The 72089-nt window shown below is 39.1% G+C and overlaps 1 protein-coding gene across 1 annotated transcript; it reads right to left on the bottom strand.

Annotated features, from left to right (window-relative positions):
* Positions 1-20148: 20148 nt before the first annotated feature.
* On the bottom strand, positions 20149-56974 carry Cpo (carboxypeptidase O). The gene is made up of 10 exons (XM_047543889.1): positions 56820-56974; positions 48565-48624; positions 35231-35330; positions 34132-34233; positions 31748-31852; positions 30435-30545; positions 29235-29329; positions 27897-28098; positions 21326-21410; positions 20149-20544 (listed from the first exon to the last, which is right to left on the bottom strand). The coding sequence occupies exons 1-10, from the start codon at positions 56972-56974 to the stop codon at positions 20282-20284; spliced, it is 1278 nt and encodes a 425-aa protein (XP_047399845.1). The 3' UTR covers positions 20149-20281.
* Between the last annotated feature and the right edge of the window lie 15115 nt (positions 56975-72089).

Below are 72089 nucleotides of genomic sequence, written 5' to 3'. Positions count from 1 at the left end.
GGAAGTGTCTCATTAAGACTAGTGTGGCATGTGGTGATACAAAGGAGGAATGAGGCCCAAATACAGTCATAACAGTCTCCTTATTCAGCCTGCCTTGTAGCTCTACTTCTCTTTCATGCTCGAATATTCTCCCCTAACTAAACTGGAAGCTTCTTCAGGGAGATGACTCGCCTTATTCATCTCTTCATCCCTCGTAGCACCTGCATTGTGGTATTATTGAATTTTCTGATGGTGTTTATGTAAAAAGAAACAGAAAAAATAAAAAACCACCTTGCTACTTCAATAATTTTCCATTTGGGCAAAAACTTCTCTTGCCTGGATTTAGGAAATAATCACATTTCTTTCTTTTTGTTGTAACCAATCTCTCTTCTCAGCTTTGTGTCAATGAGGAGATAGGTTTATTTAGCCAGTAATTTCCACTGCAGAAAATCTTGGGCCCAGATTGCCCTGCAAAAGCAATATGTTCTGTTTATTTTTATATTACATTATATTTATTTTAATTGCATTCTCCATCTGGTCAAAGATGGCATTAGGCACCATAAATGAAGAAAAGAAACAAAGAGCTATCTAACCATGATAATGACTGAGATTATTATTTTTAAAAATCATCCAGGGGCACTAATAACTCCAGGCATGAGGCAGATTCCACAGCCTAATAGGAGAGAGCTCTAGAAGAATGGTGAGGGGAAGGAAGCTGGAGATAAATGGACAGGCTCGTGACTCCTAGTGGCCCTCCATGGCCCAGAGTGGACGCTTGCATCCAGCCTCTTCCTAAAATCAGTCTTAGGACAGTGTGAGGCCCAGTGCACAGGATATATGGAACTCCTAGGCTCTCCTGAGCACTTGGACTATTTCCAAAGGAGTTTCAGAAGGACATGAATGCACTGTTTCAATCAAATATCTTATTAATAAACTTCAGAAGCCACCCCGAGGGGAGATGTTTCTGCAAAGCTCTGCTGACCACTGGAGGTCTTCCAAAGGGAGCTGATGTTATTTCCATGGTTTATAGACCAGAAACCAAACCCTCAAGTCAGATGCCTGTGGGGGAAGGCGAGGCCCTTGCAGCCAGGTCAGGATGCTGCATGGGGGTTATCAGGGATGCCGAATCATCTGTTCCTGCTTTTAAATCTGAACAAATTATGTGACTGAGCGGAGGGTTTACACGTGAAAGTTTGCCAAAAACAAGTGGGTGGTGACATTCCCTGACTGTAATCCATTCCCCTCCCACGCCCTGCAGTCTCTCACTTAGGATAGTTTATGTTTCAAAAAACAAACCCGTTTGAAATGGGCTTAAGCAAATAATGGAATCTATTGGTTCACTCTATAGGGGTTCAGGGGCAGAGGGCTTCAGGTGTGAGGCAAAGATTCACCATAATTTCAGGGGCTCCCATGAATCTTAAAACCTTATGTCACTTCAAGTGTCAGATCTTTTTTTAGGCTGGTCCCAGGCTCAGGTTCCAGAAATGGTTTCACAGCCTGAATATCACATCCTTTCCCCCACTCTGGTCAGAAGAGAGAGAGAACATCTTTCCTAGTCTTACCAGGACTAAAGGAGCATTTTCCCCAAATCCCCTAGGAAAAGTCTCCTTGCATTTTACTGATCCAAATTGAGCCAAGTTGTTGTCTCAAAGACAACGCTGTGCCTGGGAACCGGTGGCTGGGTTTGGCAGATGAGCTCCAGCAGATCAGGGCTCCTCCCTGGAACAGTCTGCAATCGCTTCCAGTCTTCGGGGAGTGGGGCTTTTCCACAAAGGGAATTTGGGATACTGTCATCAGGAAAGAGGGAGAAATGGATATATGCAGCAAAGTCCCAGGTGCCTGCTTCGATGTGCAGAAGTACAACAGGTACCACTATCCACCCCTGCCCTAAATGGGCTGCTTTCATTTCACAGTTTCTGCTCCTAACGCCAATTTCAGCATAATTCACAGAATAATAAAAGGATAAATGAAAGAACAAAGGGCAGAAAAGGGAAACTGGTATGTGTTAGATCCTTTGTGTCCTGAGAGGCTTGATAGAGAGTGTCCTTGAAAGAGCATGCTACAGCAAGGTTAGAATAAGGAACACTGTTGTAGACCCTATTAGTACCCCACCCACATCCCTCTTACCGCCTTGCAGGATCCTTCCCCAGCTGCTGGGAGTATTGACTAAGAGCTCCAAGTCTGGCCCTTCTCCAGGGAAATGCTATTGGTTGATGCACATTGCCTTGCCCAGCCTCCCTCTCTGTCCTAGCCAATCACTTTTTGATGGTTGTAAAAATCCAGCCCCCTTTCCTCCAGCGAGGACCAATCTGTGGTGCAGTTTGTCTCCTGAGCCTCTGGTGCCTCTGACCAAGTCTAGGCTTCACCTGAAACCACCCCCTTGCCCAGCTCCTTCCCTTGCCTTTCCAGAGCCTTGGGTCATCACAGCTTCCTGAAGGGTCCCTCCTCAATAAATTATGCTATCTGACTCTCTACTGTAGGCTCCTATTCTAGAGAAGCCAGACTTCAAGCAGAGGTCACTTGGTGTAGAGGGGGAACAAACAAAGCCCAATCTAACAAATGGATGAAATGGGAGTTCGGAGGGACCTACCTTGGTTTAAGGTAGGTGTGATGGCTAAAGGGTTACAGAAATTGAAGGCACTTGAATTAATTAGGGCTCTGTTCTTTTCAGGTAACAGTTATTCCCACTAAAGTGACAGAATAAAAGAGAGGATGTGACACAGAGGACTGCAGCCAGCCTCTGCAGAAGGCCACCTACAGCATCCCCCTTGCTAAGGCTGCACCTGCTACAGTTTCTTCTCTACTCTCTCCTCCTCTGTGGGGAAAAATGTAGTCATGATAGAGCCCTGAATATTTCTCTCCTTTTCACTCAGGAGATCAGGTAGGACTCCATTGTCCCAATGATTTTTTGTTCCAAGAGAAGGGATTTTAATTGGCCCACTTATGTCAAGTAAGCCCTGGACCAACCAGTCTTAGCTGGGGAGCAGAGGTTTGGGATAGATGTAGCATTATACAAACACATCCTGGAAGCCCGCCCCTGGGGCCCTGGAAAAGAGATGAGGTGGTTCTCCAAGAAAGGCCATTGGCAGACACATCATGAGTGACCACCACAGTAATGAAAATAACATACCCAGGGAGTGTCACTTCATAAACTCTGTGTCCCTGAAGATTTCCATCTCTTCCCTAGCCAACACAGTTACTAATGATGAGGCAGTATACTGACACTTCAAAGGAGAAGGGACAGCTACTATGTTAGGTGACAGAACAGGGACACTGAAAGAGTTTGGTAAACTTAGTACTCACAACAATAGGATTATATGTAATGGGATGAATAAGGACTCTTTAGTCAGTTAGCAATTGATTTGGTGCTAATAGTCTGAAAGAAACCTGACTCGACAATGGTTAGCTAAAAAAAAATAAAAATTGAGAATTTCAGTTGACCATGAACTAGTTGTAGCATGACTTGGCTTCTAAAAAAAGGCTTTGCCATCTCAAGTCACATTTTTGAGTGTGGTATCCAGATCAGAGTAGTGGCAGGAAGTGTAGAGAGGTCTATCCTCCTGTGCTTTGCACTTGTTAGACCACAGGTGTATTCATTTCTAGGTACTGAACTTTAAAAGTCATACAATTAGGAACTCAGGAAGCAAAGGAATGTAGACTCCTGTAGCACCTGCAAGTTTTAAGACACCAGGCAGAGGTTTTAAAAACAGTTTTCAGGTTGAATGGGTTGTCCAGAAATACAATCTTAGGAGAAATGGATTTGGAAATATTGGATAAGAGGAGAGAAGACCTCTTGAAGGAATGTAGGAGCCATGTTCAGATTATTTGATAAATTGTGCTGTTGAAGAAGTGAGGCTGGTCTCTGTTGTTCAAGAGGGTAGAAGCTGCAGGCCAGTTGAGAAGATTTCTGCTGACTAAGAAAAAGCTTGCTAGTGATTAGAATGGCTTTGTTTGCCAAGTGGTAAGTCTCTGGTCTCTGGAAAGGCCCAATAAGAGACAAAGTGTTAAAAACAATATTTACTGCCATTAATTGAACATGTGTACATATCAGGTTCCATGGTAAGTTCTTTCTATTCAGTCACAAGTCCTCACAATAATCTTGCAAGGCAGAAAAAAATATTACTCCTATTTCACAAATAAGGGTCATGAGGTGTAAGGGGGTTAGTGTTTGCTTAGGATCTCATTATTTGTGAGTGGAAGAGTCTAAATGTGAAACTACCTCTATCTATCAAATTCCAAAGTGGGATGCAGCGGGGTGGATTCTGCCTTAGAAAGAGGTTGGATTAGGTAACTAATACAGGTTAGTGTGCTAATTCTACTAATTTACTGAGCCTCAGTTTCTACCCAGTTAAGTCCATGATCTCTGAGGTCTTTGCCAAATATAACACATTTTGATTCTAAGTAGGACTTTTGGGTGGAAGTACGGATCAAATATTCTTCCTCTATGAGGTCAAAATCAAATAAAATAGATATATTAATAATTGTCCAGGTTAGAATGCAGAAATGAACAGTCCCCAAACAGTAGTGGCTTCCCTCCTTAGCTCTGGCAGGGTTGGCCGAGGAGTCATCCCAACACAGTTAAGGACGGATGGAGGCTTTATCTTGCCATGTGTTTGCATGAGCCCAGCAGCAGCAGACAGAAAATGGCTAACCACTTACTGGTTCTTCAACCTTCTTCACGAAGGTGACACAAATCCCTTTCACTCTTGTTTCTTTGGCCAACATGTGGTCACACCTAACTTCACAGAAGGTGAGGAAATATAGTCATTTTATGAGACCGGGTAGAAAGCAAGACAGATGTGAGATTGTACTAAGGTCTTTCACAATAGAATTCCCAGAAAATTTGGGAGAATAGTAAATTTGATCTCATAATACCAAATTGTCAGAACCCAATTAGTGGTTTTCATTCTGTAGTATGAAATGCCTCAGATAAGGAGTGAGGATTGGGGCTCTGGGTCTGGTTTCTCTCTCCTCAACTTGTTTTGTCTGTTGTATACAGTGGGTGGTATGTGTGTGTGTAAGAGAGATAGAGGGATTTTGACTTCTTAGTCCCATTCTTCTTTCCTTCCTTCCTTTCTTTTGACTGATTATTCAACCCAGAGGAGGTGAACCACTGAGGAAGCCACATCCTCAGTCATTTTTTTTTGAGACAGGCTCTCTCTAAGTTGCTTAGGGCCTAAGTTGATGAGGACAACTCTGAACCTGCAATCCTCCTGCCTCAGTCAACTGAAGCACTGGGATTACAGACTTGTGCCACCGTGCCCAGATGGGTACTTCCATCCTAAACTCACAAAACTCTCCCACAAGCCCAACTCCCTTCACAGTAATTACCCCATTCCTCCTTTCTAACATCTCCCTAATATCCATTCGGAGAATTAGTTTCTCCATATTGAATGCAGCCTCAAGATGTCCCAATTACCAGCCACAGTGGCTACTGGCTTCTTCTACTAGAATTTCTTACCACCCAGGTATAGTCAAACATGTGGCCCACACTTAGACTCTCTCTCCAGATCTTTACCCTTGGAACAGAAAGAGCAAAAGGAAGGGGAGAGTTCATTTATTGCCACTTCTGTTCCTGCTACCTGTGTATCCTGTGTCCTGTGCTTCTATCCTCCCTTTGATCATCTAAAAGCACCAACATCTTTACAGTAAATTTCTTCTGCTTTCATTAGTTCATTAGTGTCTCCTGCCTACAACCAAATAACACTAAGTGTATAAAATTTCACTAAGATTGATTTTTGTTTGTTTGCTTTTTAAAAAAAAAAAAAACAACAACAAAGAGTTCCACTGCTAAAACACTAAAGTTTTGGACCAGATGATTTCAAAGGTTGCTCCTAATGCTGTGCTTTTAAACTTAAAACACAGCAGAAGAAAATGTTTTTTGCACTTGCCTCAGTTGACTCAAGGCAAATGTTTCCAATAAGAACCACAAAGAAACCTAGGTCAGTCATATGCTTACTTAAAAGCTATTTCAATATCTTTCCAACCAATCTTTACTGTGAAATTTAACCCTTTCTTAATATCCAAAAGTTCAAAAGCTGCAGGCATTCTCACAAGCAAAAGCTGTGTGAGCCGGAGTTCCCTTATGAAACCCACTCTCTGTGTCTCTCTGTGACAAAGAGAAGAAACATTGTCTCCTGAACTTTTTGACTTTGAACGAGGTGCTTTTTAGGTTTGTGCCCTTTCTGTGCAATGGTGACACGATTTTCCATGAATAATTTGTGTCATTCTGGCACCACCTCCTCAATCTTCTTGGCTGATATTTATGAGTTTAAATATGGCTAATGATAGAACATGCCTGCCAGATGGTCAATAGGAACTACCTGGGATATTCGAGCATCAGGCAAATGCTTGATTTCTTGGATTAGGATATGAATATAATTATATTTGGAAAATAATTCAATACTGGGGATTCATAAACATTATAAGAAGTAAGCAGAAGTGACCCACACAGATGAATGAAAGAAGAATGAGCTGAGGGTGAACCATACATTCTCACTGGGTGAGAAGGTGGTGTCTCATATGGCTGATTGGTGTTGTAGAGGTCTCTCTGTGTGTTCTGCTTGGGACTCCTGTTATTGTGTAGATTGCAGAGAGTTAATGTGCATTTTCCTAGGACCTTGCTGCCTCTCCAGAAAGGTTTATAGGTTTTCTTGATCATTTTTATCACCTCCATGTTCTCCACTGCATTCCTTTTGCACATTTTTCTTGTGTGGTAGTCTAAACATTCTGTGTCCCCCACTGCCCAAAAATGTGTTCACTGTGCTCTTGCTTTCTACTGAGTCTCCACACTGACTGTCCAACATTTCATTAATGTGTCTCTCATTAAGGACACCTCTCCCTGACTCCCTCATTTGATTATTGATGTGCTCCTTGGAATTGCTACTACCCCCATTAAATAGTTCCTTTCTGCACTTGGTGAATTATTTCTCCTTCTCTGCAAAATGGGCACTTCTTCCTATTCGTCCAGAGAGCAACCTGGTTTCTCTAGGGAATGATTGACTTCTTGGCAGAGGACAGTCAGAAAAATATGACCCCAGCACTCAAAACTAATTTTTCCCTAAGAATTGTTTGCTTTCTTTGTTTTCCAACTTAAAAAATAAAACCACTTTGCTGTGGCAAATGCAGGAGCATGCCAAGGACTATCAGCAAAGCATAGAAACACTTCTCTGTGTATTCTAAGTGTGCATTGCTCTTAGAACTAGGTATAAGTGTGGAATGGAGCTTCACAGGGGACTTGCAAGAACTATAGAGCAAATTTTCAGTGTGAGAAGGTTAAGGAAGACAGAAAGCAACTCGTTTTCTGCACAAATGAAAGGGAAACCACAGTCTCTGACTAAGTTCAAAGACAAAGACTGGGCCATTCTCTCTCTCTCTCTCTCTCCCTTAAATATCAGTTTCCTTTGCACAGATTTCCCAAGCAATCCATCTGGCTGACCTCACTGTTCTCTCATCTATATGGAGATCTCTGGCCAAGTCCAAGGAACTATAGGCAAAACATACAAGTAAGAACCCTGTAAATAGAAGTCAGCTTCCCAAGCTAGGGACACATATGTCATAAATGATGTGACAGAATTGAAACTGCAGTGCCCCTTCTGATCCTGTTGGATCCATTCATGCCTATGCATGTGCCTGTAAAAACAGCACCTCAGTACACAGCCCCTTTCAGGGGAAAGACCTCCACCAACCCTTGACTGTTCTGGTTATCACTGTCGGGCATCAGGGATCATTGTGGGTCTCCCTACCTGAAACCTAGTAGACCTGAATGTGTCTCTTCCCTCTCTCTCTCTCTCTCTCTCTCTCACTCTCTCTCTCTCTCACACACACACACACACACACACACACACACACACACACACACCACAGTCCGTCAATGGCCAGTGTTGTCCTTTCTCCTCTCTCTTCCCATCACCCACTGTCACCATGCCCTCGCTGCCTGGAATCTGGGGCCAGTCCTGCCTCCCAGGGGAGAGACTGAATTGCTATGCTCTTCACCCTGAACAAGGAGACCTTTCATTTAAAAAGGAAAAATGCTTTATTTCTCCCCGAATTAGAATAATGAAATATTTCTTGTAAACCAAGAAATTAAAATGCAGACAATGCAAGTCCTTCAGTTTCCTTTTATTGGTCTTCAGAGGTGAACTCGGGAACAGTTGTAAATATGTATCAGGGTAGCGCCTGGTCTTCCGGTAGTGAGACTCCACTCACAGTGGTGCCAAGTGTCTTCTTCTGATTTGTCTCCAAAGTCTGCTCCTGTTACTCTGTTCCCTCCCCCTCAGTTCTACCTCCCTCCCCTGGTTACGGTGACTTTGGAACTGGTGAGAAGCACTCTGAGGTGACACTGGAAGCTGTGTGGTCTGGAATGCATTATAATGTCGTGTCTCAATTACAATATTCTTTGGTTGATAGGGAAGGCAGGCACAGCCTGGATCCAGCCTTAGAGCGCACTGCCATCTCCTGGAAAACCCTCTGCACGCGGCGTGTGCTGTCTTGCCTCCCCCAGTGCCACCAAGGAAACAAGGACTTGGGCATCATGGCTTTCTATGTTTAGAACCTAAGACCTGGGCACACAGAGCCATCTTCCTCTGCCCCTTCGAATGGGAATGAACCAATTCCTGAAGGATACCAAAAGGTGTCGCATTGTCCTCTTAATTAAAAACAAGTAACTAGGTCAGGGAGGCCACTGGTGTAGAGAGCTGAGATCATTACTCCTGCCTTCTGCTCCCGAGGCTGCAAACAGACGCTGCTTACTGTAAATGAGAGCCTGGCACCAGTAGGATCCTGCCCTTGGGATCTCTGGAAGAGGCGCCAACCTTATTTACACCATTAGGGACTAGACCAAGGACAGGAAGCAGAAGTCACATGCGTAGGCAGAGCATGGGAGTGGGGACAGCGCTGAGCTCTTTGGCCCTTTTGCTCCATAGTAATTGTTTATTGAGATTTCACTTTCCAGGCATGTTGAGATAATTAGTGAGATATTTTAAGAAAGCTCTGAAAGATGGAGAAAAGCACCCATGGGTTTCCGTTTAAACTCACAGCATCCAAGGGCCAACGCACACAATTGTCTTTGAGGTACAGCTTTACAGGCTAGAGCAGGTTAGTGGTCAGACTTTGACCACAAGAACAAATTTATTTGGGAAGACATTAGGCTTGTCATCATGAAAAGAATGGGATAACAGATTTCTCTGTCAACAGCTTTCCTTGGAAATAAAAAAAGGGATTATCTATATAAAGACAAATAAGAAAATATTCTTATTAACTGATTTAAATGTCAGCTAATAATCCAAACTACTTAAATTCAACCAGTGTCTCTGTGAATTGGTAGGTCTTATCTTTTGGAAGGGAAGTTATAAACCCCTTGAAGAAATTTTATTTTTATTTTTAGTTGTAAATGGACATAATACCTTTATTTTGTTGATTTATTATTATTTTTTTTAATGTGGTGCTAGGCATCGAACCCAGTACTTCATGCATGCTAGGCAAGCCCTCTACCACTGAGTCATCACCCCAGCCCTGAAAACTATTTTTAAAATTTGAAAATTTATACACTTTTCCCTAGAAAAGTACATACACATTTTTTTCCTATGATCTAAAATAGTACATAAACCCTATCGCTACCTCACCAAACCCAAGTTATCTTAAGAACATTTAATTAAAGAAGCCCTTTTCAGCTGGACTTCTTTGTAAACCTGGGATTGACTTTGGGGCATCCTGGCTATTTGGGGGAAAGAGAAAGACCATGGAATATTTGAGAATGAGCAGAGCTCTGATTTGGGTACCTAGAAAGAGCACCTAGGGGCACTTCCGCTTCTCTTTCATTCCCCGGCCTCACACTGAAAGCAGGTTCCAATGTTCATCCTTCAAACCTTGGACTTTGAGAGGCACACAGCTGGAAAGCTCTGATAACACCTGGCTTCAGCATGGCTCCAGGAAAACAAAGCCGAAGCAAGGGTTCTGCCCTGGCACCTGCGTGGATGTGTCCTTTGTCTTTATCCCTGGAGAGAAATCCTAATGAAAAGAGTTGGGAACACAGCCTTCCTCACACAGGAGCATCAGATGCTACCTTTGCGACGGTGCCATGGTGGTAGCCCCACAAACCTCCAGGGGACTCCAGTAATGAAAAAGTGTCACTTGGCACCAAGTGTGATATGAATTGCAGGAACTACTTTAAAATAGTAGTAAAATATCACCATATAGGACTTACTCCAGGGTCAAAGAGCCTTTATCTTTGGACCCAAGTTTCCAACCAAATGTTCTTGGTCCTTTGTTTGCATCATTATTAGACAAAAAGACACCTTTTGTCTTCCTAATCTATTGGCAGAAGCTATTTGGTCTCATGGATTTTTTTTTTTTTTTTTTTTTTTTAATTTCAGCTTCTAAGAAAGCAATGCAGCTTCTCTTCTTTCTGGGCCACTTTAGCAGGTTCTTGGGAACTCACTCTACCTTCTCTACCTGAAAATGATGGAAATGACAGCTCCACATTCCTATAAGACCCCCCCCCCCCAACACCACCACCATTTAAACCTCATCTCCTTCCATTTAGTATATGGGAAAAACTGAAACACATAGATGAAAATAGTGAATATAAGCCCAGACACACAGCCATGATAATAGTGCTGACGGGTTCCTGCAGATCAGGCACTGTGCACTTAATATGCATTGTTTCACCTACTCTTCCCAAAAACCCTATTAAAAAGATGCAGTTCTGATCCTTTATTCTCAAGTTAGAAAACTAAAAGACAGTTCAGTTAGTTATTGTTGCAGCGCTGTGTAACAAAGGACCACAAATTCTCAGAGGCATCCACAGAAGCACCTCTTTAGGTCACATATCCAATGGTTACCAGAAGGCTGGCCACACTGAGTAAACTCAGTGGTGCCTCAATTCCATGTATCTCTCTTTCTTCTTAGACCAACTGGGCCATGTACTTATTTCCCATGGTGATGGTAGAGATGATATCCTCAGACTAGCAGAAGAGATCATTTAAGTCTTGGCTCAGAACTAGCACACCACCCATGTGAAATTAGCCAAAGCATGTCATATGGACGAACCAAAAATTAAAGAATGGGGAAGTACAGTAACCCTTCTTAAGATGAAGCCATGGCAAAAGTGTATGTAGGGAAGGGTGAACTAGAATCCAAACTAGCTAAGGGGTAGGGTTGGAATTTGAACCAGTGTTACCCAACTTAAAAACCCAAGTTCTTAACTATAATGCTATATCAACAGGGACTTAACAATGGGCTATTGTTGTTATCTTAACAGTTCAGTTAGATTATTGCAGATAAATGAATGAGAGTGAATAAGGAAAACTGTAAACAAGAAATGGTAGAAGAGTAAGACATGAGCCACAGGAGGAAGAATGTAACTTCAGTCACACTAACCCACAATTTCCAATGTTCACCGTTTACAGTGTATTTGCTCATATTTTCCCTCACTCTTTCTAAGCAAATGAACAGAATACCCCAATCATCTTCTGAGATATCTGTATTGTCATATGTCAAAGGCTTTTAGACTCGCAGTCACCCTAAAGCAATTAATTTTGGAGATGCGTTATCATACCGTGCCTACCTGTAGACATCAGGAACACTGCTCTCTTAACAGCTTCTGACCTCGAGAGGACTAGGAAGAGAGCAAAGGCAGACTCAGTGAAGGAGAGGAAGACAAATGGAGGGACTGGAACAATGCTTTAAAATGACCTTGAGGACAAATGGGATTGCAATAAATTAACAGGCCATGGATACAGAGTAGTTAACTGAACATAGCAGAAATCTTTACCTATCAGGGATCAGATAATCTATGTTCTGTAACTTTGGATCTCAGCCTGGAGATGGCTGGTGCCAGTCAGAGATAATCTCACTGGACAGTAACCCTTGTCAAGATTAGGAATCCAGATGATATCCACCAGCAAGAAGCCAGTGAAGACCAGAAGGAAAGTCACCACCCAAGGGAGGAGGCTTGCTCCCCTGCCATCTAGTACCTTCCACTGGATTTACGGTGCTCCCCCATTCTCCTGTTTTGGAAGTGATTTATTTGGATAACCCCACACAGTGATCCTACTCCCTATGTTCCTTTTTGTCCTAACTTGAAATGACGTCTAATAATCTACTGAACCTGCTCTTTGCTCCTCCCTGGATGAGCGTGTGCTTCATGACTTTGATACAGAAACTTGTCTTATAGAGAGAAATGGAAAGATAACCCAGGAAGACCAGAAGTGACTATGGGACCGGCCTAGGAGAAAGACCATAGGGGTGAGGGACAATAAAAGGTTCTTAGAAGGAGAAGGAAACTGCTCACTCCTGGTGACATCAGTGAAATGTGGGTCTAAGTACAGAAGCCCAGCCGGCAGCCAAGATAGAGAAGACTGGGAGGACCCTGACTTCAGCCTTCCATGCCAGGTATCTTTCTTGGAGGGGCACTTACTCTGTGGCTAGGGAAGATGGTCCAGGATCCTTCCGTGACTTTGCCCTGGAAGATCAATATTATTCAGAGCACTTTTTAAATATTAACTTATTTAATCTACCCCAAAACTGTTTAAGGCAATTCCTCTTCTTATTTCCATTTTATCAATGAGGAAGTTGTGACACAAACAGTTTCATTGACTTGCCCCAAGTCACACAGCCATGAAGGGACTAAGTGGGGCTTCAGAACCTGGGAAACATGGCTTCTGAATTTTTGCTGTTTGACACTTCCTGATACTATCTTGGACATGCACAAAACCTGGTCATAGACCATGAAACTAGTCCCCTGAAGAATTTGTGTAAGGGCACAGAGACATGGTTGCTACACTTAAGTAGGTGCCATGAGTAGAGGGCTTCAGCTTTGTTTTGGGAGACCTTGAATCTAATTTTGGATGAACGCCCTATGCACAACTGAGAAATAAATTACATTTTTTTTTCTTTTTGAGACTATGATCCCCTGAATCTGCTAGCAGGGATTTTGAGATTTGAGGAAAGACCTTGAATTTTTCCTGGTCTAGTAGGCAACTGTTGCTTTTTGATTGACTGGAATTGTCTCACTCTTCTTCCAGTACAAACACCCTGATTTAATTTCCTGTCCCAGTTTATGTGATTGGAGGAACTTTTCTATAAGTGGGCATATGACCTGGACCTAGACAATTGTATATTCCAATTTCTTAACCTCAGGTGACCCATCCAGTCTCTTTTGGAGATATTTATTAGAATTAATGGAAAAGAGAAGCATTTTTTTCTCTAGAGTTGTAGAGAGGATAATTTCAAGGTCTAGAGCTGGTAAAGGGGAGTTACCCATAGAAAGACCCTGCTTCAATAAAACCAATGTGCATGAGGGAGCAGATACACAATTTAAATATGTAAACTCATTGTTCCTCTAACCCTTTTAGTTACAGGAACCAAAAAAATCCATTGCTCTTTTTTGGGTTAACTCAGTTTGGGAGGTTCCACTCCCCTGGTTAAAACAAAATTATGCCCAATTGCACTCATGGATTCTTGGAAGCAGGCACATCCTTCAGGCCTGGGGCCTAAGAACATCATTCCTCCAAGGGTAGGGCTGTGGGGATTTCCTCCTGTAACTGGGGACAGCAGCTACTTGATTTTCTAACTGTGAAGAGCTAAAGACAAATAGGCATTGCTTGACTGAGCTGTCACTCCAGTCTCTTCTTCAGTCTGAAGGAGGATTTGTCCAGGCTTATCCCCTCCTCCTTTGCTCCCTTCACAACCCCAAAGGTTCCCTATTCCCCGACTCTACCTCCCTCATAATGGAGTGGAAAATCCTTAACTGTTATCAGAATCTCAAATTAAACGATGTGTTTTTCAAGGATCACCGATCATTTAGGTAGTCAACATTTCCAAGATCTGCTCAAGTTTTAGAGAACTAGGTGACCCCTTCTCTTCGCCCCCTCCCACACCAGCCCACAGAGGCTGAACTAATGGCTCTTTTCAGTTCCTTGCACATGGTCTTCATTTCAGTATTTTCTATGTGAAGTATGTTTTTACTTTTCCATATTTTAAATTAGGTTTTAAGATCCTCCTGGAAGGAGATCTTGCTTCTTGTGGTTTACCCTTTTTATTTTAAATAAATAAATAAAGGTACTATTTCCTGGAGAAAGAGCTTTGGCATTACCTTGGAACTTAGGTGTGCACGTTCTCAGGCCCTACCTGCTGAATCAGAAACTTTGGAATAATTTGAACAAACCTTCCAGATGATTCTGATGACCACTGATATTAGGAAAGCATTGCTCTAGCTTCTTGCTACTCAATGTGCAGTAGTCTAAGGACTAACAGGTTCAGCATCCCCTGGGAACTTGTCAAACATGCAAAACCTCATGCCCTGCCACTGACCTATTGATGTGGCCAAGAATCTGTGTTTTAACAAGACCTCCACGTGATTTATATACTCTAAAAGAGTGCTATCTAAATTTTCAAGAGCATCAAATTACCTAGGGATTTTGTTAAAGGAAAACTATAATGTCTGAGAATTGGAATTACTAACAAGCGTCTAGCTAAGACCAATGCTATTGGTCCATGAACCACATTTACAGCAAGTACATTAGAATTACAGGGAAATCTGGGGAGGGGAATCATTCCCAGTCCTGCCACCCAACCTTCTTCCCAAACCAGACAGGACAGTTCTGTTTTTATCTGATTTATATATTATACTTCAAGGTAAAATTTTATTTGAAATAAAAAGTCTGCTGTAAAACAAATCTTTTAAGCAACAGCCTTAGAGAAAACAGTCAACCTTTAAAGTGATAGACTTGCAAACCTAATTAGAAAGTAAATGTCATAGGGTAAATTAGCGTATGTGCAAGAGGAAACTGGTAGTGATTATAGTTTTTAACTTTTTAAAAAGCTTTTACCAAGTTTTCGTATTGAATGGAGTTTGAAATATGAGATTGAAATGACAGTTTTCTGTGACAGGACACCTGATTTAAAGAAGCAAAACCAACCCTGGCTTTCAACTGACAATTCAAGGTGACAATTCTGCATTTTCTATTTTCTATTTGAAGCCAAATGTCTTCTTATTTTTCCTTCTTGCTCTCCTTCTGACTTCCATGAATCTGTAAGTCCATTTTCAGCATTATTATACCTTTCTAGGTAGAGATGAAATAAAGATGATCCAAGAGAAGTTCTCACAATTTTTCTAATCAATGACTCAATAATTTGAACCCTTCTTTTTCACAACTCAATATTGAAATGCATGCCACATTAAATCTTTTTAAAAAATGTCACTGATTTCCATCCATTTGTTTTCAGTTGACTTAAGTCAACTTACTCTTATTCAAGTTGTGTGTACACAGTATATTTAACTGCATTGCTGCCTTTCTCTCCTCTATTATCTCACTCTAGTCTTTATACAAATGTGTCCAGCCCCCAGGGTGTTGTTACTCATCATAACCTAGAGATAAATATGTAGACTCCTGTCTGGCATCCAGGACCTTCAACCCCTTGCTCCCACCCTGTTTTGCTACTTCACCTGCAGAAATCCTCTTCCTAGTTGACTGAGTTTTGTTGGGGTCAAACACACGAATACACTTGTTCTTTATCTCATCTATATTTCTGTGGTTGCTTTTGCACTATGTATGTGAAAAGAAAGGACACCGTTCAACCATGATGAGAAGCATTATTTTTGAACTGACTTTTCTCAAATCTGTTTTTAAAAAAGAAATTTTAAAAACTCAGGAAACATATGTAAGAGCTCTATAGGGAAAGAACATGCCACAGGATGGGAGTTAACACAATCACCATTAAAGCTCTTTGGAGCTTTATTTATTTAGTCATTTTTATTATTTTAAATGAATGAATACTCAGAAAGAAAGAAAATTTCTTTTTCAGTATAGCTAAGAAAAGACTGTGCAGCCTCAATTACAGCAGAGTGAAAAAGTCTAATAAGTGGCTATTATTTTCTCATAAAGTCTTATTATAACACCAACTACTTCAAAATTTACAAGTCCATAAAACTAATCTTTCTTTTTACTATGTCCTCAATAAGCAGCCCAAATGGAAATACAACTGTTTTCTCTATGTAAAAGTCTTCTCTCAGTGTAGGATACCTCATGACCTAGAATGATCACATCTTCAACATAGAGATATTTCTGTCCATACAATATTTGGAATCCCCAGGCATATTCTGAATATTAAGTAACAACAATAGTTATATTAAAGGTCATTTAAGAAATTTAAAACATTTTGGTCATAATTCCAAAGAGGGTTGTCTTGTATTGGGCTTCCCAGAGGCAGTTCCAGAAGTGAGGATTCATGTTGGAGTGCTTTATGAGGGAGGTGCTCTCAAGAGAGACTGGGAAGGGAGCAGGGAAGCAGGACAGGGAAAGGGAGCGAGCCACACGAGAGTGCAACCCTGCAGAAAGTTCTCTGGAGGGAAACTGCCTCCTTATCCCTTAAGTTACACCTTTTACTACAAGGGAACTGGGTTTTCACGTATCAGTTACCATCCAGGCAGGGGCTGGAGGTTCTGGTGGTAGGTATAACTCTCACACACTTCTAGTTTCCTGTGGCATCAGGCAAAGTACAGGTACTATCCCAAGAAAAAGAGTCACACAGTTGTGGATTGTGGGAGGCAAAAATCACTTCAAGGATGGGAAGGAATGCAGAAGAAGGGATCTGAAGGCGTCTTGTCAAAGCACCAACAACACTCACTGGAGAATACTTCTGACATCCTAGAACTAAAAAATTCCTATCCCAATAAGTAATCTAGTCAACCAGTAGTTATTAAGAAGAGTAGGGGCTGGGGATATAACTCTGTTGGTAGCGTGCTTGCCTCGCATGCACAAGGCCCTGGGTTCAATCCCCAGCACTGCAAAATAAATAAATAAATAAATAAATACAAGAAGAGTGACCACCCTCATGTTACTAACTTCTCTTTGACCCAGTTAAACACTCAAAAATACCCAATTCAGGATTCTGAGCAATGTCCCCCAACATAATATACACACACAGTATTTTAATCACTGTACATTATAAAAGAAATTAATAATTACAACTTTAATTTTTTTAAAAAAACTTTTTTGCATTTAGCATTGCAACTTAAAGTTTGTCAGTGTGTTTCTCTTACTGCCATAATAAATTTATAACAGATTCAAGTTATATACATAAAATAAAGGAAAATAGAACTTAGTCATATGTAGTAAAAACAACAGTGTAACTTGTTTTGACTCTGTTGTAGAAAAAAAATAGAGCTAGAAGCATGACTACCATCTGAATTTCTCATTTTGCATCATTTTAAATTCTCAATTCATCTATAGGTCAAGAAGACCTAGATCCTTTGTCGGAATCATAGGGAAAAAGCACTGACAAAATTTGATGGAAAGAAAGAAATTGTAACAGAAAACAGCCTAGTCAAACTTTCTAGAAAAATAAAAAAAAGGCATTGTGGAAATATTTTTATTAGCACTGAGATAATATTAAGTTAAACTATACAAAAACCACCAATTCCTAAAACTCTTTTGACGTATAAAAACAAGAGATTTTCATATGATTCAACCTGATACAAAAGGTATATTGGGAGCCAGTTCTTTATGGGTTTCCTTTTCTCCTACATATCCTGCTGGCTATGTTGAGAATGCAAGGCCCTGACCCCCCACTTACCTGGATCATTTCTCAGAGTTTTATTTGCAGCAAGCAAACCAGCTTGAGTGATGAGGAAGTGTCTGTCTCTGGAATAAAGGTCAGGCTTGCTTACTGCTTGCTATAAAAGCAGTGGATTCCCAAGCTCAGTGTTTCTCTCTTGCAACACACCTCTCTGGACACATACGTGGCATTTGGGTTCTTTGAATCATCCCCTTTGGAACAGGGAGCAAAGGCAACCAATATAAATATACTAGTGTTCATGCTGCTTAATGTGCCTTGAGAAATACTGTCCGTTTACTCTGACCCAGGAGTTTTATATCTTCTGCTACATCCATAAAACAGTAACAAGTTGACTTCTTAACTTTAAAGTAGGGTAAAATTAAGTGCCAGTTCCAACTAATGCACAGAATATGACATTCTCAAGATTTATTGGTTATATTAGTTGTGAAGTTTTCCCAAATGATTACCATTTTAGACCAGACGTAAAAAATACCCTTATGAAAGATCAGTGTAGTCATTCACCTATCCTTGTACTTGAAGGAATCCTTTCACAGGTAGGAAAAAAAAAAAAAAAAACCCTACCAGGAAAAGTAAAATATTGGTCATGTCCCCTTAGTACTCTGAACCCTCAGAGGATAGGAAGACCCTAAAGCAAATCTCTCAAGGAAGCAAAGGTTGTGTCATTATCTGGAAAAAAAAATCCATGTGGGTCATTTCAGGCAAGGTGATGGATCTGAGATTTTATCTGTTCTTTTTGAACTTTATTTGCCCATGGGTTCAATCCTTAGACATCAAATAATAAACTTAGTAGTTAAGGCTCCTTTAGTACTCAGAGCTCCAAATTATTAGAGAAAGAAAGAAAAAAAACTGTGGGAGCCAAAATGCAGGCTAGATTAATATTAATACCCCACATCTCTAAGCACAGTTTCCCTGCTTTCTTCTTAGAGGGGTTCCACTAGTTTTCCTTTCTAGGCTGACCATTGATGAAACCTAACCATTTTCCCTGACAATGCCCTGACAATGCCACAATTGTGGAGTTGGCATTTTAATGTAAATAGCTGTTCTCTGATTCATTAAGCCCTATTGCCCCTGACATTTTCCTTTCTGACCCTTATCAGCCACACACTAGCAAAACATGAAGAAATAAAGAGGACAAAGAGAGGCAATAAAAGGGTTACAAACCAGGAAGTGTATTGTGATTGTGACCAACAAGGAAATTTGGAAATGGGTGACTGAACACCCAAGGATGTCCTGTCAGCCAGTCACAGCTACATCTGTTCAAAATCTGACAAGTGCTTAGCACCATTTCAAGGTGTCACATAGAGATACATAGCAAATGACAGTCATGGATGCTACTTTAAGAGCACTTAAATTTAATAGATGAGATAGCACAATTAAATACCAATATAGTCATAACAATCTGGCCCTTGCTTGCCTCTCTACTTATTCTTTATTTCTTTCATAGCATGTGTCACAACCTGCAATACTTGTTAGTTATTTATTTGTGCTCTTGCTTGGTATGGCTTCCCTCAAGCTGGGATTTGCCTGGGATGAGGCAGAGCATCCATCCCAATTATTTATGGCTGCTACTCTGGATCTCATGCACAGGAAATATATTCCAAATAAACAGGGGGCATGTCTACTTTACTTACCATTGTAGCCTCAGGACCAAGCAAAATGCACTTATAGAGTCTCAAAACATTTTTTTTAATAAGTAATACAAAACCCAGCAACAGCTATATAGAGAGATCAGATAACTTACCTTCTGAATGTTGCTACTAGATCATTAATGCAAAATTAAGGGAGAACCTGATTCAAAGACATAAGAAAAATTTTCAAAGAATTTAGATGAGAAAAAAGAAATCCCCAGACCCAGGAAACCTATTCCTACTTCATTTTCCTTAGTGAATATTGAGACCATAAATCATAAAAAATTAGCAGAACATGAAAGATCCTATCAGAATCTCATCATGTGACCTCTAATTAGACTTCAAGAGCAGTGGAGTTCTACTGATACTCACAGACTTTTCAAGGCTGAAAGAAGGATAGAATCATAACAACCTAGTTGAATCATCCTATTCAGTTCAGTCATCCCAACTGTAATGCTAAACAAGTGAAGTTCAAGGGTATGACACTAAATACCGGATAGAGTAATTTCATCGATGACCCTGAGATTTTCATTCCTTGCATTGTGCTTTTACTCCATGTGACTTCCTTTAGCCAATGAGATGTTAGTAAATATGACAGATGCAGAAAAGTACCTGCACAATGGCACATGCTCCTCTTTTGCTTTCTTCTCCAATATAGCCATGAGTACAGGCCTGGCCTAATCTGCTGGAGAAGAAGATACATTGAGAACAGTTATGGCTCCTTATCCCAACTGAGGCTATCCCATACTAGCTGAAAGAATGAGCCTTGCATAGTTCAGCCAGCTCCCTATGTACTCACCACAGACCCATAATGAGCACAGTCAAGATGGCAGCACTTCCTTGCTGGCCTATAGGTTCATTTATCACTGAGTTTCAGAGGGGTTTGCAGCATTATTGTAGCAATAACTAATAATAAACTCATAGAGTAATAAAAATTGATTACCAGCAAAATAAAGTTAAATGCAAACATGTTTTTTCTTTATTGAAATGAAGTGTTCATAGTTCCATGATTTGGTTTCTCTACAACTATGCACACACCTTCCCTCCAACCACATCCACATTACTGGTGCTGAGCAGATCTCAGTAGGATGCACTTAGAGAAGAGATGTGAAAAGCCACAGCAGGCTCAGCAGCACAGTGGTAGATGTCACCTTTCCAGCAGTGTTGGAAAGCCAGTATTTTGCATATATATCATCCAGGATCGAGAGCACAGCCTCCATGGCCTCCTCACAGGTGGGCTGGACCTGAACTTCTGGCAGAATAAACCCATAGGTACCATTGTCCCTCAGCTCAAATGTGTATGAGAAGGGGATCCCAATGTCTCGAGCCCAGTCTCTTGAAGACCCTGATGTGGCATCTGTAAATGAAAACATAAGGCAGAAGTAGAAATCTCACTTGAAAAGAACAGGATTTCCTAGGAAATGATGGCTCAGTCAATAAAATAAAGTTTCATTGAGAGTTACTGGAGATCCATCTTCTCCATCTCCTTGATGGGCAGCCCTTATAGCGGGAGACTGGGTGAGTGTCTTATTTAGCCCTTTTGCCCCCATAATCTAGCAATGCACCTGGCACATAGCAGAGGTTTGGCTGGAGCTTCTTAGCTGAATCAGAGTCTAGTTAACCTCATAGCACAAGGCAAGGGTGAACTGATGGGAACAGAAATAAAATGACCCACAGGAAGACTATGATGCAATATCATGTAGGTGGGAGGTCAGAGGGCAGAGGAAGTGATGGTTGGGCCTGGGAGAAGAAATACCCTCTTTTTGCAAATAAATTCTTTTCTTTTAGTTTCTTTCTCTAGGACTTATTCTGCTCTGCTTTCTTAGCTTGATGGGAATTGAATCAACTAAGGGTCAGTGGACAATGTCCATCCTGTGCTTTCTAACTTGCCAGCTCTTTTTAATTGGAGCCAGAGAAAACTGGTCTGAGACGTTTTTTCTTTTAGTTCATACCTAATCCCTAGAGAGTATGATTCTGGACTTGAACCGGTTTCCTTTTATACTTGGTCATTTTGATTTGTACAACTCCCTGTTGATCCTAGGAGCTCTTCTATTCCTCTTCTCCCCACCTCACCACCCAAACTCCATTGATTTCTTTTGTGCCTTATATACTACTGAGGAGGAAAAAAAGATACTTACATAAAATATCTGCACTCGATCCAACTCTATAATTGGTTCCATGCTTTGCTTTCAATGCGTTTGCTGCCTTCTGTCCAACTTGAATCTGTAGGTGGGAAATGCAGAGACAGATATCTGGTGTTAAAAATAAATCTGAAAATCCAAGGGTTTGGTATTTTGTCCAGATCAATCTGTAGAGTTTTAGATCATCTTTCCAACTTCCCATTGAACATATACATCTGGGTAGCCTGTTGGTAACTCAGATTAAAATACTCATTTTCAATTTCATCATTTCTCCCACCAATAAGACTGTTCTGACTTTACTATTTCTGGCATTGCATGCTCCCTAACATACACATAAAATCCTGCAGATATATTTGACTGTCCTTCTCTCATTTACCAACTTTCATTTCCAGTGCCATGACCATATGTCAGACTCATTACCCTGAACTGGTCTGTTGCTTTTTCTAATAAGTTTCTCTTCTTCTCATCAATCCTTTTCCCAATTTATTCTACCTGGCTTCCAGATGAGTAGAGCCATGATCATGACCTTGCTGAAAAGCTCCCAATAACTCCCAGTTGCTCACTGAATTAAGTACAAATGTCTTAGCCTAGATTTTGAGATCCTCTACAATATGGCCCTAACCCACTTTTCCAACACCATATTCTGGACATCTGCCCTAGAGTATAGTTAAACTCAAGTTTCCCCAATGTTCCTCAGAAATGCCCTGGGTTCCTCAGTCTTTCTACTTTTCCTCAGGATGTTCCCTCTTTCTGGGATCCCTATCTGTTGAAATTCTACCTCAAAGGATTTTCTCAGATGCCAACTTTTCCATGGAGATTTAGCTGGTCACCCTAACTGAATTCCATCTCTCTGCACTTCAAATCTCCCATAGCCCTTTGTCCATGCCTCTCTTATGATTCCTCTTATTTTTCTTTATAGATATCTGATAACACCTCTCCTAGACTTACAGAATTTCTGAAATGAAAGGTACATCTGTCCCTGCACCCACCACCATGTCACCTTACTCCATTGGAAATTCCTTAGAAACAGATGATTTCTAAGGTCTCAACCTTATTCCCTGCAGATCCTTTCCTGAGATCAGTTAACTGAGGTCTGAGCCTATTGGCTGTGCTTGCTGGCATTCTGATAAATCCTACTGCACATATCTACCCTCAGACCTTCTATGTATTCCCCATCCTGGACTCCTCCATGCTGTATTCCACCCACTGGTGTATCCTACCCACCAAATGGTGTATACCAATACTTCTCCTAGATTCAACTGAAATGCCACCAATTCCCTTGTCTTTCTTGCCTGCACTGTGATCCACCATTGTTTTAGTTATGCTTATAGATGCATCCCCTGACTCACTAATCCTGAGCCTAATTTTAGATGCTGTCCCTCCTTTTCTGGTTCTGCACTGCCCAGATGAATGCCAAGATGTGACAGAGTTGTACTTGGGTAGAGTGAGGACAAGCCCAGGAAAATTAGAAAGGAAGAATAAAATAGGCAGTCAATGGTGGTGTCGGTGGCAGTGGTGGGGTGTTATATGCAGCAGCTGTGGGCAGCATCCTTTGGGCACTTGGGACTTTCTGGGTCTGGCTAAGTTAAAAGAAAAATAAGAACACGTTAAACTGAGCATTTCTCCAAGCTTTATGCCTTCTTTCTACTTGCTGCTGAGAATTCTACCTTTGGTCATGCACCTGCTCTCTCTCTTTGCCCCCCAAATTCTGGGTCTGCCTCAGTTCCTGGGTTCGTGTTGTCTGGAACTCAGATAATGGGTAGGAAAGACTGAAGATCTACAAGATATAAAGCTCATTTAATGGCTTACACCATAGAAAGAAGAGAAAATTATAAGAGGAAGGGGAGACTCAGAAAGGAGATTTCTACAGAGAGAAATTCAAGCAAGGAAATGAGCGTAAGGGGTGGAAAGGATACAGGGAACCACTTTGTGATGGAATGAAGAGCAGGAGGCCTGGGGGGAGCACTCATGTGAATAACCAACTACACTCAGAATTTCTAAGTTCTCTGAGAGTCATCTAGCTGTGATATAAATTGTTTTCAATTATTTTTAATTCCTACATGTTACCTGTTTCTTTGAATGAAACTCCATATCATCTGATACATGGTGGGCTTTACCTTTCACTTGATATTCATGGATTAGCCCCAGGTTACATTTTCAATCCATGATTCCTTGCTTCCCCTCGCCCTGAGCTTACCCTAGACAATCGTGTCTTCTTTCCATTGCCAGTCTTATTTTACTCTCTATAGTTTCTTTTCCTCAAATCCTGGCTGTAGGGTGGGAAATAGTCCTCCCAGTCTCCCCATCTTGGTGGACAAAAAAAAACCTTTGGACTTTATATATTTTAAGGATTTTCCAGTAGCAATTACTATAGGAAAGCAGATAAGAGTTTTAGACACTCACACACACACACACACACACACACACACACCACACACACGCATATACAGAGTCCAACAGAGTCCTGATCCTCAGTTTATAGACGGGGTGATTTCCAAGAAGAGGAACCATAGAATCACCTGGAATTCTGACTTCAACTTCTGTCTCTAGGATGAAGTTTCTTAGTGTACATGTACATCTCTCTCTTTTTGGTGCTATACTGCAAGGCATAGAGATTCAATACCTCTGTGGCCCTTCTCAGTTTAAAAGCATTTCCTGGTAAAAATTTCTTTGCAAGTAGAACATGATATATTTTGCTAAAGACCTCTAGCCTGCTCAACAACTCCTTCATGGGGCCCAGAGAAATGCCAGTAAACGTGTTTACAGGCAGGTATACAAAAACTTTGATGAAGGACCTGGCATGTACATGGTGCAAGAGAGAACCAGGGCTTGGGATGGAGTACAGAGATTGATATGAAAAGAATTAAAATGGAAATAATGGAAGCATGTAAAACATTGGAATTCTTAGAGCTATTCTAATTACCAGAGCAGTTTAAAAAGGGGCTATATATAGTAATGTTTCCCCTACATAGTGATTGCCAAGTTGTCTGTTATGCAGTATAATATTTACTATGTTTTCCAAAAGTTTTTGATTTTGTAAATACAGAGAGATTATTACTAGTCTTTGGTGATTGTAAACAGTGCTAGAAATGGAAATATCTTTGGAGCAATTGACTTGATTCTGTGTCTTTGTTTATTGTATCAAAGCTTACCTACCCCCAAGAATATTAAAGCACCACCACGTGGTTTCAATAAGGTTAAAGCATGATTGCAAATTTTTCACACTGAAAAAAATTATCGAAAAGTCTTAGATTGAACATTTATACTAAGTCTTCAGCACCTGGGACTATAAGAGATACAAGAGAATTTTCCAGTTTCTATGTATGGTACTAAGGATTTGCCAGTATTCTTGTCTTAAAGTTACCACCCTGTAGTGTCAGTGTGATTGCCCAAGTCCCTCTTGCCTTCTTACTAACTCTAGCCTTTGTCAACTGTGTTCTAACCAGATAGCCTATCAGTAATACAAGAGCCTCTAACTGTTGAATACAGACCTTGCAATATAGTCATGTAGTATTTGTCTTCCTGAACCAAAAGAGAATGAAGTCACCCAAAAAAATACTGGGGTGTACAAACGCTGGTGGAAAGCCCTTCCATCAAAGATCTTTCTCTTGGTGGAAGACCCCTTCCATGAAGAATCTGGAATGTCTTTGGAGACATTTGTCACAGCTTCCTTGAAGGAGAAAGGAGAAATCTATACTAAAATTGCAGAAACTGGGCATGTGGAAAGTTCTGAGCTTCTTGACTGAAATCTCTGCTTCTGCATATTCTTTATTGAAGAAACTTCAGAGCTTATAGATGAGGAAGAAATGGCACATAGTTGACTGGGAATCTAAATAGATCATTGCTGATAAATGTTGCAAACACTTTCTGGGTAGAGAAAGTATGAGAATAGTGGAAGAAAAGTGGTCATGGGAGTTCTGCTGGGCCTCCACCATTTCCTGTTCATAGGAGTCTGCAAATATAGTTATCTCAAGGTCTCAGTTTCTACATCTCCAGAGTGAGATTATTTTGTTGTCATAGGATCAACTGAGATAGTGGCTGTAAAATCCCTTTGTAAATCATAAAAATCTTGTCAAATGAGGGTTACTACCACAATTATAAAATAATCAAGTTACAAGTTTTCCTGGACCAAGGGAGGAAAAAGTCATTGTACAAAAGGTACTTGAGTATTGCTAGATATTTTTAACTGCTGGTGGAAGGGTTCCCTCCAACAAAAATCTGGATCTGGATCCTTTGGTATCCAGATCTTGTGCTTTATGGGTCATTCTCCAGTGGGAGAGGGTCAGGAAGCATAACATAACCAGCAGGTCACCTGGCCTCTGAAAGCAGACTATCTCACATCCACTCCAGCATTTTCACATAATAAGGAGCTTCTTTGAAAGAATAAAAAGATAAACAGAAAGTAAAATGCATTCGCAAGTATAAGGAAAAAGTGAACACTGTGCCTTGTTGGTGGATACATAAAATGGTGCAGCCACTATAGAAAACAGTAAGGTGTTTCCTCAAAAAACTAAACATGAAATTATATGATCTGGCCATTTTACTTCTGGATATATATCCAAAAGATTTGGCAGGTCTTGAAGAGATATTTCATACCCTATTCATAGTAGCATTTACAATATCTGAAAAGTGGAAGCAACCCAAGTGCCCATTGGTGGATAAACAGATAAACAAAACATGACATATACATACAATGAAATATAATTTGGCCTTTAAAAGAAAGGAAATTTGGCATATCCTACAACACAGATGAACTCTGAAGATACTATACTAAATGAAATATGCCAGTTATAAAAAGATGAATACTACCATTGTGGAAAGCAGTATGGAGATTCCTCAGAAAACTTGGAAAGGAACCACCATTTAACCCAGTTATTCCACCCCTCAGTTTATACCCAAAGGACTGGGGCTGGGGTTGTATGTAGCTCAGTGGTAGAGTGCTTGCCTAGCAGGTGTAAGGTACTGGGTTCGATCCCTGGCACCACATAAAAAAAAATTAAATATAAATAAAATATATACCCAAAGGACTTGAAATCAGCATACTACAGTGACACAACCACATCAATGTTTACAACAGTTCAACTCACAATAGCTAAACTATGGAACCAATCTAGGTGTCCTTCAACAGATGAATGGATAAAGAAAATGTGGTATATATATACAATAAAATATTAGCTTTAAAGAAGAATGAAATTCTGGTATTAGCTGGTAAATGGATGGAGTTGGAGAATATCATACTAAGTGAAAAAAGCCAAACCCAAAAAAACCAAAGGCCAAACGTTTTCTCTCATATGTGGATCCTAATTTACAATAAGGTGAAAGGTGTTGGGGAAGGGAAGAATAGAGTACTTTATATTAGGTAGAAGGGAGTGAAGGGAGAGGAAGGAGTATGGGGGTTGGAAGGATAGTAGAGTGAAACAGACATTATATACCTCATGTACATATATGACTGCATGACCAGTGTGACCCTAATATATGTACAATCAGAAAAATGAGAAATTATACTTCATTTATGTATTATCTATCAAAATGTATAAATGCATTCTACTATTATGTACAACTAATTAGAACAAATTTAAAAAATTATTTTAAAAGACAAATGCTGTATGATTTCATTTATATGAAGAGCCAATGAGAGTCAAACTCATAGAAACAGAGTGGAATGGCAGTAGCCAGGGACGGGTGATAGGGAATTAGAGAGTACTTGTTTAATGGCTACTAGGCTTCAATTACACAAGGTGAAAAAGTTCTGTCAATTTAATACACAGAACTATGAATATTCTGGCCTCTACAGTTTAAAAATGGCTAAGATGTAGATTTCCTATTAAGTGTATTTTACCATAACTAGAAATTGAAAAAATAATTTGAATAATGAGAGTAAATATTACAACAATTTTGTATGTACCCTCCCTTCGATTTGTGACTATTGTCCTCAGATTCACGAAAGAGCAGAGTCCAATTCTTTTTAGCAATTCTGCCCACCAGTGCTTGGGTAAACAGCTTAAGAAAAGAACCTGGCTAAAACACAAAAGAATTTCCCTGCACTAGCTTGCCTCTTGCTGGTACTTTCTCTTACAGATATTCCCAGGCAAATGATGTAGGAAGAGTTTAAAAGAAATAGAGCATTGTGTTTAGCAGAGAAGAGAGCAGATATTATTTAGCCATGTTATTTCAGATATGCCATATTCCACTAACAGCTGGCAAGTTCTTTAAAGCATGGTTCAAAAGCTATAATTGCCGATCGGAGCTTCGAGAGAATTTACAGAAACGAAAGCTCATTTCTGCAGATTATTAGCATAATCATCTCATTTATATTATAGGAGAATACCTAAGATGTCTCCCAACTTGACACTTTATGAAACAGGTAGTTAATTAATGTAGGTAAAGCAGCATTTAACCCAAAGTCTTCCCAGCAGGCATCTGGCAAGAGTGAAAAGCAGGAAAAAGAAAATAAGGATGAGCGGAGAGAAAACAAGGGAGGCTGGAGCCTCCCTTACAAAGGAGACCTGAAAAGGAAGGCAGAGGTCCTCCTGGGGTTTCTCTAGAGACCTCAGAGCTGTGGACTTACCAGTTCTTCATGGTTACTTGGTTTATTTTTGGTGTAACCATACGGGGTGAGGATGAACTGCCCATAAGAGTGTATGGTCAAGAAGCACAAAATGTCTTCCTTCTTGCTCTCTACAAAACTGGACACAGCTTTAGTCTCTGGTTCAGACACAGGTCCTGTCCCACAGAATGTTAAATCTTCGCAGTTTTGGGAAGCACAGTACCTGGAGGTATAGAAATCCACAAAGAAGCCTTTATGATCTTGGGCATGAACAAATGAGGGCAAGGAGTCACCCTTGCCTGGGGCCTCTGCAGGTGGCATCAGGGCTTGCCCTTGGTTGACTAAGCCAGTCCTCACTAAATCAGTCAGCTTGGGTGGTCACTGGGGATAAATATGCAAGAAACAACTCAGGAAGTCAGGAGGCCCGAGGTTAGGATTTAGAAACCAACTCCATGGGCCCAGGAGAGAGGATGCAAAACAAGATGGCATTTTAGTAATCTTCACTTAAACCTGTGGTGAAGCCTGAAACAAATGTTTGGGAATCGGTCTCCAGATTCCTAAGTCCGACTCCAACAATTTTATTAGCCTAAGTCACTCCTTCAGTGTCCTACTGGCTTAAGTCTTATTAGAGCTATTTTGCAAGGATGTAACTAGTCCTCGTCATTCACAATAATAAAGCTCATTAATCAAACTCAATCAAGTTGAGCACCTCTTACATGCTCAGCCTGAACCCAGGCTCTCCTGTGTAGCATCCCATGTAATCCTCATGGGGACCTTCTGATAAAGTGGGACTACAGTGACTCACATTTTATATAGGAGAAAATTAAAGCAGAAAGATGAAGTGATTTTTTTTCCAAGACCACTCGGCTGCCAAGTCTGAATTTTAAACCCTTGCCATCTGGTGAGTGGCAATACTCTTAACCATTCCTGCCTCTGTTTGCTTCCAATTCTTTGGGCACACTGAGATTTGGAAACATAGAAGTGCCATAAGGAGAAGAAAATGTTTGCTTTGCTTATTGCTACCCCCCTGCTGTAAAATAATCCCCAAGGATAATGCTCTGGTTTTCCTTTTCTTTATGTTGATCTAAAGATCTTCAAACAAAGTGAAGAATTTCAGATACACTTGCACTGATCTAGGTCTGCTTTGTCCTGGTTTAGGTATCTGCACTTAAAGAGAGTCCTGTCAGTGAGTGTCAGTGACTCTTACTATAGACACAATATCAACTCTTGGAATAAAACTGGACAGAATGCTCAGAGAGCTATACAACATTTTCAAAAATGGTATCTCTAGTAATTCACCTCGTTCTTTGCTTCTCAGCTCTTTTTTTTCCCCCATCAATCCATCTAGTAGACATGTACTTACTACACCAGGACACATTGAAATTTCGATTGAGATCTGATCCAAAACATGTGCCATTATTATAAGATGAACGGGATTTCCTCCAAAGACGATCCTGTAACAGAGGAACCAAAAAGGATGTTGCCGTTCCAAGGTTTCATAAATCACAGTGTTAGTGATGACAGGTGGTCCTTGAATGTGAAAAATGTTTCCTAGGATTGTCTGGAAAAACTTGCCTTGAACATTGTGAAGCCTATGCATGTAATTTTAGCCTGGAAGATGGACTAGCGACCCCCAATAATAGAAACATCTGTACAACCAAAAGTGTGCAAATGTGTAAACAATCAAATTGGAGGAGGTAGTTGGGCTTGTTCCTCTGGAGCAGATGAGCTGTGCCTGTGGACGTGACCCGCTTACTCAGAGCAAGTCTCAGAGTCCTTTCTAAGGGCCGAGTGATACAGGATGAAAGGGAAATAGCTTGACAGATGGAAAAAGGCTGTTCCAGGTGTATCGGGGATGGTCTCTGCACATTTCTGGAAGCAGATGACTGATGAGGGGAGATGGAGAGAAAGACAAGTTTCACCAGCCAAGCTCAGAGGGAGGGACTTCATTCACACAAAGGCCAGGAAGCCTGCTCAAGAGAAAGAGGCCCCAGGAAGGGCCTTTTGGGGGAGGAAGTAGAGGGAGGAAAAGTGCTCCCTAGAAAGAGGGAGTGACATTGTCAAGACAAAGCTGTCTACTATCAACTCCACAAGAAGACTTGATGGGATGTTTGCCCTTACATGAATGATCGTGTTGAAAAACAGGTTTGTTTAGTTTTTCCACATTGTTATTCCCTATGCCTCCAGAACTGATCTGAGACAGATATGGGTTGGTATATGAGTTTTATACCAAACCCTAACTGAGTGATGGGCCATTCACAAACGTCACGAAGATGGTAGGGAAGAGTATTGGACCAGAAAACTGGGAAGCTGTCAGAAACAAAGAAAATACCCCTGCTGGATTTCAACTCTACGAAGGCTTTAGGTTTCCTCAATCCTAAAATTGACTTTGACAGTTTGATTGAAAAATGTTCAGCTGATTTTTATCAAAACAATATGGGTCACTTTCTTTACCTGGGAACCACATCACTGGGTAGCTAGAACAAGTGAGGTTGGAGTCCTGAGCCTGTGTGGAGCTCAGTTCATGACACGTCCCAGGACCAGACTCGGCATACTCACGGTCGTCCAGGTGTAGATGTAGCCATCTATGTTAAGAACTGGAAGCACATAGAAGTCCAGGTTCCTCAGGTACCTGCTTATTCTTGGGTTATCTGTATAGTTTTGTAGAATCTGGAAATTTAAGAGACAAACGTTTGATTCTAAGAAGTTTTATTTCTCAGTCGGGAGCAGTAGCACATGCCTGTGATCCCAGTGTCTTGGGAGGCTGAGGCAGGAGGATCGTGAGCCTCAGCAAAAGTAAGGTACGAGGCAATTCAACCAGACCCTGTCTCTAAATAAAATACAAAATAGGACTGGGGATGTGGCTCAGTGGTCGAGTGCCCCTGAGTTCAGTCCCTGGTACCCACCCACCAAAAAAGAAGTTCTTTGCTCACGGTTTTCTGTGAATTTCAATTTAATTATGAGCTGACTGCATATCACATCTCCACCCTCCAGCTCCTACCCTTCCTTAGTTCTCTTATTCTTTATAGTAGTGGTTTTCAAACTTTATCATGCACCAGAGTCACTTGGAGGACCTGTCATGATAGATTGTCCCGCTTTATCTGCTCTCCTTTTCCCTCCTTCTCCTGAGCTTCTAATTCAGAAGATTTGAGATGAGCCAAGAATTTGTATTTCCAGTAAGTACCCAGTTGATGTTAATGCTATTGGTCTGGAGGACACATTCAGAGAAGTACTTTTTTGTAGGTTACTCTATTTATATACATATATAAGTAAATTTAAAATATTTTATATATACACACATATACATGTTTATATTTGGGTTTCTGAAAAGACTGATCCAAAAAGTATCATAGATTACTTTTAAAGGTTTCTTACTCCCCTAAAGGGAGGGGTATAAATAATATACAAAAATTCCTTGTGCTTGGTATTTTCCATATGCTAAATCTGTTCATCCACACAGCAGACCCATGAAACAGTCATGTCATACACCCTTGACAGGTGAAAAACTATGGTTCCCAGTGTAGAAAATTTGCCCAATGCTATTAAAAAGAGACAGAACCAGGATTCAAACTCGTCTCTGAATCCCAAGATGTATTGTCTTCTACAGTTAGTTATGTATATCCTCCAATAAAAATGACTTTGGATGTACTAGAAAGTAGAGGGAAATACCAGAAGAGTACTAGATATAGATCAGGATACTAACTTTTCAGAAAAGCTACTCATTAACTGTATTTCACTCAAGGTGAAGGACTAGTAGTTCAGTGAAGAGTTTCATTGTTAACATGTGAAAGGAGCATGGATTCAAAGTTGCCAAGAAGTGATAGAGATTTTAAGAAGTAATTTACCACTAGGAAGAAACTAAAGACACTTACCTCTTTCACAAACCACTGGCAAAAGGCAGGCGCAATCCATTCCCTGGCATGAATTCCACAGTCCATCCAGATGATCTTCTTGGGGTTATTGGATGGTTGGCTGATCTGGGGAGGGGAAATATCGATGCTCCGTTACCAAATAATCACTTACTGTTGTAATCCACTGTTACAGGGTTTTCATTTCCCTGGACGTCCCTTTCTTATTGGACTCTGGTTTCAAGAAGGTGACAAGATTGTTGGTGGAGACATCCACCAATGTGGCCCTTTCCCCTGTTACTCATGTTCTCCTGCTTGTTCTCTTCATTGGTAGTTGTTCTCAGGACCTTGCATAGACTCCCAAAGCACCCACTCAAAGAATGGCCTTCCCCACACCTTAAGTTATTCCTTAATGATGGACAAACATGTAAGTCCCCAAAGCCACAGTCAAAAGGCTAAATTCCTATAAACCCTATAAAAGCTTTATTCATAGAGTTCATGCAGAGTGGCAAAGTGCACAACAGGCAATGTTCAAGAATCAAATGTAGTTAAAAATGAATCCCAACCTTAACCTTCTTGAAACTATGAATACAGCAAAGTACACAATCTTCTGAAACACTTAAATTCTCCTTCTGCCTGAAGACTCCTCCAGCCCCAGACAGCTCAACTTCCTATCTTCTCTGCATGTTTGTTATTCTTGGACATCAGTCCAGACTCACTTCAGCAAGAAAGATGCCCTCCTTCTTCAGAGGAGTGGGAAGGTAGGCATTTAACTAGCAATTGTAGACTCTCTTTGGTGGAGAAGAGGCTGTAAATAGTCCCATGCTTTAACAGTCATATCTGGTTTGCATCTGTCAGGGGCCTAGACTGGTGCTAGTTTTTGAAAATCACTGGAAGCTAGACTGGTGAAGGCTCTCTCCCTCCATGAAATACTTACAAACTGAGATAAGTATATGACTGAATCAATCATATTCATAGTCATATTAATTAACCTCATCTATTTTTCAAACATTCCAGGACAACTCCTAATTCTAATAATAACCCCCATTTTATCAGTACATGTATGTTAATTATATGCTTGTCTTTATTTCCTCCTTATTATGTACTCATTCTATGCTTTATCACATGCCCTGGGAAGAGGATGTTTATGTGTCATGTTGCCTTAGTTCAAAGTTTGAGGGTCTATTGAAAATCAGGTCGGCAGGGGTACTGTGCTTCCATATCACCAATTACTCCATTCCTGGATATATTTTATTTCTGAACTAATAATATTTTTGGTAGTTGTGGATAACTCTCAATTTGGGGTTTTGCTCGGTAGATTGATATGTCTGTACAAAGTAGTATAAAAGCAGCAAAATAAATAATGCTATCTTAATGCCAGACTACTTTGTCAGTGGTTCCTGAATGTGGTCTTGGGCCAGCAATATCAGTGTCACCAAGGTACTTGTTAGAAACGCATTGTGGTTCTAAAACTCGAGTGTGCATCAGATTTAGCAGGGGTTGTTAAAACTCTCGTGGCTAGACCCCATCCCCAGAGTTTCTGATACAGTAGACCAGAAGTCAGACCCAAGAATTTGCTTTTCTAGCAAATTCCCAGGTGCTGCTGATGCTGTGGGTCCAAGGAGCATCCTTTGAAAACCACTAGTTTGGTACAATGGTTGTTAACTCTGGCTGCAGATTAAAATCACCTGAGGAACTTTCAAAGCATGTCTGGAACAAGAGGCCACCAGCTCTGTAGGTGGCGCCTAGGTAACAAATTATTCTGTAGTTCCCAGGTGATTGTAATGTGTAGCCAGGAGAGAAAGTAACTGGTCCAGAACTGGGAGTCCAGAAGTCCTGGCCTTGTGGAAGAGTGACTATCTGACCCCAAGTGATTTTCACCATGTCACATGCAAAAGGGACAGGAGAACTGGAGGCCTGGTTATCCCCCTGGGTATGGGATTATTTCACTATGTGGCTTACACAAGTCACCTTACTTCTCTTGGTCTTTGGTCCTTCAAACAAAATGAAAGAATTAATAAAGAAGATTGTCTGTGACTTTAAAATGTTTTTATGGAAAAATTTTCTTTTTCTTTCTTTTTTTTTTTTTTTTTTTTTAAAGAGAACACTCTAGAAAACATTTAAAATGCAGGTGGCAAGTGAGCTGGTTGGGGCAGAAGCATGAGTGGGGAGCTGCCCCTTCTGGGCCCTGCTCCTTTTAGTCCCAACTCTCTAGTCAACCTGCATGATGAAGACTTGTACATCCATCCGTATGTTGGGAAATTTAAAAGCCCAGTTTGGAGTGGAAAGGAAAATGACTTTCTGCAAAGCTCCTTTTGACTTCTCCCACATTTCTGTTAGAGTCCTTAGTCGTAACCAAGGTCCTCAGATGGAGAGGGGGTTCTCCAAGGAAGGCCCTTTTCACTCACCTTCAGGTAATACATGGGCCGCATCTCATAGGTCATTCCCAGGAAATGCTGCGTCACCACTTCTGCATGCTTCTCACTGATCTGGCTCATCCACTGATAGATCTGAAACAGCCCAGGAGGACCATGGCTGTCAATAGGAAAAGCCCCGATTGCCTCTAAGATAACCTTTGCTTTCACTAAGACATGGAAATCGGTACTGTGCTAAACAAAACAGAAACCAACCCATGAACTGTTTCCTCCCACCTTTCCTTTTCTGTAAAGCTCTTTTCCTTTCCTCTACTCTGCTAACAAGTCTTAGGACACCCTGTTGCACCTTATGAATAAGTAATTGAGAATTAACAACTTCAATAATCCACCACGAACCCTGCAGAGACGATGGATAACCACACATCTTTTACACTGTCACCAGAATTTGCTTTCACGTGGCACATAGTCAAGCAGAAGTTTCAGGTTAAGCTTATTATGTGGGATCTTCTTCCATCTTTATGAATCCCAATGGCTATGGTTTGGCTGTTGTTTGTGCCTCAGTGTGGTGATGTGGGAGCTGACGGAACCTTTAAGAGGTGCGACCTAGTGGGAGATCGTTAGGTCATTGGAGTCCTGCCCTCAGAAGGGAAAACAGTCCCCTGGGGTGAATTCTCTTGGGGTGGGGTCAATGGTGTTGAAAGTCTAAGCCTGACCCCAAGACTCTCTGGCTTCCTGTTTGATGATGTAATTTCTTCCTCCCACACATGCTCCTGCCTTTGCTACCCACCATGATCAGATGCAGCCAAGGGGTCCTCACCAGAAACTGCACCATGCTGTTTGGACTTTTCAGGCTTAAATTTTATTTTGGCTAAATAAACTTCTTCCTAATAAAGTTAAGCCTACTCCTCCAGGTATTTCATCATAGTCATGGAAAGCAGACTAATATACCAACAGTATCTTTTGCTATGTTCCAAGATTAGAGAAAACCTGGTTATAACCTTCCCAAAACATACAAATTGAGGTTTCTAACCCCTTATTTTGATATAGATATTAACAAAGAAACCTCCCTTGTGCATTCTGAAAAATATCATGACCACCACCAACTTCTCCCCCATGTGAAGTCCTCTCTCACCTCCTCCATGGGGTGGTATTTGTTGTAGGAATAGGTCTCCAGACTCTTCCAAGGACTCCCTGTCTTGTCCACCACCTGTTTCCTGTGTTGTGCTAAGGATCTGCAAAGGGAAGAACACAAGATAAAAAACTGTGAAGAAACAAGTATATTCTGAGGGTTAGAAAGCTGATCAGGAAGGTAGTAGAAATCAGTGTGCACAGGATTTGAAGTAAGAAAACCAGTGTTGAATCCTGGCTCTGTGATTTACTAATTGTGAGATCTTGGGTAACCATTTAGCTACTCTGAGCTATAATTTCTTTATCTATAGGGTGAGGACAATCATTTAAACCTTGCAGGAGGCTAGTATGATTCAATAAGACTGTGCAGATAAAACACACTTTCAAATTTGTAAAAGAAATAATAGCTAAGATTTATTGAACTAAAACTTTTTATGAGACATGCACTGTTCTAAGCAATTTAAATCTCATTTACTTCTCTCTAACACTCTGAGATAGATACTCTTATTATCTCTACTTCAGACATGAAGAAACTGAATCACCTAGAAAGTGTTATTGGGATTTAAACTCAACAGTCTGACTAAAGAGCGTGTAATATTAACCACTGTGCTGAATATAATGGTGAGAACTAATCTTTATGCAGTGGTTTATCTTTTGTTTAAGTAAACATTTTTAGAGCACTTTTAGGTTCACAGCAAAATTAAGTGGAAAGTACAGATGGTCACATTCAGTCCCTATTCCCACACACACAAAACCTCCCCCCATATAGACATCCCACAACACAGTGGTACATTTGTTACAACCAATGAACCTACAGTGACACATCATCACCCAAAGTCCATAGTTTACATTTGGGTTCACTCTTGCACATTCCATGAGTTTGGAGAAATGTTTAATGATACATATCAACCATTATAGTGTCCTACAGAATAGTTTTGCTGCCCTAAAAATTCCCTATGCTCTGCTAATTCAGCTCTCACTCTCCAAACCCCTAGCAAGTACTTAATTTTTTTTCTGTTGTCATAGTTTTGTTTTTGCAGAATATCATATAATCAGAAGCATACAAGGTATAGCCTTTTCAGACTGGCTCCTTTCAATGACTAATATGCATTTCCTCCATGTGTTTTCTTCCATGTCTTCTCATGACTTGATAGCTCATCTCTTTCTTGGGGCTGTATAATATTCCTTTACCTGCATACTCTTATTCCTTTACTACTCATCTACCTAAAGGCATCTTGATGTCTTCCAAGTTTTTGGCAATTATTAATAAGGCCGTCATAAACATTCAAGCACAGGTTTTTGTGATAATGTGTTTTTTAATTTATTTTGGTGAATCCTAAGGAGTATAATTTCCAGATCATATGGTAAAGGGTGTTCAGTTTTGTAAGAAACTCTTCCAAAATTGCTGTAATATTTTGCATTCCCACCAGTAATGATTGTGATTTGTGGTTGCTCCACACCCTCAGTAACATGTGATGTTGTCAGGGTTGGGAATTTGGGTCACTTTAATAGATGTCCCGGGGTATATCTTTGTTATGATAATTTGTAATTCTCTATTAACAGATGATGTAAAACATCTTTTACATACATTTAATTACCATCTCTACATTGTCTTTGGTAATGTATCTGTTCAGGTCTTTTGTCAATTTTAAAAATCAGGTGGCACTTTTTTCAAAAGATGAGTTTTAAGAGTTCTTTGTATATTTTGTTCCACAGTCTTTTATCAGATGTACTTTTCATAAATATTTTCTCTGAGTTCATGGCTTGACTTCTCATTGTCTTCACATTTGCTTTTGCAAAGTAGAAGTTCTTAATTTTAATGAAGTTCAGCTTTTTAAATGATTACTTTCATAGATTGTGACTTTTCTGTTGTGTCTATAATTTCATTGCCATATCCCAAATCATTTAGGTTTTCCCCTAAGTTATCTTCTAGAGTTTTATCATTTGCATTTAATGTTTAGGCCTATGAGACATTATTGAGTTAATATTCTGATTCACTCTTCTGTGCCCGGATGTCTAGTTATTCTAGTGTTGTGTGTTGAATATTTTGCTCTGTTGCATTATCTTTGCTTCTTTGTCAAAGATTAGTTGGCTATATTTATGTGTATCTATTTCTGGGTTCCCTGTTCTCTTTCACTGATTTGTCTATTCTTTTGGCAAAACTCCAGTGTCTTGATTACTATGGCTGCATATTTAGTTTTGAAATCAGGTAACATCAGTCCTCTGACTTGATTTTTCTCTTTCAACATTTTGTCAGCTATTCAGGGACTTTTTCCCCTCCACATAAACTTTAGAATCAGTTTGTTGATAATAACCACAAAATAACTTTAATAGAATTTTAATAGAGATTGTGCTGAATCTATAAAGTTGGAAAGAAGTAACATCTTGACCATTTTGAATATTCTCATATATAAGCATAGAATATGCCTCTTTATTTGTTTTTTTTTCAAAAGAATTCTATAGGTATGCTGGGTGTGGTGGTGCACACCTGTAATCCCAGTGACTCTGGAGGCTGAGTGTTTTAGAGAGCTTTTTCACAGCTTTGATGAAAAGACCAGAGGAGAACAAATTTAGGGGAGGAAAAGTTTATTTAGGAGCTCATGATTTCAGAGGTCTCAGTTCATAGAGAGCCGGCTCCATTCTTCCGGACTTGAAAGAACATCATGGTGAAAAAATATGGTGGAGGAAGCAGCTCCTGTGATGATCAGAAAGCAGAGATAGACTCCCCTCACCAGATACAAAATCCAGGCCCTGAAGGCATGCCCCCAAGGACCCACGTCCTGCAGCCACACCCTACCTGCCTGCAGTTACCACTCAGTTATCCCATCGGGGGATTAATTCACTGATTGGGTTAATACACTCATAATCCAATCATTTCTCCTCTAAACCTTTTTGCATTGTCTCATACATGAGCTTTTGGGGAACACCTAATATCTAAACCATAACACTAATGCAGGAGGATCACAAGTTCAAGGCCAATCTTAGCAATTTAGCAAGATCCTGTCTCAAAATGAAAAATAAAGAGGGCTGGGGTGTGGCTCAATGGTAAAGCATCTCTGGGTTCAATCCCCAGTACAAAAAAAAGAAAAAAAAAAAAAGAATCATAGGTTTATCCATATAGATCTTACAAAATTTGCTAAATTTATGCCTAAGCATTTCATTTTGGGTGCATCTTATGTTAATAAGTGTTACATGGTTTTTATATTTCAAATTTCACCTATTCATTGCTTGGTACATTGAAAAGCAATTGATTTTCCTATGTTAACCTTATATTCAGCAACTTTGCTATAATCATTTATTTGTATTGGGAAGTGTTTTTGTTGCTGATTCTGATTTTCTACATACACAATCATGGCATTTGCAAAAAAAGAACAATTTTATTTCTTCCTTCCTAATCTATATACCTTTTATTTCCCTTTCTTGTCTTATTGCATTAACTAAGGCCTTCCATTAGAATGTTGAAAAACATTTGCAAGGGCAAATACCCTTTTCTGACTGATCTTAATGGCAAGCTTCTAATTTTTCACCATTAATTAGGATGTTAGTTATAGGGTTTTTATGTTCTTTATGTATTTTTTATGTTATTAATTATATACTATGAGTGAATATGTTCTCTTAGGTGCTAGTTGAGGAAATTGTTCTTTTTTTTAATCATAAATGAGTATTGAATTTTGCCAATACTTTTTCTACCTCTATCGATATGATCATGTGATTTTCTTTCTTTAGCCTGTAGTCGTAGTGGATAACATTAATTGATTTTTGAATGTTGAAGCAGCATTGCATAATTGGGATAAATTCCATTTGATCATGGTACATAATTCTTTTTACACATAACTAGATTGAATTTTCCAATATTGGGTTGAGTGTGCTTATATCTGTTTATGAAAGATTTTGGTCTGTAGTTTTCTTTCCTTGTAATGTCTTTGTCTGATTTTGTTGTTAGGGTAATGCTAACCTCATAGAATGAATTAGGAAGAATTATTTTGGTTTTCAACTTCTAAAGGGATTGTAGAGAATTGGTATAACTTCTTTAAATGGTAGAATTCATCAGTGTACCCGTCTGGGTGTGATGCTTTCTGTTTGAGAGAGTTATTGATCATCAATCCCATGTCTTCAAAAGATACAGACTTGTTTCCCAACTATCTACTTATGATTTATCTTTAGCAATTTAATAAGACCATACGGTTCCTCCTCTATACCAGATATTGCATTAGCACCTAAGAGAACATATCCACTCATAGTATAAAATTTGATTTTCCCTACAACTCTCTGAAGTGTTATTATCTATGTTCTACAAATAAGACCAGGAAAAATTAAGTCACTTGCAAAGAGTCACAGAGCCAGTAAGTCATACAACTGGTATTCTTTCTCTAAACCACACAAATATTTGATGAATGCTTTTGTTCCCTAGCCAAAAGGCTTTGTTGAGGCAAGAAATGGAGTTATGAGTTTGTTGTAAGAGCATACTAACTGTTAATTCATTTGCTCTATTGGGCAAATATATGAGTGACTATATACATATATACATATACATATGGTATATATATATATATATATATATATATATATATATATGACATATACATATGAGTGATTATTATGGCAAGGGTACTGGCATGTGAGTATTTGGAGATGCTGTGGTATAAACTTTTGTGTAGTTTTCCTGAATTGCAAGGAAATATGTTGGAGATCCAACCTGCTAATATTTCAATAACTTTTATCTCTTTTTCCACTTTCAAAAAAAAAACTTTTGTGGTATTGCCCCTTCTTTATCTCCAGGTTTTCATTTCTTTATTTGTAAAAATGAGAAAACAACAGTATCTTCTCAAAGGATTTTTATACGGATTAAATAAATTAATCTATTTTTAACAGTGAACATAATTTTTTCATGTAATCAATTCCGTATAAATGTTAGAACACAATAATTCAAAACAAAGCAAAAACCACATTTAGCTGCCATGCTATTAAAAATAAAAATTTACTGAGAATAATTCAGCCATCTAATTAGTATTATTCTTAAACTATGCCACACTACAAAATATTTTGATACAATTAACTGAAACAAATTCTATATCATTATCTAAATCCAACAAATAAATAAATAATATTTTAATTTTTTTACCTAGTTCATTTAGTATCATGCACCATAACTACCTACTGTAATGGAAATAAACTTCTCCACAGAATTTCACTACTTTAAACTTGGAGTTGTATTAATTATTCTTAATTATTAATAATACTTAAAATAATAATTTGAATTTAGCAGAAGCTCTTTGTCCTCAAAATTGTAAATGTTTAATTATACTGTTGAATGAATATTTAGCCTTCTTAAGTGAAAATCTCAAGAGGTTGGATTAACTAAATAATTAGCTAAAACAATGAAAATGAATTTTAGAAGATTAAAAGAAACAAATGTTATTTTTAAATTGTAAGAGTTGAGGAGCAATGTGCTTCTTCATATTATTCATAGATTCATTTCTAATATTATTATTCACACATATACATAGGCTCAAGTAATATGTTGACACTGATTGTTTTAAAACATCATCTTAGAAAGAAAAATACATATACACCCTAGTGTGTTTCAAATTCATAAAAATTCAATTACACTTAAATTTTCAGGAGCACATTTTATGTCTATTAACTAATCAGAAAATATATTTTATAATAACATTAGTGGACCCTTACTGAGCACCATATGCAGGGTGCTGGTCAAAGTGCTTTATTATCATCTTATTTATCCATTCAACAACCCAGTGGGTATGTATTCTAATTACTTTATACGAAGGTAGTAATTGGTAGGAGTAATAGAAGATTTCTTTACTGCCATTTAAAATCTACTTTTAAAAGTAAAATAATTTAGCTATTAAATGACAAGGTAGGAGATATAATAAGTAAGTGCCTGATTACCCGTTAAATGCTGCTCAAAGTCCATTAAAGTCAGGAGAGGGAGAATTCCAAACTCAGGCTTAGCCAATAACAACAACCACCACCATTTTACTGGAACTGTTTTCAGAACTCAGTATCTATATATCTACATCTATATCTGTCTGTACTACTCATTTAAACTTAATAACAATCTTTCAGTCTTTACTGCAAATACTATTATTCTATGTTTTTTTAATTTTTTTCTGAAGATTTTGTTACACAGGCCCAACTATCTTGTATTACACCCTAAAATATCAGTTGTATTGTTTACTAGCCCATTTCTAAATTGGCTACATTTGATCTGAACTACAAAGAGAACAGTAAGTATCACTGTTCAGACATCATGTGAAAATACTTGTAACCCTTTTCAGAATGGGGAGAAGAGAGAATGAAGCAAATGAAGACCAATTTTCCAGCCTCCTTTGGAAACTGGTTCCTACTCTGTTCTGTCTGTCATTCTTGCCAGGAAACAAGGTCACTACAGACACTTGCACAGTAGTGCTGTGTGTAAGCGTGGTGGCTGTTCTTTGTTCCTTCACAGAGTTTAGCCTGGGGTTTGTCTTGTCACAGGCATCTACTCAGTGGAGTGGGAAAGTGAATGTGGTCCTCCCTTGGTCCCCCCTGCCCTAAGATGTTCAAGTCTCTTAGATCAAATCTTGTGGTATTTGCATAATACTTATAAACATCCTCCTGTGTATACTTTAAATAATTTCTAGATTATTTACAATAACTAATGTTGTGTAAACAGTTTTTATACTGGGTTGTTTGGGGAATTATAATAAGAATAGAAATCTGTAAACAGACACAATTTTTTCCTAAACATTTTCAATCTGAAGTTGGTTGGATTGGTCTATGTGAAATCCGTAGACAGGGAAGGCTAATGATACACTAAAAAAGCAGGATTATATTTGCTGGATTTTTGTTTCAAGTGGACTTGGAACCCCTGGAAATATCACAACACAGAGGGGAATAGACTAAAGCAGGGAAAGCCCTCAAGCACAAACATGTGGCTGTCCCTCAGCTAATATTCATAAGACGTGTGAGTGTGATGCTTTCTAAACTCAGCATTGAATGACTGGGTCCATCTAATATGCCAGAAACAGAAAGGGCTGGGATTTGGGTGCAAATCTCTAATATTAAAAGTGCTTATCATTTTTATATGAAACTAAAACAATACTTAAACCCCAGAAACTTAGTTCAAGTGAATGTTTAAGCCATATACTTACAAAGGCTGTTCCTGGTTTCTAGGCAATTTCTTGGGTAATGCATAATACATGTAGGAAGGGCAAGAAAAAACTGGCTAATCCCCCAAATTATCACCATTCTCTTCTCACCAAGCAAATGAAAAGATTATTGTACTTTGTGTATTCTTTTTGAATAGATTCATAAAATGTTTAACAGAGAAAATGATCCTTTGGGGTATATTATTAATAAATGCTACAGATCAAAGATTGCCTGGTTAGAATTCTTGGAGGAATGTATAAACAGGCTGAACATAATGAATATTGAGGCAAATTTTGTGTTTTAAATACTTAGTGAAGAAACAGTCATGTGAATATTTTATGTAGCAATGTTTTTCTGATTTTTATTTTCCTGCTTACAAATTTAACATATACTGAAGGTAGAGAATTCAGAAAGTATGAAGAGGAGAAAAGAATAGAAAAATAGATAAAAGAAGAAAGGAAAAATATTCAATAATTCCACCTCCCTGAGTGAACCCCTGTTGGTATCTTGACATATTTTTTCAGTCTTGCATATATTTACAGCAGGTTAGATCTCTATGATTTTGCATTTACTCCTTTTAATTCCATATCTTACCAGAGACATTTCTTCCAACCAATGAAAACTCTTTTAAACATTATTTTTAATGACCACATAATATTTTCCAATTAATATCTTTACATAGTATCATTTATTTTAATATTTTCTTTTGTATTAGATTAAGTTATTTCTTTTGGAAGGAGTTGCTATTATAAATAATTATGCAGCTAATAACTTCTTGTACAAATATTTATTCTCATTTCTCGTTATTTTCTTGAGCTATATTCCAGTAAAAAAGAATTAGTAGGTTAAAGAGGACAAACAGTTTCATGCCATTTGATTCATATTGATAACTCTCAGATGATTTTATAGATGTAGGCTTTTTTGGAAAGTGTGCAATATATAAATAAAGGACCACTTCCTGAGATGCTCAAGGTAAAGACTACAAGTTTGTAATCTCTTTTAGTTCAGATTTCCTAGACTATTATTGCACATATTATAGTAAATAATTTTGAAAATTACAGCTAACCTATAGGTTTTGAGTTAGTAAAAGTTACATAAAAGTAGTCATTATTTTATATCAGCAAATAATAACGAAAATAAAAATACCCAACAAGAACGAGATCAAAAGATTTGAAATGTCTTCCTCAAATGCAGTCATGAGGAGTTGTCCAGTGGACACTCTCTTATCTATGTCCTTCTGCCTGAGCCTAATTATTAATTGACCTGGACATGCCAATCTTTTTCTTTAAATAAAAGCATTATGCATGTTCATTATGGAATATATTCAGAGTGAAAACTAGCTGAGGAAAGAGGGAAAAAAATCACCAAAGATAATAATTACCATTTTGGCATACATTTTTAAGTACTTCATTTTATTTTGTATCCTGCATCTTTTCTTTAGCACAAAACATGCATTTTCCCATGCCATCAAATTTCTTTCATAATGATTTTTTGAATAGATGAATGATATCCCATTATCATATATCATATATGAAAGCAAGTGAACTAATATAAGAACTGAGAAAGACATGTCTAAACAGATTTTTGGCATCAAATACATTCTGAACTTTATTTTTATATTCTTAATCAGACTGTCTGAGATTACCAAGTCTGGGGCAAAACCCAGGGTGGGTTTCTTTGCTCTGGGAGAACAAATTTGTTGCAAGATTACTTTAATCATGAAGCATGGATTACAACCACACACATTTGATGAAATGTGGCAAAGGAGGAAAATAATGAGCTATGTGTGAATAAGGAAAAATATAATTTATCAGGAAACTACACACACACACACACACACACACAGAGTTTAACATTTATTATATATTTAGAGAAGTTATGATCCCTTAAGAATAGAGAAAGACCACCAAAAATTGGCAAATGACATGAATGGAAAATATATTTTTAAAAACTGAGTAATGAATAGGACAAAATATTTCACCTTATTAAAATCAACAAAAATACAAAGAAAGTCAACAGTGGATATTTTTCACTTTGACCCAGAAATTTCACATTTTATAATTTGTATTCAGAAAATTAAAATTTGCAAAAGAAAAAAATATTTAGGTAGTTGCTCTGCATGGCATTATTTGTAAAAAGGAGAAACAGAAATTAATCAAATGATGGAATATTATTAGCAATTGCAATGTTTTAAGTGAATTATGAATGTCATAGGAAAATTTCTTCAATGCAATTTAATTGAAAAATTCCAATAATAGCACCATAAACACAATTAGGTATCTATTTATCTAAAAATATTATCAGTTATTATTCCAGGTGAAATTATTTGATAATTTTAAACATTTTTCTTAATAATTAGAATAAGGTGATTTACCAGTTGAGAAACTATGAAAATAAGGGATATAATTTTTTTATTATAATTTCCTTTTTACAATCATAAAACATGAGATAGCTATTGGTATTTGTCATAAATTGTACTAGGAAATGTTTGTGAGATGTTTATTTATTGAAGAATTAGTAGAGTAATCTTCCATGATAAAACCCCAGTAATAACAATTATTCTCATGTCATGGTGGTGTGCATACATAGGAAGCAGGGAGAATCTAGCTGCAATGGATCTTGAAAAAACTTTCCATTTAGACAATCTAAATCTTCACACTCACCTATCATATCCCAGCCCCCCAGGAACGAGCATCCCCAAGAGGTAAAGGGTCCTCAGCAGAGGCTTCATTCTTCTGTAGACAGAGCTAGAAAATCCTGGGCCACTATTTCTGGTCAGTAACTCAATGTCTTTGAGAATGCATCAAGACCTTGGCTCACAGATAAGATAAGTCAGTCAATGTATGTCTCAGCAGAAACAATTGAGCAATTGCTTCATTAACTCCATCATGTCCTCAAACACCCTTTTGAACACTAGAAAACACTTTACCATTTTATATGTCATTTCTCCTCTAAAAGTCAATTTATACAAGCTCTTGATTCCACTAGACCAAAAAGAAATTTCCTCAGCATTTATGTAACCCAACATGGGACAAATAAATTCCTCTCTGCATTTCTAGGAATTTCCGTCACCTCTACTCCCGGAGTCACTACAACTGTTCCTCTTTCCACACAGGTCTACTGGGTGCAATAGATGGAGTGTCTTTTACTCTCCTCATGGTGAGCATGGTCATTATTCAGAATCCACTGCCACAATCTAAGGCTTGTCCAGAATCAAATGCCTTCTTTTGTTCTGATAGACCACTTCTTATGCAAGCCCAGGTCTCTCCAGATCTGAGCAGTGAAAACAGTTTAAATTCCTTCCAAGGTGGATTTCTCCCCCAACCTCTGTCTCACATAAAGAACTCTATCAGACACCACACTGTGTGTTCAGACACACTTAAGTCTCAATGACCAGTGAAAGTAAACTCAGGTTGCAGTTAAAGATCTACTTGAGCAAGTTCAACCTGAAGAGGACCAGGTAGAGGATTTAAATGACGTCCTGGCCACCTAGAAGCCCACTGTGCCCAGAACTCAAGTGAAGAAAGGATTTGAAGAAAGTGAGAATTATTCACTGACTCAAATGCTAAAAAGTGGAATCGGACAAAGACTGAGAACTAACCCCGTTGGGTGTCCTGGAGAAATTGATTAGAGCTATTTCAGTGAATATATGGCAGGGTCAAAAGCCTGTCTGGTGCTGATTACAGAAAGGAAGGGGAGTGAGAAGGTGAAAGCAACCAGGCCAGGCGCACACCTGTAATCCTAGCAGATCTGGAGGCTGAGACAGGAGAATCTCGAGTTCAAAGCCAGCCTCAGCAACGAAGAGGCACTAAGCAACTCAGTGAGACCCTGTCTCTAAATAAAATACAAAATAGGACTGGGGATGTGCCTCAGTAGTTGAGCAACCCTGAGTTCAATCGCTGGTATCCCCCGCAAAAAAAGGCGAAGGCAGTGAATATAGAAAACTCACTCAGAACAGCTTACCTAAGACAATGCTCCCTAGAGAAAGCCACACTCTTCTGATCTGTCATTATCCTCTTGGGATACAGTTTATTCAGGAATCTTGAATTTAAATCCTAATGTTCTGAACAAGGAGTAAAATGCACCCACCCACCCACCCACTGTACTCTTCCACTCATGAAAGGAAAAGGACAGGGCAGGCATATGTTGGTACTAATTCTGGAGCAAGGGATTTAATGGAGTTGTCAGTTCCTAGTAGAACCTAGGATTGAGGGTGCCTTCTTTTCATTTCCTGCTCATTAGACTAGACCAAGATGGGTTCAGGACAAGGATGTATGGGTAATCTAAATAAAAAGCAAGGTTACCATAGTAACAAATATGTCAGTCCATGCAGTCATTATGAGGCAAAAGAACATAAATAAAAATAAAAATACATGAAATGCACAGTCAAATAATACATACAAATTGTCTGTAGGAACCTGAAAATAATTTTTAAAATGTGTTGTGAAGACATTTGGCACTACTACATAGGGTTTTCCTAACAGCCACTGATAATTGGATTTTCCTCAATCCCCATGTCCAATTTCACTGTAATATGTGGTCTCCTGCCAACCCCACTGGCCAAAGATTATCTTTCTATAACCTTATGGAATGCAAGCAGTAACCCAGAGCACTCGGGGCCAATGAACTGGAACCATGGGCTCCTTGCTAACAAGGGTGAATTATTATCACATCTTTCCTGGTGATTAGATTATTCCTTATCGTTGTGTTTTATAGCTTTCTAGTTAGTCATCTCAATACAATTTATTCACAATAATAGTGTTTTTTATTATTGCTGTTTTATAGTTCCTATAGCTATAAAATTTATTCTCAACTCTATTATTACAATATTCAACTACTAATGGAATTCTTGTTTTTATTTGATTGTGTTTTAAAGCCATAACAATAAAATTTACTCCAAAAAATATTACTGCAAGTTTTATGCTCTTTAAACTATTTGATAGAATGCCTCCAAACACATGTGGTTCTTTAAACCACAGGAGAGAAGGCGGCCAAAATATAAACATGGTTCTAAGAAAAAAGCAGAGGGGGGGGCAGGTAGCAATTGGTCTCTATTGTGGTGAGACTGTGTTCTTTGATAAACTAAGTAATGGACTGAAAGAAATGAAAGGACCTTAGAGATAACTGATTTAAAGGAAGATTAAATTCTAACTGACTGAAATATTATTTTAAAAAAACAACTTCTTTCTAGTACCTGCCAAGCCCTACACATTTCCACCATCTTCATACTCCCAAGTAATATGCTCTCAAAAAAGGTAATATGCTCTCAAAATAATGTCTATGATTTCTCCAGACTCAGAGTTGCATGGCTGGTTGCCATATTAGTTGGAGACAGGTTTCTGTGAGATATTACCAAAGGCCAGGGTCATTTGGAAGGTAAACAACTTCAGGGACTTAAGAACTGGAAGGCACACAGCCAAGTCAGATCACCGTCTCCTTAGTTGCTGGCATTGACCCTGAACACAAGGACATTGCAATAAACCTCATCACCTGTGGTGCAGGTTTTATGCCTGGAACACTGAATCACAGGGGCTAAAACATGAATTATAATCCATCTAGGGGAGCAAAGTACTAATAAGATTCAAGCAAGAGCTATGTCAGACTAGCATCAATTAAGGTATAATTAAGGGCTTGGTCTCAGATGATTGATCAATGGTTACAAGGAAGGATGAAGGCAGACTGGGTGGAGATACATACTGGTTGATGCTCAGAGATTATGACCTTTGTAGCAGAAGAAGTACAATCTAGATTTGATTTCTGAGGCATCACTAAGAACAGGTTCTGACAGAAGCTTTGACAGATTGCTGCTATCATCCAAAGCAGTAAATGAGTGGATGGATGGATGGATGGATGGATGGATGAATGGACGGACAGACAGACAGATGGAGGGAAAGATGCACGGACAGATGCATGGATGAATCTGCTTGATCTAACTGCTCACATATTATGAAGGCACTTAGCTTGCTGTGACCATCTACTTCCCTTTGCCCAGCTGTGGTAGCTATGCAAGTGCTCAACTCAGATTGACCTTCAAGATAAAAACTACTGCACACCTCTGTCTGTGGAGGTCTTTAGAATCTTACCAAGTATGCAAACTGAGATTATGTACCACTGAACACCCGCTCCCTGCCCCCACCATCAGTGACTGAGCACAGAAGTGGTGCAAAGGCTCACCATTACACCTACCGACACAGGTTGTCTCTAGGGACAGCCTTCTGGGAGCTGCGCCAGAGTCTGGTGCCTTTACTACCGAATCCTCATTTCTTCTCCATCTCTGTTCACAGCTGTCAGACATGCATCATGGATGAAAGGCTTCCCTTGCCTTTTTCTGCTTCCTTTCCTCTTTTATCTTTCACAAGGATTATACCCCCAAACTCTCTTCCAGTCCTACCTCTATCATGGTATCTGCTTCTCAGATGACCCAACCAATATATCAGTCAGTCTCCAGGACAATGGAAATAAATAAATACTATTCATATTGAGTCATAGGGATCTTTCCAGACCTTCTGGATAATTAGATGCAGAAGCAAAACTCAAGTTTGGAAATAACAAGGATAATCCTAGATGGCCAGGCCTTAGCAAGCTTTCAAAACACAGCCCACAAATTAGTCCAAAATCACATGCTAGCTAAGGAACACACCAGACTAGCTAGCCAAGCAAAGAAAAGCAAAAAGAAGGGAAAGGAACAGAAGAAAATAAGAAAAAAGTGTTTTCTGTCTTACTGTTTTCTTGTCCTGTCTAATCTGTCCACACTTGCTGTGTGGCAAGGCAAGAGTCCTCAACTTTTTTATGAAGATAAACTTTGCTCCTGTCCTGGGATTAAAGTACCAGGATTGTCAGGAAAGGAAGAGGAGGAGAGAAGGAGTGCATGAGTGGAGGCAGGAGGATCAGGAGACTGAGGCGGTGCCAGAGAGGAGCGTGGCTTTCCCACAAAACCCCCAGCAAACTGACTGGGTGTGGAAATAGATCCAGGGAGCAGGAAGGGCAGTCAGCTTGGGAAATAGCCACTGGATACACTTTCATCTCTTTCTCGGTTGAACACTATTTCATTCAGCACCAGCCACCAACTAGTTTTCAGAGAGAACACCTCTGATTCATCACTAGAAATCATCACCCAGGAAAGCTTGATGAAGTTGGTTATCATTCTAGGGCTCGGCTTCCATCCATCATTCAGATACTTAAAGGGAAGGCATCCCGATGAGATCAAGCCTCCTTCCCTTCTCTGGATTTTGTCCCAGGTTCATTGCCCCACACCTTCTCATTTCTATCGAATATATTCAGAAAGGTCATTACAGATCATTACACATTATGACATTCATTTTCAGAACCTCAGTGCAATGTTACTGAGACAAATGCAGAGCAATCAATTAGAAGTCAGAAATCTGGGGTTCTCATCCTAGTTACATTTATCATCTATGTGATTTTGGGCAAACATTACTTGTGCTACTTTGTTTTGTATTGTTTTTTAAATCTCTCTCTCTCTCTCTCTCTCTCTCTCTCTCTCTCTCTCTCTCTCTATTCATATATATATATATGTATATGAATGTAGGGGTGTGTGTGTGTGACCTGTCTTGCCTCCCATTCAAGGCTGTGGAGCATCTTAAATAACATATGGGAAAGCCCTCTGAAAATTAAAACCATCAAGATGTATGGTACAATATTCATTGACACTAATAGCAATGATCTGTAACTAGATTCTAGTTCTACAGGGTTCCTCCAATATGAGACCATGCAGTACAAAAGAGAACAACCAAACTCCCCTAGCTGAAAATGTAGACCTGTTTTCTCTTTCACCATGAAAGGTATTATTGTAAAGTTCATCAGAGTATTTTCCCAAAAAACAGGGAGAGAAGGAGTTTCCCAGCTTTATATATATAAATATATATATATATGAAAATATATTTCTGAAATACAGCATGTGTTTGAAATGAGCTATGTCTTAGCTACTAAAATCAGCTATATATAATCTACCTCACTCTAACTCTGTTTATAAAGTAATAACACTTTCCAGCATAATTGACTTTTTCTATAAAAATATCCCTAATCTAATGTAATTCATATATTCCTGTTCCTGTAAATTTACCCTATATCTCTAAAACAATTTCTATAAAAGGATAGAAATTAGACTCCTACATTATTTCATAAATTGAGAATTAATCTTATACATGGAAAAATAACTGCTACTAAAATTATTATGGAGTTTAATAAACCCAAATACATTCTAATGTTTCAACTCCAAATTCATACACTGGGCCCCAACCAGATTTTTCAAGATTTCTACTGTTATTTCTATTCCTGGAAATACTGTCAGTGGAGGGGGGACCTCCTTTACCCTCAATTTTTCCTGGCCCTGCTTGCTTCTACACATTTTCTTAACTCCCCAGAAGGATACTTACTCTTTGACTCCACTGGGAAGTCTTTTTAACATTTAAAATAAGTGATGGAGTTCTAAATAAAGTTGACAGAATAATTACTATGTCCAAGACACTACTTTGATGCGCAAACAAACGTTATGTAGTAGGATGGATTATTCACCCCAACTACAGAAAATGGAGTCACAGAAAGATCTTCGCTGACGATGCTATATGCTATAGTCTGAACGTGTCCCCCAACCCCATGCCCCAAATTCATATTTGAAACCTAATCTTCAGTGCAGTTATGCTGGGAGGTGAGGCATCTGGGAGGGATGATTGGATCATGAGGACAGAACCCTCTGAATGTGAGTAGTGCCCATAAAGAAACAAAAGAGGGTATGATGCCTCTTTTGTCACCTGAGGACCCAGCAAGAGAGTGCCATCTGTGAAACAGAATCAGCCCTCACCAGAGAGAACCTGCGGGTCTCCTGATCTTGGGATTCCCAGCCTCTGGAACTGTGGGCAGTACATTTCTCTTTATAAATTACCCTGTTGAAGATAAGCAGTCATGACAGAACAAGATGCTAATACCTAAAATCTAGAATTGAAATAGGGGTCAGAAACCAGGAGCATCAGCAGGACCAGGCACTGTCCACTCTTAGACCCTCCCTCTGCAGATCCCAGGCCATTCCATTTCCTCACTTTGTATCCATCTGCTTACTATGGGTCCTGGACCCTCCCTCTAGCATTTCCTTCACCCCCCAATGAGTGCTTGGCCGCTCCTTCCACTGTTCTCTCAGCCTGGAGCGCCCCCTCTTCTTTGGGAGGGCAGAAGATCCCCCTCTGTCTCCCATCCTGGGTGGAGACTTCGCTTTGAGCATTGTGTTCATTCTCAGTCCCTAGAGCAGACCCTGGAATGGTAGGCATCTGGAAAATATTTGCTGCCTGGGTGAATTCTATTTTCATATTTATCCAATAATAGCAATGGCAAAATTTTCTCCACAAAACACCCACCCTAACCCCACTTTCTGTCCTTTGTGTTCTTTTACCAGCAAGTCGCAGAAGCATCTCTAAACAAATCATTTAGTCTTAACCAGCCTTTATGTCCGAGAGTGAAAATATCTCTCTCACAGTGTTACTGGGTGGGTTTCTTAAACCAAAACCGGCGTGTAAATTGCATAGCCCAGTAGTTCACTCACTCAGTTTCATTTTAGAATCGTCTGGGAGCCTGCACTGGGCGGGCTCCTTCCTCCTCAAACCAATTTCATTGGAATTCCTGGAGATGGGGCCCAGGAATCAGCATCTTTGCAATCCCATAGAGGGCTCTAATGGGCAGTCAGGGGCAGAACCTCTGGCGCCTGTTATGTTGTATGTGGTGGATGCCAAGTAGAATTTAAGCTTGCTTATTATTTTTCGTATCCAGACCTTGTGGAAGAGTGGATCTCTGAAGAGACCATGCCGATCTCCACCATCATTTATCTCAGGTTGTGCCCTCCCCTTTGCCAGCTCTAGTTCCCCTCCTCCAGGGGCTCTGAAGTTCCAGCTCTGAAGTCCTAGCTCCTTTCTGAAAGTTTTTTGGTTATTCCAACCCTGATCTTCTTTCCCTCTCAAATCCAGTGGCAAACTGAAAACTATTATAAAATCTACTTCCTGCCCTGATTCTTCCACGTTTGCAGTGGTTTCCTGAGTGTCCCATTGACATACCTCTCAGGCCTCCAGCTACTTACTAGACCCTGCAAAAGGATCTTTTTAAAAAATGTAAAATCAAGACTATCACATGAAATTAACAAGGGTCAAAGATTTTATTTAATTCATCAGTTAAGGAGAGACCCAATAAAATGTTATTACCACTTCAAAGGAGAATCAAAGAACCACATATACAGGCAACAAGAAATGTTAAGATGAATTTACAAATAGTTTAAAACTCAGTCCATTGCACCCCACTGAACATTATTCATTTGCATTTCTATGGAAAACTACTATTTGGATTATTTTTCTTTTCCTTCAATGTGCAGAGTTGCAAAATAGATTGGAAGACATTGAAAGAGATAACCACTAGTAGTGTTTTAGACATTGTCTAACTGTTATCACAATAGATGCCCCATAATCTTTGTGGCCTATTTCAAGACCTTTCACAATTTTTATTGACAGCACTCAGAATTTTTGAGGTCTATCAATAGATACTTGTTGGAATAGATAGAATAGTTAAGTGAATAATAAATAAAAATCTCAGGTACAGATTTGAATAAGATTAATTCAGCTAATGGCATTCCCAAATACTTATAGCCAAAGCAAAGCCAGTAGAATAGGCATATAATTTAGTTGATTGAGGATGTCAGTGGAAACAGGTTTTAATCCTTACCAAAATATGAAACTGAAGATTCAGAGATATTTTCAGGTAGATACCAGTCTCTGAACAGGAATTCCATGTGGGGGGTCCAGGGCCCACAAAGAAACTTAGGTATTGTCCCTGTTATCAAAACCAGGATAAATGATAGTGACTGAAAGTTATGAGAATTACAAAGTTTAACCACATGATTATGCAAATCTCATTTCCCCTGCTTTAAGGAAAATTTTTCTGTAAAAATTTAACTTCAGCGTTGTGGTTTAAGAGCCAATTTATTTTTTAAAATATTAATGTAAGTGTTTATTTAATTAGACAAGTGAACAAGATTTCACATGTTGAATACAAAGTTTGAAATTTTTAACAAGTACAAATTATTACAGAAACTTTCCTTACATTTGCATTCTGATCAATGTATTTGTTTTCAATGAAAGAAGACTACATCAAAGAAAAGCTCTTTTGAAATAATATTTTATCATGAAATATGTAGTTTAATTAATATTGACATACCCATGATGATTTATTAGGTTTGATAAAGTTACCTTGGCATGTTACCAAGGGGAGAGACTGAGTGAAGGGTATATATGAGCTCTTGTTGTACTATCTTTGAAGTCTTCTGTAAAACTAAAATAACCTATAAATGAAAGCGTTCATGATAATTGTTATGGGGCACAACTTAAGAACAGACCGATCACCACTGAGAAGTCCAAATTTGAGAGTCTTTATTAAGCCGGTTGACTGACTGTCTCACACAATGCCCCAAAAAATGGCTATTGGGAGAACAGCCCTGACCACAGGGTTGTAGGGGTTCTTATACCAAAAATCACATTAATCATAAGTGTCTGTTGCTATGATTCGAAATTACACATTAACATCAGGAGATCATCGACAGAGGGGGAAGTGGGTCAAAATGACCCTTACCTAGGTACAAACTCAAAAATGGTTACTAACATCCACACAATCGCTGTTCACATGGTACATTGTTTAGGAGCAATAGGAATCAAAAGAGAGCTATTTTATACTACATAGGAGTTGCCATTTTATATTATTAAACATGTCACACCAAGTAACTGATGATGGGCACAGAGGCGAGGTGTTCCCATGGGAGAAGCTCATTTCCTACATAACATGGAGTCTCAGAGCAAAATGGAGTCTGTTTAGTCATTTCCCTTAGAGTCTGGCCTATAACATTCTCATGGAGTCAGATCTGTCAGCCCATCACAATAATGACAGTCAATGTTTTAAATGCTGAGCTATAAGAAATGTTCAAGTCCAAACATTTACATCAAGCCAAATTGTGTAGCCAGATATACTCAGAGAAATCCGATTACCTCATCCTTGAGATAGTGTGGCATTGTTACTGCACAACTACGAGAGTAGGAATTACACAGGTATTTCTTGGTTCAATTCTTCTGTTTTAAGAGACTTGGGAAGTTTTGTTCACTCTTATTACTTTTCACTAATTAAACCAATGGCTGAGTAGATGAACATGAATATTTGCTGTTACTTGAATTCACAAATACATTTTATTTATTCCCTGCTTTTTATGGGGATGAAAGTTCTTTTCTTTGATGCTCTATTCATAGATATTTTTCAAACATTTTTACTTTTTTTTAATTTAAAGAAACAGGGCAAATTTATTTCCTTGAATGTTAGTTGTGTTAACTGCTTGTACTTTGCAATTTGCACCTAAGTTCTTAGGGTTTGATCTACTATTTTTTAAAAATTTGTTCTAATTAGTTACAGGTGACAGTAGAATGCACTCTGACACATCCTACATAGATGGAATGTAACCTCTCATTCTTCTGGTTGTACATGATGTAGAGTTACACTGGTCATGTAATCATATATGCACATCGGGCAATAATGTCCAACTCATTCTACTACCCTTCCTCCCCCCATGCCCCCTCCCCTCCTTTCACTCCCCTCTCCCCTAATACAAAGTACCTAAGAGCCAATATTTTCTTCTATTTTATTTTATTGATTCATTGTACACAAATGGGGCACAGCTTTTCATTTCTCTGGTAGTACACAATGTAAAGTTGGTGGAGTTGCAAACTGGTGCAGCCACTCTGGAAAGTAATACGGAGATTCCTTAGAAAACTTGGAATGGACCCACCATTTAACCCAGCTATCCCACTCCTCGGTTTATACTCTAAGAGCCAATTTCTAAGGTCTGTTTCTTTCTCTCACAAAAATATTTTTTCAAGTAGAATCTACTTATTGTCTAAATGCTTGTCCCCTCCCTATGCTTGATGATGGGAGGGTCCCCTAGATCTAGCAGAATTCACTGAGAAGTAGAATTTAGAGACTAACAGACATTTGAACCTGCCAAGGTCACCTCCCAACCCTGCTTCAACCCTGTACTCTCTGCTAACATTCCACTCCCACAGCCTCACTCCACGCAGACCTTCTTATCTGGACATGGGCCACTTCTCAAATCCTATCCACCCCAGCTCTCGTGGAGCATGGTGTCAACAAGGCTCTGGCCAGCACCCTAACATCTTTACCCTCTGATACACCTGCCCTGCAAATCCACTGATTACGGTGGATCACTAACATTTTCTACCTCTATTGTTCCACCCTGGCTTCTGGGAGCCAGGGAGAAATCTTTCAACTACCACCTTGCTGATGTACAACCAACCATTATTTATTGAGCATCTACTATGCAATAAATTTTGTGCTAGACTCAGAGGAATGAAACCGTAAATGAGAGTGACGATCTCCTCTCAGAGCATAAAGTTTAACGAGCTGGGGGTGCATGGAGTTAAACAGTTACACACAGTGTGATGAGCATTGTTAGTGTGGCAGCACAGAGTACCGTGGGTGTCCAGGCTCAGATGGTCAGGGAAGGCATTGCCACTTCAAATTCATGGTCCTGACATCGGTGGCCCTGGGGGACAGCTCAACAGCCTTTCATTATGTCTGGTCAGCTCCAACTCACTTCCCCCAGATGAGTGGCCAAACTTTTATAGCTCCTCTTAAGAGCCCACCCTGTTCTCACTTTATTCACACTCAGCAGCTGGTACAGCCTCTGACTGTAGAGAGGCAGCCTACTCCACAACCCGCCTTCATCTCAGCTCCTTCTCTCCTGACTCAGAACAGAAGGTACCCTTCTCTTCATCCCATCTCCCCATCGTTTATCCCCAGTTCAATTGGGACCAGGACCTTGACAAATTGACTTATTTCTTCCCTCACTTTTTTTTTTTTTATATTCAAGCTCTTCCTCTTAACTACTCAACCCCAGCTAATAAACATATATAAGCCTCTCTTACACAAAAAGCAAATTACAAATAATTAAAGAAAGCTAAATGTTCTCAGACTTTATCAGCATCTAGGTTAAATTCAAATTGTAGCAGACCAGAAAACAAACAAACAAACATCAGTTTACAAATGTTCTCCAGCACCTTGCTGATTATTCTAACCTAACCTGCCCTTCTCCTGCCTCCAGGTCTATCTGGTATGGCTGAAGAAAAGGGGGCCAAGTATTTATTGAAAAACTGAGTTCACGGATGCCTCACTAGAGACCCACCTCTCCCAGCCCCCTCCCAGTCCTCCCATCCCCCATGTTGAGATTCCATCGACCACCACTAGGGAGCGACAGTGTTGCTGCCTCTAACAATCCCAGCTGAGTGAGCAATATTTCTAATTTCTGACCTCACCTCAGTTGAACTAGGTTCTATGCAGAGTCCGACTGATGGCTCTGGTCACTGGTCTTCTCCATCTAAAGGTGCTAGTCTCACCAATCTCCACCCTCGTGGTGCCTGGACAACTGAGATAGACGGAAGAAGGTAATGACTCCTACCCCTCTGCCTTCATCTTCATGAAGAAGCCCGACAGCAAGCATGGCCTCAACAGGACTGATGCCTTGCACAACTCCAGGGGGCACTGTGCTCATTGTTTTCTATGTGAATGATGGACCTAGAACACAACTTCCTGGAGTTCTCTGCCTTGTAGTTCATCCTGCCTTAATAATCTAGTCTCTACTTGCCCACCTCCAACTAAACCCCACCTGGTACACATTTATGTATATGTACCCTATTGTGAGTATAATGCAAGGTTTTCCAGAAAGATCCTCAGCCTCCTATAAATGGGAGTCAACAAACACCTGAGTGTGGAAAAGGTGTCACAACTCAATGTAACAGTACTATACAAACCATGGACTAGCCTTCCTGATGGAAAAAAGTGAAACACTCTTGCCCTGCCTTGCATCCACCACTGGCTTCGTCTCTCTTCTTTCCTTCACAAAATCCTTGAAAGAATCAGTTGCAACCTTTATTCCACTGCTCATTTTTTTCCAATTTAATATTATCTTCTCTTGAAATGTAGTTGTATATTCAATTGGTTTAAAAAAATGTGTTACAAAATGCTATCCCTGGCTATCGAATGTCCCCCTCCAGAAGCAACCAGCTTCCTGTGTGTCCTATCAGGGATATTTTATTAAACACAAGCAAAAACATGAATTCCCACATTTTTCAAAATAGCAATATCATCTTGAGAGTATACACTCTTGCTTTTTCCCCTTAATATTATGTCTTAGGGATCATTTCATAACAAATGTAGTCTGCACTCTTTTGGAGGCTCCCTTTTGGAGGGGGAGCTGAGGAATATTCTATTGCTTAGTTGTGCCTTAATTTATTTAACCAGCTTCATATTGCTGTACTTTAGATTGTTCTCAATGTTTTTGTGATGGCAAATGGAACTGGGTGATTTGTTGTTGTTCATTTTCTTTTTTTCTTTTTTCTTTTTTTTTTTTTTTTCTTTTTTTTTATTGTAAACAAATGGGATACATGTTGTTTCTCTGTCTGTACATGGCGTAAAGGCATACCATTTGTGTAATCATAAATTTACATAGGGTAATGTTGTTTGATTCATTCTGTTATTTTTTCCCTTCCCCCCCACCCTTCCCACCCCTCTTTTCCCTCTATACAGTCCTTCCTTCCTCCATTCTTGCCCCCTCCCTAACCCTAACTCTAACCCTAATAGTAACCCCTCCCACCCCCCCTTAGGTGTCATCATCCACTTATTAGCGATATCATTCGTCCTTTGGTTTTTTGAGATTGGCTTATCTTACTTAGCATGATATTCTCCAGTTTCATCCATTTGCCTGCAAATGCCATAATTTTATCATTCTTTATGGCTCAGTAATATTCCATTGTGTATATATATTTATTGTGTATACATTGTGTATACATTTTCTTTAAACATTCATCAATTGAAGGACATCTAGGTTGGTTCCACAATCTGGCTATTGTGAACTGAGCAGCTATGAACATTGATGTGGCTGTATCTCTGTAATATGCTGATTTTAAGTCCTTTGGGTATAGGCCAAGGAGTGGGATAGCTGGGTCAAATGGTGGGTCCATTCCAAGTTTTCTGAGGAATCTCCACACTGCTTTCCAGAGTGGCTGCACTAATTTGCAGCCCCACCCGCAATGTATGAGTGTACCTTTCTCCCCACATCCTCGCCAACACCTGTTGTTGCTTGTATTCTTGATAATCGCCATTCTAATTGGGGTGAGATGGAATCTTAGGGTGGTTTTGATTTGCATTTCTCTTATTACTAGAGATGGTGAACATTTTTCCATATGTTTGTTGATTGCTTGTACATCTTCTTCTGTGAAGTGTCTATTCATTTCCTTAGCCCATTTGTCGATTGGATTATTTGCATTCTTGGTGTAGAGTTTTTTGAGTTCTTTATAGATTCTGGAAATTAGTGCTCTATCTGAAGTATGATTGGCAAAGATTTTCTCCCACTCTGTAGGCTCATTCTTCGCATTGCTGATGGTTTCCTTTGCTGAGAGAAAGCCTTTTAGTTTGAATCTATCCCAGTTATTAATTCTTGCTTTTATTTCTTGTGCTATGGGAGTCCTGTTGAGAAAGTCTGGTCCTAAGCCGACATGTTGAAGCTCTGGACCTACTTTTTCTTCTATAAGATGCAAGGTCTCTGGTCTGATTCCTAGATCCTTAATCCATTTTGAGTTTAGTTTCGTGCATGGTGAGAGATATAGGTTTAGTTTCATTCTGTTGCATATGGATTTCCAATTCTCCCAGCACCATTTTTTGAAGAGGCTATCTTTTCTCCATTGCATATTTTTGGCCCCTTTGTCTAGTATGAGAAAATTGTATTTATTTCAGTTTGTGTCCATGTCCTCTATTCTGTACCATTGATCCACCTTTCTATTTTGGTACCATTACCATGCCATTTTTGTTACTATTACTTTGTAGTAGAGGTGAAGATCTGGTATTGCGATACCCCCTGCTTCACTCTTTCTGCCAAGGATTGCTTTAGCTATTCTGGGTTTTTTATTCTTCCAGATGAATTTCATAATTTCTTGCTCTATTTCTGTACAGTACATCATTGGGATTTTAATTGGAATTGCATTGAATCTGTATAGAACTTTTGGTAGTATGGCCATTTTGACAATATTAATTCTTCCTATCCAAGAACATGGGAGATCTTTCCATCTTCTAAGGTTTTCTTTAATTTCTTTCTTTAGTGTTCTGTCGTTCTCATTGTAGAGGTCTTTCACCTCTTTTGTGAGATTGATTCCCAAGTATTTTATTTTTTTCGATGCTATTGTGAATGGGGTAGTTTTCCTAATTTCTCTTTCTGAAGATTCATCGCTTATGTATAAAAATGCCTTAGATTTATGTGCATTGATCTTATATCCCGCTACTTTACTGAATTCACTTATGAGATCCAAAAGTTTTCTGGTGGAATTTCCTGGTTCCTCTAAGTATACAATCATATCATCAGTAAATAGGAATAGTTTGAGTTCTTCTTTTCCAATTCGTATCCCTTTAATTTCTTTGGTCTGTCTAATTGCTCTGGCTAGAGTTTCAAGGACGATATTGAATAGAAGTGGTGAAAGAGGGCATCCCTGTCTTGTTCCAGTTTTTAGGGGGAATGCTTTCAGTTTTTCACCATTTAGAATGATATTAGCCATGGGCTTAGCATAGATGGCCTTTACAATGTTAAGGAATGTTCCCACTATCCCTATTTTTTCTAGTGTTTTGAGCATGAAGGGGTGCTGTATTTTATCAAATGCTTTCTCTGCATCTATTGAAATAATCATGTGATTCTTGACTTTAAGTCTATTGATATGGTGAATGACATTTATTGATTTCCTGATGTTGAACCAACCTTGCATCCCTGGGATGAAACCCCCTTGATCATGGTGCACTATCTTTTTAATATGTTTTTGTATGCGATTTGCTAAAATTTTGTTGAGAATTTTTGCGTCGATGTTCATTAAGGATATTGGTCTGAAATTTTCTTTCCTCGATGTGTCTCTGTCTGGTTTAGGTATCAGGGTAATATTGGCTTCATAGAATGAGTTTGGGAGGGTTCCCTCCTCTTCTATTTTATGGAATACTTTGAGAAGTATTGGAATGAGCTCTTCTTTAAAGGTTTTATAGAACTCGCCTGAGAATCCATCTGGTCCTGGACTTTTCTTTGTTGGTAGGCTTTTGATGACTTCTTCTATTTCATTACTTGAAATTGGTCTATTTAAATTGTGTATGTCCTCCTCGTTCAGTTTAGGCAATTCATATGTCTCTAGAAACCTGTTGATGTCTTCGAAATTTTCTATTTTGTTGGAGTATAGATTTTCAAAATAGCTTCTAATTATGTTTTGTATTTCAGTCGTGTCTGTTGTGATATTTCCTTGTTCATTCTGAATTTTAGTGATTTGGGTTTTCTCTCATCTTCTCTTTGTTAGTGTGGCTAAAGGTTTATCAATTTTGTTTATTTTTTCGAAGAACCAACTATTTATTTTGTCAATTTTTTGTATTGTTTCTTTTGTTTCAATTTCGTTGATTTCAGCTCTGAGTTTAACTATTTCCTGTCTTCTACTACTTTTGGTGTTGGTCTGTTCTTCTTTTTCTAGGGCTTTGAGCTGTAGTGTTAGGTCATTTATTTTTTGAGTTTTACTTCTTTTATTAAATGCGCTCCATGAAATAAATCTTCCTCTAAGTACTGCTTTCATAGTGTCCCAGAGATTTTGATATGTTGTTTCTTTGTTCTCGTTTACCTCTAAGAATTTTTTAATTTCCTTCCTAATATCTTCTGTTATCCATTCATCATATAATAGCATATTGTTTAATCTCCAGGTGTTGGAGTAGTTTCTGTTTTTTACTCTTTCATTTATTTCTAACTTCAATCCATTATGATCTGATAGAATACAAGGTAGTGTCTCTATCTTCTTGTATTTGCTGACATTAGCTTTGTGGCATAATATATGGTCTATTTTAGAGAAGGATCCATGTGCTGCTGAGAAGAAAGTGTATTCGCTCTTGGTTGGATGGTATATTCTATAAATGTCTGTTAAGTCTAAATTATTGATTGTGTTATTGAGATCTATGGTTTCTTTGTTCAATTTTTGTTTGGAAGATCTGTCCAGTGGTGAGAGAGGCGTGTTAAAATCACCTAGTATTATTGTGTTATGGTCTATTTGGTTTCTAAAATTGAGAAGGATTTGTTTCACATACATGGATGAGCCACTGTTTGGGGCATAGATGTTTATGATTGTTATATCTTGCTGATTTATGGTTCCCTTAAGCAGTATGAAATGTCCTTCTTTATCCCTTCTGACTAACATTGGCTTGAAGTCCACATTATCTGAAATGAGGATGGATACTCCAGCTTTTTTGCTGAGTCCATGAGCATGGTATGTTTTCCCCCATCCTTTCACCTTTAGTCTATGGATATCTCTTTCTATGAGGTGAGTCTCTTGCAGGCAACATATTGTTGGATCTTTCTTTTTAATCCAATCTGCCAGTCTATGTCTTTTGATTGATGAATTCAGGCCATTAACATTCAGGGTTATTATTGAGATATGATTTGTATTCCTGGTCATTTGGTTCATATTTAAAATTTTATTTATTTATTTATTTATTTATTTTTTGACACATCTTGGTTCCTCCTTTATTTGACAGTTCCTTTAGGATAATTCCTCCCTTTGCTGATTTGCTTCTTTGTGTTTTATCTCTTCCTCATGAAATATTTTGCTGAGAATGTTCTGTAATGCTGGTTTTCTTTTTGTAAATTCTTTTAGCTTTTGTTTATCATGGAATGATTTTATTTCATCATCAAATTTGAAGGTAAGTTTTGCTGGGTATAAGATTCTTGGTTGGCATCCATTTTCTTTCAGAGCTTGAAAAATGTTGTTCCAGGCCCTTCTAGCTTTTAGAGTCTGAATTGAAAAATCTGCTGATATCCGTATTGGTTTCCCCCTGAGTGTAATTTGGTTCTTTTCTCTCACAGCCTTTAAAATTCTGTCTTTATTTTGTATGTTATGTATTTTCATTATAATGTGCCTTGGTGTGGGTCTGTTGTAATTTTGTGTATTTGGAGTCCTATAAGCCTCTTGGACTTGATTTTCCATTTTATTCTTCAGATTTGGGAAATTTTCTGATATTATCTCATTGAATAGATTGTTTATTCCTCTGGTTTGTTTCTCTAAGCCTTCCTCAATCCCAATAATTCTCAAATTTGGCCTTTTCACAATATCCCATAGTTCTTGCAGATTCTGTTCATGATTTCTTACCATCTTCTCTGTTTGTTCAACTTTGTTTTCGAGGTTAAATATTTGTCTTCAATATCTGAAGTTCTGTCTTCCAGCTGTTCTATCCTATTGGTTATGCTTTCTATGGAGTTCTTAATTTGGTTTATTGTTTCCTTCATTTCAAGGATTTCTGTTTGGTTTTTTTTCAATATCTCTAACTCTTTATTGAAATGATCTTTTGCTTCCTGAATTTGCTCTGTTAACTGTCGATTGGTGCGATCATTCAATGCCTGCATTTGCTCTTTCATCTCATCATTCAATGCCTGCATTTGCTCTTTCATCTCATCGTTTGCTTCCCTAATCATTTTAATTATGTACATTCTGAACTCCCTTTCTGTCATTTCTTTTGCCATGCTGTCGTTGGATTTTATTGATGTAACATCTAGATTTGTTTGGGGCATTTTCTTCCCTTGTTTTCTCATATTGTTCAGGAATCAGTGGGTCATTAAGATATTGCAGATTTCCTCTATCGACTTATAATGTCCCTGAAGATTGCTGGTATATCCCCTCTTATCCTTCAGTAGCCTGAAGTCTTGGAGGAAGTTGATAATGCGGAGCTCCACGAAGAAGCTGCTTCTCTAAGGGTGGTGACCCTCAGGTGGGGTATATTCCCTGCTAGTGGGCAGAGGTGCCTCCACTTGTTGACCAATGGTCATCGAACGGCGAACTAGGCTGTGGACTGAGGCAAGGCCTGTTTGGGCCTGTGTCTCTGGTTTTACCGTCCTTGTGGGAAAACCTCACCCGGCAGGGAAGACTCACCCGGTGAGGATGTCTCACTGGTCAGTTGCCCTCCTAGAGGTTCCCCTCAATCTACAACTACCGCCTGGGCTGGGCTGTCTTCCTCTGCAACGTTCCCAGGGGCCTGGACCTACCTCCTGGGCCTGGGAGCCTCACGCTTCGCAGGCGAGTCTCCTTAGGCTACCTCTCCCAGAGAATCTGCCCGCAGTCCTGGAAACTTCGCTCCGCCCCTAGGCGTGTCTCTGTGTGGCTCTTCCAGCAAGAAGCCACCTAGCTCCTGGGACCCTGCTCTGCACCTAATCACCTGGCTATGCGGCCCCTCCTCTGAGCCGCCACCTGGAGCCCCGTACAATAGCTCCGAGACACAGAGACCCGCCACACACCTCCTCCTCTGGACAGCCGCCCGGTTTCCGATGCAGTCACTAGGAGTCCAAGCAACTCACTTCGGGACTCCTCCTCCCGCCAACTGTCCGTAGCCCTAGGCAGTCACTCTGAGTCCAAGTGACCCACCCTGTTCCTCCTCCTCCTCCTCGGGGTAGCCCCCCGGGTGTTCAGAAGCGGTGGCTCCGAGACCAAGTGACCCACCGCGCTCCTCCTCCAGGCAGGCCACCGGTGTTCAGGAGCGGTCGCTTTTAGTCCAATCAATTCACCACTCGCCTCCTCCTCTGGCAACCGCCTGTGGCTCTGATGCAGTCACTCCTAGACCAAGCGACCCACCGCGCTCCTCCTCCAGGCAGGCCACCAGTGTTCTAGCGGTCGTTCTGAGTTCAAACAGCTCGCCCCGCAGCTCCTCCTCTGGCAACTGCCTGTGACTCTGATGTAGTCACTCCTAGGCCAAGCGACCCGCCGCGCTCCTCCTCTTCCTCCGGGCAACCCCCCGGTGTTCAGGAGCGCTCGTTCTGAGTCCAAACAGCTCGCCACGCAGCTCCTCCTCAGGCAGCCGCCCGGAGCCCCCGTGGTTGCTCCGAGTCCCAGTGCTGTGCTGAGCCACCTCCTCTACGATGATCCCATTTGTCCGTGTTTATCCCTCCAGTGGGGGGAGGGGCATCTCGCCTGGCAACTCTACTTCACAAAGTTCCCTGTGTTCCGGGGCTACCGCCCCATCCGGGACGCCTCCCCAACGGGAGAGACTCACCCGGCGGCTTTGAGTTGGTCCCAAGTCTCTCACTATCTCCTCTTTTGAATCCTGCGTCCTGGAACAGTGTGAAATGCAGCCGCCCTCTAGTCCGCCATCTTGGATTCCCCTGTTCATTTTCTTTCTTTCTTTTTTTTTTTTTTTTTTACTTTGATTTTGTTGTTTGTTTAAATGCAAGTTTCCACTGAGATGCTAAGATCTGGGGGTTGGGCGGAAGATCATATAATTCTAAAGTACAGGAACAACAAACTTTGTGACTTCAGCTGCTCATCAAGGATACAAAGAAGGTGGGGTTTGGGGATTAAGATGTGTTTGGGAGCGTGCAGCGAATCTCATCGCCTTGTGGGTGAGCACTGCACAACCTTACCCTTTATATCGTAACAATGGAAGAGATTTCCAGAGATTTCCAGAGTTTCATATGTAGGCCCTGAAATTTTGGAAACCATTAAGTCCACCTCGAAAGTATGAATGGCCAGGAATGTCAGGCAAGCTACTCAGAAGGTAAATAGAGGTGGCTACAGGGGAGCTAGAACTCTTGAGAGTTCATCGCAGCTGAGGTCATGAAAGTATGTCCTTGGAACTGAAGAAGGATCCCAAGCAAGGACAGTGTGGAATATCATAGGTTTCATTTAAGAGGAACACCTGGAAGAAACAATCTCAGCAAACCCAAAGCTGAAGTCACCAGCAAATGGACAAGGACTGAGGGAATCATAAAAGATCAGTGGTGATAGAGATGGATCTACTTTCAAGGAGAGAACGTCATTGGTTCCCTAGTAATGGGAAAATGAGGGACCCAGGTCTCTAAGATCCGTGAAAGATCTCAAAGAAGAGGTGAGTTTAAAACAAAACCAAACAAACTCCCACAGTTAACACCAAATCAAGTCAAGGGTGGCATTTCCAGCTTCCTCACCTCTTCTCTTTCCCAGTTCCCATCCTGTGGGGGTCTGGGAACAGATTGGAAGAAAGACAGGAAGGACAGGTAACTGATGTCCTCCTCTCCCATTGCTGGAGTTGAGCCCACAGGTAGTCTGGGGCTGATAAGAGGGAAGTTTTTAGTCTTATATCAGGTTAAACATTTGGACCACCAACTAGAAGACCTTGTTATTAAACTGAAAATGATCATAAATGTCATGGGGCTTATATTAGCTCCCATTGAGGAACTGAGGTCTACAAATAAATCTAGGGAGACTTAGTGAGAATTTCACTTCTTCTAAGGATGTAAAATGTCACAAGAACCTGGTATTTTCATCCTAGCAACAGGGACACTTCAGAGAATTCACTAAATCATAGTTGTGGATGTGAATGTATTGTTTGTTTGCTTTTTAAATCTGTAAGAGAACTGAAGGCACAAAGAAACCTGGATGAATTGTTTCAGAGTGACAAGCCCTACCAGGGAGAAAAGAGACTGTTAAGTGCAATCATTACTGGCAGAGTGGGGGTGGGGTAGGAAAATCCGATGTAGGCAAGGGGAAGGAAAAGCCAGGCAAAATCTAAACGAACTTTTAATGTCCACAGGTACACTAGCACAGTGGATTTGAAACTCCAGGATCTCCAGTCATAGAACAAATCTGCTCCAATTTGGAAACTCTTTCCCACAATTCTCCAGTAAGTCGTGGGATCAACTCTTGGAAGGTTAGTAACAGGGCAGTAGAACAGGGAGAAGTCACCTCTGAGGATCTGTAGGGATGAACAAGGAGCAGTCAAAATGGTAAATATGTTTATGTAGATACAAAATTTCAATTTTCTAAAGCAAGAAATAATAACAATATATTTTGGGACTTATAGAATATGTAGAAATAAAATTTATAACCAAAAGAACCAAAGAGTAGGAGGAGGGATCAGCTTCCTTGTATCATTGAAGACCCTATTCTTTGTGCAATATAATTAAATATTATCCAAGGATAGACTATGTTAAGTTAAAGATACATGTTTTAATATCTAGAGCAAATACTCAAAAAAGTACAACTAAAAGGTCAATAGAAGAAATAATTTTAAGTAAAATATCACATTGAATCATGCAGTAAAAGTCATCAAAGAAGGAACAGAGAAATAAACACTAGATTAAAGAACAGGGCAGGAAGGGTAAGAGAAGAATGGAGGAACTTTGGATTGTGTAGAGGGAAAAGAGGTGGGAGGGAGTAGGGGAAGGAAAGATAGTGGACTGAGACAGACATTATTATCCTATGTACATGTATGATTACATGAATGGTGTGAATCTACATCACATACAACCAGGGAAATGAAAAGTTGTACCCCATTTGTGTACAATGAATCAACATGCAGTTTGTAAAAATAAAAAAAGAATATAAACAATAATAAATGTTGGAGAGGATGTGGAGAAAAAGAAAAAAAAGAATGAGAATTAAACAGTAGCATAGTAGATTTAGACTCAACCTTTCCATTTAATTCTATTAGTTTTAAATTAACTAAGTGTTCTCATTAAAAGATAAAAGTTTACCAGTCTAGATCAAAAATCTAAGATACAACTCCATGCTGTTTGGGAGAAACTTGCTTTAAATATAAAGACAGATAGTTGAAAAGTAAAAACATGTTCAAAGATAAACACCAGAAGGGTTGTGTGGCTACAGTGGTATCAGACAAAGTAGATTTCAAGATCAAGAACATAACCAGAGTTAAAGAGGGACATTGCTTATTTGTTTTTGTTGTTGTTGTTTGTTTGTTTGTAGAGTACTTTTTAGTGGCATGGAAAAAATGATTACAGTAATACATAAGTTATATTTTTGACAGTGAAGTATCCTTATTGGTACATATTTATGGGAACAGTCCATGATTTCATTCACATATTGAATGTGTGTTGAGCAGAGCAGGGTGCCTGGCCTTTCCATCTCCTTATCCTTTGGAGCTGTGGTGCTCCTTTCTCTCGTCCTACATGAAATACCCAGTAGCTTATTGTAACTGTAGTCCTCCCAAATGTGCTGCACAACACTGACACTTACCCAAGCTTCCTCTGTTTTCTTCCCTCCACCCTTCCTAGTCAGTACTAATGCTTTTCAACATTCAGATGGATCTTTTAGTTTTCACGTGAGAGAGAACATAAGGTACTTGTCTTTCTGTATCTGACGTATTTACTTAGCATTCTTCAGTTCCACCCATTTTGCTGAAATGATGGAATTTTACTCTTTTTTTTATGTATAAATAACATTCCACTGTGTATGTGTGTGACACACACCAGTTTCTTTATGTATTCCTCCACTGATGTGTATCTAGTGGATTCCAGATCTTGCCTATTGTGAATAGTAATCTAATAAACATGGGTGGGTAGGTATGTTTTGATAAGCTGACTTTGTTGCTTATAGCTGAGGGACATTACTTAATGACAGAAGAGTTAGGTCATCAAGAAGATATAATAATATTCCTAATGGGTATTCATGTGATAAGAGTTTCAAAATAAATGGACCCAGAGCTAAGACAATTAAGAGAGGAAATAGAAAATCCATAAATTTGGAAATGTTAGCATGCCTCTGTCAGTAACAGATAAAACAGACAAAATGGTTAATGACATAGAAAGCATGAAAAGTGGTATTAGCCCTATTACTAATTGACATTTTAGAAAATACCCAATACCCACATGAAAAAAGATACATTGTTTACAAATGCACAAATATTCACCAAGGTAGAGTACTAACATGTTCTTTGCCCACAATGTTAAATGAGAAATTGATCATAATATAATATTTAGGAAATCTTCAAATACTTAGCAAGTTAGTTACACACATCTAAATAACCAATGGTCAAAGAAATCAGAAGGGAAATTAGAAAATATTCCGAACTGAATGGTAATGAAAATACAACCTATCAAAATTTGTGAGATACCTTGAAGCAATATTAGGGGGCAATTTGTTACTTTAATGCTCACATGAGAAGATAAGAATGGCATAATCAAATCAATAATCTTAGTTGCCTCTTAAGAAGCTAGAACAAAAAAGAAAATTAAATCCAAAGCAAGTACAAGAAAGGAAATAACATATATTGGAACAGAAATGAATGAAACAGAAAAGAGATAAAAACAGAGCTGAAAACTTTTATTAAAAAAATAAATTGATAAATAGCAAGACTGATCAAAAGGCAGGGAGGGAGGAAGGGAGGGAGAGAGAGAGAGAAAGAGAGAGAGAGAGAGAGAGAATGAAAGAGCAGTTCCACCACAGATCTATAGACATTCAAAAGGTGATAAGAGATATACACAACTTCTGCCAACTGTCAGGAAGTGTCTTGGATTGTCAAGACCTGTGAAGACTTCCCTCTATTTGTAAGCTTAAGAGTTAACCTGCCAGTGTCAGGTATGCTGGCAGAAGACATGAGACTTCTGGGTTAGAGACTAAGTACTTTATTACTCATGACATAGCAGGAGACTCACATTCCAGTCAGCTCCATGAAAACCTCGAGTCTCATGGGATGACATGAGCAGTCCAGGTGGATGTCATGCTCACAGCTGGTTTGTGTCAGAGCTGAGAAATCCCAAGGCCAAGAAAACCCAGTCTTCAATAAGGAGCTGCAAATAAACCTCCTTGACCTTTGCCCCAGTGGGAGACATCATATTTATTATACTGGACAGCAAACAAACCTGCCTCCTTCTTCAGTCAGAGAAACTATCTGTCTTCCAAGAGCATTCAACATACAAACAGCTTGAAAAGATAGTCTGGTACAAAAGCTGCCAATGTTCTGCTCACAGGACATACAGAAATGTGACAGACCATGCGAATTGTCTCCCAATATGAATTAGGTCTGCTGGACAAATTCCTATTCCTTGAAAAACACAACTTACAAGAAGTTACACAAAGACACAGACAATTAAATAACTCTATATCCAGTAAATGAATTCAATTTGCAATCAAAACATTCCCACAAAGAAAATTCCAGATTTCAATAGTACATCAAAATTTTTAAAAAGAAAACTTTCATAAAATAGAAGGGGAATAAACATTTCCCATTTTTATCATGCTAGCATAACCCCAGTAACAATGCTTGACAAAAATATTCTTTAAAATTATTGACCAATATCCTACATATACATAGATTTAAATAAATTTAACAAAATACTAGCAAATTGAATCTGTCAATACATAAAAAGCATGATCATGTGGGTTTTATTTTAGGACTATAAAGTTATTACTTGAAAATTCAATGATTAACAGTAAAAGAGTAAAGGATTTAAAATATAATTATATTAATAACTGAAAAGAAAGAATTTAACAAAATTCATTGCCTATTCATTATAAAAATTCTCAATAGGGACTGGGGCTAGGTAGGGCTCAGTGATAGAGCATTTGTCTAGCATGTGTGAGGCACTGGGTTCAATCCTCAACACCACATATAAATAAATAAATTAAGGCTCATCAACAACTATTAAAAATATTTTTTAAAAATCTCAGCAAAGGAGGACTAAAATGGTACTTTTTCAATGTGATAAAGGTCAGATACATAAAACCTACAGGTAATATTATATACCATAAAACCATAGACATCTTTCCTGTGTGATCTAGAACAAGACAAGAATGTATGCTTTTATTATTTCTATTAAAAATTGTATTAAATCTAGCCTATGTTGATAAGAAAAAGAAATACAAAGCATAAATATTGGAGAGGAAAATGTAAAACTGATTATTTGTAGATTACATGATTACATGTATGATTGTGCATTTAAAACATGCATCAAAATTTATCGTAAGCTACTAGTGCTAACAAGCGAATTTAGCAACACAGTATGATACATGATCAATTTAAAAATTCCCTGGGTTCCATTATACTAGAAATAAACAATTGGAAAATGAAATCAATTTTTAAAATAATTTTAATAGTATCTAAAGATCAAATAACCAGAAATTTTTAAAAAGACATGTGAGCTATGTGAGAACTATAAACTTAAAATTAAGAGGCTTCTGAGAAATATTAAAGAACATACAAATAAGTTGGAATATGTATATTGTGTTCATTAACTGAAAGATTCAATATTGTTACTATGTCCATTCTCCTCAAATTCATCTCAGACTTGATATATTTCCAAAAATCTTCAGCAATGGCTTTCAGAGAAATTCAAGCTGGCCCTAAAAGTTTTCTGGAAATGCTAATATTTGAGAAGAGCCAAACAATTTTTAAAATGAACAAATTCAATAATCTGGAGGATTTATACTCAATATAAGTAATTCCTATAAAAATACAGTCATCAAAATACTTGATATTGCCACAAGGATAGGCAAATAGATTAATGAAAAAGAATATACAGTTAGAAACATTGACTCACACAATGGATTTTTAACCAAGACACTACAGCAATTCAATGGAGAAAAAGTCGTTTTAGCAAATGGCGGTAGGAAAACTGTATATCTGTATGGAAAAAAGAAACCCCAAAGGAACCTTGTCATGAGTTCTGTGATGCACCACCCCTCCCCTCCCTCAACCCCACCCCACTTCACCCTCACTTTCGCTGTGACTCATTTTTTCAGTCATGGGAGTGTTGGTGGCTGTTGATGGCTCACAGCTGAGCCTCTTCCTGTCCAGGAACTGTGCTGGCCAACCAATGTTATAACCTGTCCCTAGTAGCAGCCTGAATCTAGTAACTGGCCTATGCAGAAGTAAAAAAGTCCAGCTCTCTCACATTGTTTGGGACCATAGTAGCAAATTACCTATCTACCTTGGAAGCTAGCTTTGAATAAAACTTATTTTGCTCCCACCTTGAATATTTGTGATCCACAAGTATATAGCCTGGCCTCTTTCCCTGAGCAATAACCATATGTCCTAGTACCAAAAGGACCATCTCGAATATCATGCTCCTCAAAGGATTAGCCAAGGCCCTGTTGCAGCTTAGTTCAACTTCCCCCTCTGTCCAGTTCTGCTTTCTTTGCCTTTCACAAATATTTTTCCTCTGATCACTCCCCCAAAAAACTTCTGCTTGAAATTTGTTTCCTGAAGAACTGAAGCTATGACAAATTTGACCTCTACCTTCCTCTGCATTGAAAGAAATATTGGAGGTGAATTACAGATCTAAATGAGAAAACTAACCAACACAACTTCTAGAAGAATTCATGGAGGAATATCTTCAGAACTTTAGGTTAAGCAACGATTTCTTAGAACACACACCATTATCATTAAAAGAAAGGAGTGATCATCTGGATTTCACTAACATTAGACATGCTTCATCTTCAAAAGACACCATCAAGAAAACAAAGACAGCCCACAGACTGGAACAAGGGAGAGTACTTACAAGCTGTATATATGTGAAAAAAAAACCCATAAATATAAAAACATGTTTACAAATAAACAATATAAAGACAAATGACCCAGCTAAAACTAGACAAAAGATTTTTTAAAAAAATGTATAGGGAAGAATGAAGGAACTTTGAATTGTGCAGAGGGAAGTGAGGGGAAGGGTGGGGTGGTGGGGATAAGAAGGATGGTTAGAACGAGACAGACATTATTACCCTAGATATATGTATGATTACATGACCAATGTGACTGCACCATGTACAGCCAAAGGAATGAGAAGTTATGCTCCATTTGTGTACAATGTGTCAAGATGCATTCTACTGTCATGAACAGCTAACTAGAACAAATTT

This window comes from Sciurus carolinensis, chromosome 3 (assembly GCF_902686445.1).
Source record: "Sciurus carolinensis chromosome 3, mSciCar1.2, whole genome shotgun sequence".
In the NCBI taxonomy this organism is placed as follows: domain Eukaryota; kingdom Metazoa; phylum Chordata; class Mammalia; order Rodentia; family Sciuridae; genus Sciurus; species Sciurus carolinensis.
Note: the sequence above shows the minus strand (reverse complement) of the source record. Positions and strands in the feature narration are given on the sequence as shown.

What these genes read in the sequence shown, in the direction of transcription:
- Cpo (XM_047543889.1), bottom strand. Translation starts at nt 56,974, where the DNA reads ATGAGCACAGTGCCCCCTGGAGTTGTGCAAGGCATCAGTCCTGTTGAG. An exon ending in CACCACGAGGGTGGAGATTG is followed by an intron (nt 48,625 to 56,819) that starts GTGAGACTAGCA and finishes AGGATTCGGTAG; the next exon opens with TAAAGGCACCAGACTCTGGC. An exon ending in ATCGAGTGCAGATATTTTAT is followed by an intron (nt 20,545 to 21,325) that starts GTAAGTATCTTT and finishes TTTCATTTACAG; the next exon opens with ATGCCACATCAGGGTCTTCA.